The sequence below is a fragment of the Macrosteles quadrilineatus genome, unplaced genomic scaffold, assembly GCF_028750875.1.
Source record: "Macrosteles quadrilineatus isolate MER2022 unplaced genomic scaffold, UCM_ALF_1.0 Scaffold_2__2_contigs__length_208266976, whole genome shotgun sequence".
Taxonomy (NCBI): domain Eukaryota; kingdom Metazoa; phylum Arthropoda; class Insecta; order Hemiptera; family Cicadellidae; genus Macrosteles; species Macrosteles quadrilineatus.
The window spans coordinates 206,218,694-206,272,530 of record NW_026542595.1 but is presented as its reverse complement, the minus strand read 5'-3'; the positions used below and the strand labels follow the sequence as shown (position 1 = coordinate 206,272,530).

The following is a 53,837-nucleotide window of genomic DNA, read 5'->3' as shown; positions in this document are numbered from 1 at the left end:
TTCTAACAAGCAAGGAAGATCCTGAGTGGCAAGCACTGTGTGGAGTTCCTATCGCACAGGACACAGGGTCCTCCAGCATGAGCGTTGTAGTAAAAAGATGGAGAGGGTAAAAGGAGTGTGAGTGGGTTAGTAGAAGCGGCTGGGTTGGACTTTGCTCTAGACACCAGCTCTAGTATTAGACACCACTTAACGCACCATTGAATGTTTGCTCAGCAGTATTTATTGTTTCAAATGTGCCACTTTTCGCAAACCCTATTTGTTCTTAATCGCTTTTATTAAATTTTATTTTCTCAAAATTTGAATCAATATTTGTAGAGACAAACAGGTAGACTTATATTGTAAATGTTATAAGAAGAGACTTTTAACATTTAGGCAGCCCAAAAATGTATTTTAGTGAACTATATTACAATATTTTGGGGGAGGGCTTTTTCCTCTGACCCCTGAAACGGTTACCAATATTACCCCTCTAAAAAAACTTCTGTGGGCACCCTTGGCTGTCACTCTATGTGGCCAGTAATCACATTTGTGTCACCAGCCCACATAGGCCTATGTGACCAGAGGCAGCATATGTGGTAAATGACCACAATACGTGTTACCAGCTTACCATATATGTGACGGAAGTTTGTGGGTAGGAATTAAATGTCACACAGATAGTCTACATGAATACAAAATTCATGTTAATGGGGAAAACAATATACAAATCATCTGAATGTTATTATTTCATTGTTTTAGGACTGTACAAAATGTTTACATTGACTAACTTATTTCTAAACTCTATCTCCATCAAGTTCCAACACTAATGACTGGTAACTCCACTGACAAAACCTGTAAAAAAACATGTAATTAAATTAAACTAGTGGCCTGTAGGGTCCATAGCCCCTAATTTAGACTACAATAAATAAACCATGTATAAAAAGACAAATATTCGAAATGTTTTTAAAATTATCAATTTTATGTTACTTAAAATTAACAGTGTTTCTTGTTTTATATCTTGGTTTTCCTTCCGTTGGAGTCGTATATTAGTTGCTTCTGATGTGTCAATGAAATACAATTGTAAAATAATGATTAAATCAATAACACAACATATTAACAAATGGAAACGTGCACACGGTTTGGCCTGAGCCCGAAGAACGACGAATCAGAGCTGAAATCATACAGCCAAACATTGCACATCTTTTCTAGTTTAAAATTGAAGATTTGTTTTGTAATCTTACGAATTCTGCTATAGTTTCAATTTTGAGAACCAAATGCAAAGGTTAAAATTATTATTAATTATTATGAAGGCAACTCCCCATTTCGCGGTAATAAGTCAGAAATATATCTATGATTTTGTCCCTGAATTTTAAAACAGTAAGGCCCATTTCCCAGAATCTCTTCTTGTGTAGCGGAAAGCAACGCAAAAGCTATTGCACTGTTGTATTGCCTTATGTTTTTTATGAAGTTCGAATAATGTAAAAACGGTTCTTTTAGTTCGTCATTTACTTGTGGTTGTGGCATGTCCATTGTGGCTACATGCGTTGAAATGTCCATTTGTGGCCTCATCTGCGAAGTGAAATGCCCCACAGTGCATGCAAGTGCTGTTAAGAGGACCAAGAGGACCTAGATTGTGAGAAACAACACTTAACTCATTTTCCAGCGTTCTTCTAAAGACAGGTTGTAAAACAGCTTCTGGAATTCTTTCACAGTTAGGCCCTACATGACATTCTCTTTCAGCATTTCTTAAATCTGTTGAATACCTGGACACTTCCACGTCTTGCAGGTCTTCCCCTACCCTGTCTAGTTACTTCACTCATTATACATAAAAACGGAAAACAAAAAAATTAAACACAATTCGTTTTAAAACATTATTTACCAACATTGACTTTCGGAATAAATGTAAACATTGCAAAAAAATAAGTAACAGCTGATAGAATGCAGACGTTTTTCAGTCCCCATGCATTTCTTATGGTGGATATTTTACGTTATATCTCGTTTTCTGGTAACGTTATGGGAATTCTGCTATTTTTCCCGAGTCCCTGGGGTCAAAACCTTTAATTTAAGACCCCCCCACTTTTCTGCGACTTACCAGACGTCCACAATTTTCTGGTAAAAATTTGGTCTTACAGAATTATATATATAGAAGATGAGATTGTATTGGCTAAACAAAAGTAAACGAAACTCGCGGATTTTAATCACAGTTGTTAATAACAGTTCATTGAACTGCCTGCCAATTTGATATTCAATAATTATTTTTGGCATCCATCGGTGCCCAAAGGAAACTTTACCCGTCATCCAAAGTCTACTAATTATCGACAAGAGACTTAATAACCAGAAAATATCCATTGATGTGAGACCCATGAGTGTGTGTACAGCTCGTGACATCTAAGCTGGCACTTGGCATATACTAGTATCTAGTTTAGAACTTTATGTCCCGCCATGCGGGTTGCATCAACTGTCTTTGCGACCCATATGAATGTGCACAAGTACATAATACAAAGAGTCAACCCCGTGAGGCAGCGGAAATGTTTGCAGTCTGGTCTCATCCCTACCTCCACCCTCCTACCCACTACACTGCCCGCGCTAGGCCAAGTGCTAAGTATCGATATAGGAAGTAATGGTATACGTATTCTGTGTAGCTTGTTCTCCCATCTCTGTTAAACAAAAATCGTTTTACAAACTGCTCCTCAAAACTAAAAAGATTTTCAATTGCAGCACACATTCTTAGCTTGAGTAGCCTATTGCAAGGATCGGTAGCACAATCACACTTCGTTGTGACGGATAGACAGTCACTGAGGAGGAAAACAAGCCTGTCTTTCAAAGTTTTTAATCGGCGCTCGCCTAGCTTCCTTAATTTCAAAATAGCCTCGTACTTACCTGATTGGTGATGTCAAAGTGAGCACATGTTCCGTCCTGATCTACAGAATACGGCAGGAATATATCCAGCAATGACCCAGACTTGGCAGAACGCAACACAAGTCTGTCTTCTCCCACGTCAAGCAGCAGTTTCTTGCCTGAACTCTGTAACCAACAGCCACATTCAACAATTCGTTTAAACTACAACTTTAGTCCCCATAAACAGAGCAATTCAGTTTGAGCGAAGCGTCTAAGACTTAACGGAGAAAAAATCAATTGGTTTAAAATTCCTATCAATCATGTTTGTAATAACTTAAGTTACATAGGTACATCAAATTAAGTTTCATGAAACTATGATGCACAGAAATGTTACTTGTCAGCTATTCTAATACATAATAAGTATTTTTTAAACACATTACAATTTTTGATATAGGTACTGTATTGTTAATATATTTTTAATTAACAGTTGGAGACTGTTTTGTAGTTTGGAAATTTCTCGTGCAGTATGCAGGCAAAGTTGATGTCTTGTGTTGCAAGTTATTTTTTGCTTGAGTTAAATTAACACTTTGAATACTAACATAGACTAACCAACTAACCAACAAAAGTAGACTTCTCATTCCATTGTAAATGTTTTTTGTGTCTAGTTCATGTCCGGTGACACTGGATCGTTAGTGTTGACGAAGTTTTATTATTTTAGGGTTAATTTCATGATTCGTGCTTTACCTTGTGTTTATATAGCTAGGGGACGAGTCATTGTTTATTATTAGATCGTTTTATTTGGTTAAACGAGGTTTTAAATTACCGTACTGAAATAACAAGAAACAAATTATAAACAAAACACGACCTCTACAGCGCACAGGGCGGAACTAACAATAAAATTGTCTTTAGCTGATCCGTAAGGAAGAAATCTCTACTAAAGGAGTTTTTTAAGAGGCGGCAGGAGTCAGGTTGAAAATCGTCAATCTGCGACTCCTGCATTTGTACGGTCCGCAACCCGCACGGCTAGTTTCTGACCTTGAGCCTATTGATCGTAACTTCCATGGTTAGAGCAGTGTTGAAAAATGGACAGTTCGTACATTTCTAAATGGTGCAATACTGTGGCCGACGCGACGGGTCGAATGAATCTGTCTTTTTACACAAACAAACATTCGGCATGCAATTCTACGCTAATTTTTAACGTACAAATTTAATTTATACGTTTTAAAATTTAATTTTTTAGTTTTAAAATGTATGTAGTGCGTGCGAGAAGCCGGTAATTATTACTATATTATTTTGGTAAAACTGAATTAAATTTGAAATTTTACGTTTATGCAAATATGCAATTTATTTCATAGCTTTATTTATTTATTTATTCATTACTTTATTTATTTCATAAATGAGATACCATAACTAATTGTTGTTTTTTCAATATATGTTTTATTACATTACGTTAAAAGTTCTTCTATGGAATTGAGTTTTCATTTACACTCAATTTATATAACTGAGTTTAAATAATTTGATGGAAATGGGTATGGTCAATTCAATACTCATGTTTTCCTTTAGAAAACTATTTATTTCGGCTTTACAATGTAGTTGATGTTAATGAGTCTTTAAAAAAAAAAAATCAAAACAAACATGTATTAAAAATAATTATATGTACAAAAATGAATGATCATTTTACAAGCTATGATGACATTTAACCATCGCTTTTGTTTGTCTTCTTAGATGCTTTTTGCTTTTCCTGGGCATTAACAATATACGACGGATTTCGGATTTCCATTGATCTGCAATGGCGGGGATCAATTAATTCAGGTAGAATGCAATTGAGATAAAATCTCTCTAACTTAGGGACCATGTTATTTTGCCAGAACTCATCATCTCGTTCGATTTTTTCCATTTTTATTCCTTTAGTTGTCCACAGTACAAACTGGCAATAACGTCGTTTTGTAATGCTCAACTGGCCTTGCATTTGGTAGTAAAAGTCATGCCCCTTATTTATTTCACCAATCGTTCCATCCTTTTCCTTTTTCCAAAATGTACATTTTCTGGAGATGACTGCTTCATCCGGTGTCAGGTTTTTGCATGAAGATGGGCATTTGATCTCAATCAAGCCATCATCGTCGATTAACCCATCAGGAGATGCCCCTAAAAAAGGTTTTTCGTCGTCGATAAACAAGCCGCATGGTTGTATCGTTTTCTGTAATAAAGAAGCAGCTTCTTCTCTGGCCACCGGTTCATTTTGGCGGCCGTAGGCCATTGACTCACAGTCAAAAGTAGAGTATAATAATTGCTTTACCAACGAACCACAACCGGTCGTTGGTTTCATTTTACATACACGCCCAAAATTAGAGGCGGTCAATAGGTTACGGCGTATTTCGAGCCACTCTCCACTGTCACTTTGTTCGACGGTGGCTCGCTCGATTCGAATTCTTTCCTCTTCTGATCGTTGAAGTTTTTTTAGAAATTCTTCGGTTTCCATTTTCATTGTTTCCTCGTCGATGTCCGGCTTTTGGGCTGCTACGCCATAATCCGCATCGCTGTTAGAGCTCACCTGAAACAATGTCTTTCTTGATTTTTTCTGTCCCTGTCCTTTCTCAACCTTTCTTTTTCTTTTCAAACCTGTACTTTTGGTATAATATCCAGGGCTAGCTTTGTACATGTGCTTGTGGAGTACGTAGTGGGTGTTTCCTGTATTATGTTGAAGAACTGCCGCTGAACACCGTCCTTGGTACGATCCTCTCATGGCGAAGTTCACCCGTTTTCCTCCTATGTACTTAGCCACGATCGAATTGTAGTGCTCAACTGCATTAGAGGTTACATCCGTGATCAAACTCCGTGAATGGCGGCTCAGGTCACGAATAACATCACAGATTAAATTATACAATCCAGCGGACACTAACTGTGGAACAAAATTTCCTTCACTATTTACATCTTGCGCTTCCTTTGTACAAAAGTATCCCCTTTCTCTACAATGCTCATGCTGTCCAAATACATGACTGGGTACATTCAAAATATCCAGCCTCAGCTGTTTAATCTTTTCTACGTTTGGCAAATCTTGTTTCTTCCTGTATTCCTGGGCTTTTTGGACAGCCATTCTACAACGGAAAACGTTTTCACCCAATTTTTTCCTCATAAGGATACTGTTTTTGTTTTTGTTCGATGTAACTGCAATTTGCCTTAGCTTGTTGGAGAAGTTTCGCAGCAAATGGTTCTTACATTCTATTTTTTCAACAGTAATACTTTTATATGGTCTGCTCTCTCTAATCCTTTTGTATACGCTACTGTCGCCGTCTGCGATAAGACGAGCGTATCTCACTCCATACATCTCTTCACTACGTTGAAAGCCGTCTGCGATGATGGCAGGTTCCATGCTAGAAGAGCTCTGGGTTGACTCCCAGTTTTTGTAGCAGGTATGCTCTGTTGGCTCCTTTCCTAAAGATGCAGCTCGGGAGCATGGAGTGCAATATTTATTCTTCACTCCCATGTACAGCACCTTTTTTGTATTGTGGCCGACAATAGCCGCCTGTAAATAAAAACCTTAGTAGTACACATTACATACACGCGTTAGTTGCCAATTTTTTATAATAGAGAATTATTTTCTTTTGAGAACAGATAAATACCCTCGTAGCAATAAACCTGTCACACCCAATTTGATGTGATGGAGTGAAAGGTGATTATTCGCAAGCCCATGTAGCACAGATGGTTGGGCCAACGTTGGTAAATTGTGGAGCCACACAGTTGGCCAACGGTAGAAATGCCATCACTTTGAACTGTTTTCCAACCAACCATTCTCCAACAATGGCCCAACCATCCAAAAATACTGATGGCCAGGGACGTAACTAGGCTATTCAGTACCCGGGGCAAACACCTATTTTGGCGCCCCCCCTTCAATTGGACTGAACCCAATTCCTTACAAATCTTCTTAAAAAATGTGTGGTGTGTCCATCGGTGCAATACATTAATACAACAGTATTTAGATCTTAAAATGCTTAACCCCAAGTACAAAGTATTAAGGCCTAGATACTGTATAGGTGGTAAATAATTGAATGCAATATGGTTCGTATTTTCAAAGACAAATATTTTATTTGAAAACGAAATGATTCACGAAAATAATATTGCTAGTAACTAATAATATTACTAGTATTGCTAGTGTTGTGTTTGTAGTATGTGTGTGTGTGTGTGTGCGTGGTGACTGGTGTGAGGGATGGTGTGCGGAGGGGTAGGTGGGTTTCGGGAGGGGTGTGGAAGTGTTTTGACGCCGCGCCGGCGCCGTCCTAGTGACTCATCGACGACAGACAGATAACGCAGTATGCTTATCCTCATTCTCGCACCGTACAAGTTCATACGTACCGTTATGATTCGTAAACAGTAAAATAACAGTTATATAGCATTTATCATTCACCCCCCCCCCCCCCCCTAGTTACGTCCCTGCTGATGGCTAACTAACCATAACAAAACTGATATCCAACCAACCGTTTAATTTAACACAAAATAATAAAAGATTTTGTATGAAAAGCTTACGGTAATTATTAGTTGAGTAAATTGATTAAATATTTCGTAAAAAAATTCTAAAAAAACTAGCACAACATTTGTTTGCCCAGACGGGGGGTCAAACCTACTTACCACTCCTGACAGTGACGAGTAATTAGATCTGTAGGACCTTTTGCACCAGCTGCCATCAGCAACGACAGTGAGAAGCGGCGTGCCATCTTCGTCAACCTCTCCATTTTCTACTGCGTGTCTTGCTTCTTCCTGTGCTGCTTCTTTCATTTCACACTCAGCTGTAGCTACCAACTCCGAGATTACCTAAAAGGTAGTTATATAATTAAATATTAACTATTGTACATATATAAAAAAAAAATAATAACTACAACTTAGTAACGGTCTCCAATATACGACGTTATTGTAGCAAATGGCAAATCTTGAATAATAATAATAATTTTACATCAAATAAAGTTAATAATAGTGATAAACAAACAGCCGTGAAATGAATTATATGATATTGGATAAAGGATTGGTTAAACTTTTTAACTTACGTTATATCCAAAGCAAATAAGTGGACATACAGTAAATGTTTCCCTAAAATAATTTATATTTACCTTGTCCTCTATTTTCTTAAAGGTTTTGTTGCTCATCGGGGGAATGTCCATTGTGGAAAAAACTTCCTCTAATTGAGCATGGCCCCCACCTGTTGCCATAGTTCCACTAACAGCACTTGTATTTACATCCATCAAATCATTTTTCTTTGTTTCTGACCAAATAACCTTTGTTATGTTGCACATGGAACATTTAAATACAAAACCACTCTTCAGTCCAACTCTCTTTTCCCGCAAAAATGTCAAATCTTTGAAACTACAACCTGTAGGACTATGATTATCTAATTCTTTCACTTGATCGAAAATATCTTTAATTGTCACTATTCTACGACCACACAGCATTGAGACGTGAGAAGTTTCTGTTGCGTCTTTCTCCCCATCGTGACTTGGTTCTTTCCTGAAAATACAAGAGATATGATGGTACAATGCTAATGCGTCAAACGTCAAACTGACAAAAAATATAGGTTTTTTTAAGTTTGGACAGTAAATACCTACTACAAATTATTGTAGGCCTCATTTAAAAGTCCCTCTTAAGTCACAGTGAAGTTAATTGAATTGCACATAATTATTTTTTTGAATTACAGTACTAATACCACAATAAGTCTCCTATATAGTATCCAGGCATATTCTAAAATCAAGACTAAATATTATGCATACTTACTTCTTATCATCAAAGTATTTTTTTAAATAGGAAGGCAGCTTCCGCTTTTTCGTCCTCGACGGGAACTTCTTCAGATGACCCATCACGGTTTGATAGAAACAACTCAATAATACTGACACTGCCAAAATTGTTGATCTTCCGATGTAGACTTTGCTAAGTGTGGGTTTATACTAAAATTTGTATTTTGCGCGCCTTTTCTTTCACATCGACGCTAGTGCTATCTGTGTGGAGAACGCTGAACTGTTACGCCGCCCCGCGCTGCGCGTGAGGGGGTTGCAGTTGTAGAGTTATTTTAAAACAACGAAAAACATTGAAACCAATTCACTTTTCAAGAAAACTAAAAAGTAGTTTTAAGACTGAATATATAAGGTTACTTGTAAGCCAAATTTCACAATTTTACGATAACGTTTACCTACTGTAACATTGAACTAGTTCTGTCAAATCCTTATGGAAAATAATATTTTTTATTTCAACAAAAACAAATTAAAAAAATTTTTTTTTTTAATGTTTTTGCATGCTACACGTCGGTTAAGTTATGCTTTTTAATACTACTTTTTGATCCATGCCAAATACGCAATCGTTTAATTGCAGTTAAGTGAAAAGTAAATTAGTCCCATGTTAAATAGCAGGCCCTGCCAGTAGCGTGGTGGTTGACTCCTGCCGCCTCTTAAATACATCGCTATGAATTCTCAAAAGCCGGGCTTGCACTAGATGACCCTCTGTGACAAAGCTTCTATTATTCAGTTCTCACAGATCTACCACCATACATTCAAACTCTGCTTAAAATACAGCTTACAGCTCAAGCTAAATACGACAGTCTGTGCTAAACGACTCCCTAACAAGATACTCCTATTATCTAAAATAGTATAATTAATTTTCTAAAGCCAAAAGCCCTTCACATAGACTTTACAGGACATATGTCCAAGGTAAACCCTCATCCTACACAATTAGGCCTATGCCGATTTAAGATAATCCGTGTTTCATACTGCCACTGTTATTTATCAAAGTAAATAAAAACAACGTAATTTTAAAATATTGGATCATCAATAAAGAGTAATGATTATAAATAGTTACTCATAGTAAAATGAACGAATGAGTAGTTTATTTTGATATGAGTTTTCAACTTTTCTATTATACAAGGCAAAATTCAAGTTTATAATCAGGAAAAGTCAACCATGAATCAGTTGACTTTAATTCGGGACATAACCGGCGTAAACCGGTTTTACGGAGTGTCAAAAAATTATACCACCATTACATTATCTTTTATACAGGGAGAATATATACAAATGCCATTGACTTTGGATACTGAAGTTGCGATCACATCCACAAAGACCAGCTGTACCATGTTTTATAGTCAATTGTTTTATTCAAAAAGGTTTACGCAAAGAATGTGCTACTGATTGATGTTATTCTCTTTGGTAGAGTTTTTTAATGAAAAGTTTAAAAGGTGTTAAATTTCACAATAAGTTACCCTTTTAGTTTTGTAGGATTTATGTTATTCTCAACGAAAATTATACATGGATTAATAGAACCCCAAAACACGTACACATAACTAGCCGCAATAAAGACAGCTAACTGATTCCGATGACAGCCCCCACAAATTAATTCAATATTGTACACAATGACGTGTTAATCTGATTGCTCCATGTTCGCTTGCTCATCTCACATGCTCGCCACCCTGGTTGCTCGCTTGCTCACGTCAAGTTAACACAGGAAGTCGCTCCTGCATACAGAATGCTTATTGAAGCATATGATTTGAATCAACTATAGGTAATCAATGCAGGTATGCGTCATACAGTGGGATTATTATTAGGTATTGTTGTATAACTGATGTTTTATTACCACGGAATGTTTGGGTTAAATTGTGGTGTTTGGTAGCATAGCTTTTAAATCGTAGGAAGTGGTGACAATATAATAAACATGCAGCAACTAACTTAATTAAAAAACCTGACTTCATATATTTTTTTATGGAAACTTGGAATGGCTTAGCTTAGAGGGTGTAGATTGCGGTCGAATTTCGTTTTAAACTAGAAAATGCAAATCTATGGAGAAAGATATTGAAGTTTACACCATAAGGGGTGTGTAAAGGCAGGAAGAGTACACCATGACAATCACTAAATAACTCTCTAGTTAATTTACCAAGTAATTAAAAAAACTCCAAAATGCATTTTCAATCAGATTTATCTATAAATCTAGAGTTTATTTTAAGTAAAGAGAATTTGTATATTTTTTCTGTGCTAGTTAGACAATAGACACGTTTAACACAACCACTGACTGTTTTACCCTTAATTATCCTTGATCTTTATTCTTAATTTATCTTTCTGGTAGAAATCTCATTTCAAGTACATGAATCAGCCGTAGCAAACAGTATGAGACACTCTCACAGACTACGATACTGTATATTTTCTTAGATAATTTATTATATAAAATACGCACTATTTTCCAGTTATAAAACCTATGGATTTGGCTTGGTAAAAAGATTATGTAAATGTCATAATTAGTATGGACACGACGTGCCTACTGTGGGTGGCTCCATTTAATTACGTTATATATAATTAAAAAGTTTGCATCTAGGATCTTTTCATTCTTAACATGGAAATAATTATTTTTCTAGGAAGCCGAGTGGTTATAGTGCTTGCCTTCAAATCTGAAGGTCGCTGGTTCGAATCCACGCGAGATAGATTCCAGACCCAGATGCTATTTGTCATTGGGATATGAATTAATGATGCTATCTGGTATTTTTCTAGTAATCGTGCTATCTACAAAAAGGGCAACGTTATTAGCAACAAGACCAGGCTTATCGAACTCGTAAATTAAGGGGTCATTAGAGTGTCGAGGCGAGTGGAGAAGACTACCTGACATAAGCCTATTCTCCCCAACAGTACTATACCGGGTATTTTGCTGGGAGAAAGGGGTGGTCGAGTAAAGAGGGGCGGGAGAAGGAGAGAGAGGGTGAGGAGAGTGGCTGTGGTGAGAGGAGAACAATACGAGAGCGTGGCCGTGTGTTGTATGCACTACAAGTAGATGCAAAGTAGTTTCTAAACAGAAAACAGAGCTTCCAAGAAAGTATCTATTGATTGGCGTTTGACAGTTAATACTAATGCTAAAATTATCGAACATTTTTTTCGAACATATGTGTAGCCTGTGAGGCGTATATATACAAAAATATTCTTACCTACAGCCCAGGTTCTTTAATAAAGCCCTATAACAAGTACATTTGGATTTTTTAGCTAGAAGCAGTTAAGGTGTGGTGGAATATCTTTGAAGATAAACCTATTTAGCTGTAGTGCGATCATGTGTTTTATTTGTCAAATTTTGAGATTAAATCAAAACAAACAAACTGGCATGTTGGCAATCAATAATTAAGCATTTAGAGGCCCGGTTGTATTACTTACGAAAGGATTGCCATTTAAGATCAAATGAAATGATTTAGTATATTTCATTGTTTAGTTTATAAGAAAAAAATCTGTTTTTAGGCTACTGCATTTTATAAACCAAACTCGAATCTTGCTTCCTTTGCCTATTGTATAATGTTATCCTGTTTGTATGAGGTGAACTTATTTGATTAGTGATTGCATAGATAAATTATCAGCAATACAATTAACTGTTAATTATAACTAGTGTACCTGTTGCTCGAATTCGAGCAATTGCAAAGCATTACAGGCGACTCAAAGATTATGGAAATACTCGCGATCTACACAACAGTTACATATAATCAAAATCTTTTGTAAATATCTTATCTTTTTTCAAAAAGCTTATCTTGTTTTTTACGTGTTTTTAGTGTAAAAAAACATTATTTCTATTTCTTCTACTTGGTTGTGTTCTATGACTTTTTCTATGTTTCCATTGTTTGCAAATCGGTTATTTCAATGATTGCTCAAGAAATGTAGCATATTGTTAATTCAGTTTTATTTTTAGCCTATATCAAATTGTCCAGGATTTCTCGCTTTTTTCCATTGTAATAATTTCACCAACCCAAGTTTCGTCTACAGATGCAATACGCCAAAAAATATCACCTACGTACGATCTCCAAGAAGTGGTAAAAAAAGGCAGAAACCAAGTCATCCAATAGATATAAGTTAACTCCATAAGAAATAATTTTAAGAGGCGGCAGGAGTCAGGTTGAAAATCGTCAATCTGCGACTCCTGCATTTGTACGGTCCGCAACCCGCACGGCTAGTTTCTGACCTTGAGCCTATTGATCGTAACTTCCATGGTTAGAGCAGTGTTGAAAAATGGACAGTTCGTACATTTCTAAATGGTGCAATACTGTGGCCGACGCGACGGGTCGAATGAATCTGTCTTTTTACACAAACAAACATTCGGCATGCAATTCTACGCTAATTTTTAACGTACAAATTTAATTTATACGTTTTAAAATTTAATTTTTTAGTTTTAAAATGTATGTAGTGCGTGCGAGAAGCCGGTAATTATTACTATATTATTTTGGTAAAACTGAATTAAATTTGAAATTTTACGTTTATGCAAATATGCAATTTATTTCATAGCTTTATTTATTTATTTATTCATTACTTTATTTATTTCATAAATGAGATACCATAACTAATTGTTGTTTTTTCAATATATGTTTTATTACATTACGTTAAAAGTTCTTCTATGGAATTGAGTTTTCATTTACACTCAATTTATATAACTGAGTTTAAATAATTTGATGGAAATGGGTATGGTCAATTCAATACTCATGTTTTCCTTTAGAAAACTATTTATTTCGGCTTTACAATGTAGTTGATGTTAATGAGTCTTTAAAAAAAAAAAATCAAAACAAACATGTATTAAAAATAATTATATGTACAAAAATGAATGATCATTTTACAAGCTATGATGACATTTAACCATCGCTTTTGTTTGTCTTCTTAGATGCTTTTTGCTTTTCCTGGGCATTAACAATATACGACGGATTTCGGATTTCCATTGATCTGCAATGGCGGGGATCAATTAATTCAGGTAGAATGCAATTGAGATAAAATCTCTCTAACTTAGGGACCATGTTATTTTGCCAGAACTCATCATCTCGTTCGATTTTTTCCATTTTTATTCCTTTAGTTGTCCACAGTACAAACTGGCAATAACGTCGTTTTGTAATGCTCAACTGGCCTTGCATTTGGTAGTAAAAGTCATGCCCCTTATTTATTTCACCAATCGTTCCATCCTTTTCCTTTTTCCAAAATGTACATTTTCTGGAGATGACTGCTTCATCCGGTGTCAGGTTTTTGCATGAAGATGGGCATTTGATCTCAATCAAGCCATCATCGTCGATTAACCCATCAGGAGATGCCCCTAAAAAAGGTTTTTCGTCGTCGATAAACAAGCCGCATGGTTGTATCGTTTTCTGTAATAAAGAAGCAGCTTCTTCTCTGGCCACCGGTTCATTTTGGCGGCCGTAGGCCATTGACTCACAGTCAAAAGTAGAGTATAATAATTGCTTTACCAACGAACCACAACCGGTCGTTGGTTTCATTTTACATACACGCCCAAAATTAGAGGCGGTCAATAGGTTACGGCGTATTTCGAGCCACTCTCCACTGTCACTTTGTTCGACGGTGGCTCGCTCGATTCGAATTCTTTCCTCTTCTGATCGTTGAAGTTTTTTTAGAAATTCTTCGGTTTCCATTTTCATTGTTTCCTCGTCGATGTCCGGCTTTTGGGCTGCTACGCCATAATCCGCATCGCTGTTAGAGCTCACCTGAAACAATGTCTTTCTTGATTTTTTCTGTCCCTGTCCTTTCTCAACCTTTCTTTTTCTTTTCAAACCTGTACTTTTGGTATAATATCCAGGGCTAGCTTTGTACATGTGCTTGTGGAGTACGTAGTGGGTGTTTCCTGTATTATGTTGAAGAACTGCCGCTGAACACCGTCCTTGGTACGATCCTCTCATGGCGAAGTTCACCCGTTTTCCTCCTATGTACTTAGCCACGATCGAATTGTAGTGCTCAACTGCATTAGAGGTTACATCCGTGATCAAACTCCGTGAATGGCGGCTCAGGTCACGAATAACATCACAGATTAAATTATACAATCCAGCGGACACTAACTGTGGAACAAAATTTCCTTCACTATTTACATCTTGCGCTTCCTTTGTACAAAAGTATCCCCTTTCTCTACAATGCTCATGCTGTCCAAATACATGACTGGGTACATTCAAAATATCCAGCCTCAGCTGTTTAATCTTTTCTACGTTTGGCAAATCTTGTTTCTTCCTGTATTCCTGGGCTTTTTGGACAGCCATTCTACAACGGAAAACGTTTTCACCCAATTTTTTCCTCATAAGGATACTGTTTTTGTTTTTGTTCGATGTAACTGCAATTTGCCTTAGCTTGTTGGAGAAGTTTCGCAGCAAATGGTTCTTACATTCTATTTTTTCAACAGTAATACTTTTATATGGTCTGCTCTCTCTAATCCTTTTGTATACGCTACTGTCGCCGTCTGCGATAAGACGAGCGTATCTCACTCCATACATCTCTTCACTACGTTGAAAGCCGTCTGCGATGATGGCAGGTTCCATGCTAGAAGAGCTCTGGGTTGACTCCCAGTTTTTGTAGCAGGTATGCTCTGTTGGCTCCTTTCCTAAAGATGCAGCTCGGGAGCATGGAGTGCAATATTTATTCTTCACTCCCATGTACAGCACCTTTTTTGTATTGTGGCCGACAATAGCCGCCTGTAAATAAAAACCTTAGTAGTACACATTACATACACGCGTTAGTTGCCAATTTTTTATAATAGAGAATTATTTTCTTTTGAGAACAGATAAATACCCTCGTAGCAATAAACCTGTCACACCCAATTTGATGTGATGGAGTGAAAGGTGATTATTCGCAAGCCCATGTAGCACAGATGGTTGGGCCAACGTTGGTAAATTGTGGAGCCACACAGTTGGCCAACGGTAGAAATGCCATCACTTTGAACTGTTTTCCAACCAACCATTCTCCAACAATGGCCCAACCATCCAAAAATACTGATGGCCAGGGACGTAACTAGGCTATTCAGTACCCGGGGCAAACACCTATTTTGGCGCCCCCCCTTCAATTGGACTGAACCCAATTCCTTACAAATCTTCTTAAAAAATGTGTGGTGTGTCCATCGGTGCAATACATTAATACAACAGTATTTAGATCTTAAAATGCTTAACCCCAAGTACAAAGTATTAAGGCCTAGATACTGTATAGGTGGTAAATAATTGAATGCAATATGGTTCGTATTTTCAAAGACAAATATTTTATTTGAAAACGAAATGATTCACGAAAATAATATTGCTAGTAACTAATAATATTACTAGTATTGCTAGTGTTGTGTTTGTAGTATGTGTGTGTGTGTGTGTGCGTGGTGACTGGTGTGAGGGATGGTGTGCGGAGGGGTAGGTGGGTTTCGGGAGGGGTGTGGAAGTGTTTTGACGCCGCGCCGGCGCCGTCCTAGTGACTCATCGACGACAGACAGATAACGCAGTATGCTTATCCTCATTCTCGCACCGTACAAGTTCATACGTACCGTTATGATTCGTAAACAGTAAAATAACAGTTATATAGCATTTATCATTCACCCCCCCCCCCCCCTAGTTACGTCCCTGCTGATGGCTAACTAACCATAACAAAACTGATATCCAACCAACCGTTTAATTTAACACAAAATAATAAAAGATTTTGTATGAAAAGCTTACGGTAATTATTAGTTGAGTAAATTGATTAAATATTTCGTAAAAAAATTCTAAAAAAACTAGCACAACATTTGTTTGCCCAGACGGGGGGTCAAACCTACTTACCACTCCTGACAGTGACGAGTAATTAGATCTGTAGGACCTTTTGCACCAGCTGCCATCAGCAACGACAGTGAGAAGCGGCGTGCCATCTTCGTCAACCTCTCCATTTTCTACTGCGTGTCTTGCTTCTTCCTGTGCTGCTTCTTTCATTTCACACTCAGCTGTAGCTACCAACTCCGAGATTACCTAAAAGGTAGTTATATAATTAAATATTAACTATTGTACATATATAAAAAAAAAATAATAACTACAACTTAGTAACGGTCTCCAATATACGACGTTATTGTAGCAAATGGCAAATCTTGAATAATAATAATAATTTTACATCAAATAAAGTTAATAATAGTGATAAACAAACAGCCGTGAAATGAATTATATGATATTGGATAAAGGATTGGTTAAACTTTTTAACTTACGTTATATCCAAAGCAAATAAGTGGACATACAGTAAATGTTTCCCTAAAATAATTTATATTTACCTTGTCCTCTATTTTCTTAAAGGTTTTGTTGCTCATCGGGGGAATGTCCATTGTGGAAAAAACTTCCTCTAATTGAGCATGGCCCCCACCTGTTGCCATAGTTCCACTAACAGCACTTGTATTTACATCCATCAAATCATTTTTCTTTGTTTCTGACCAAATAACCTTTGTTATGTTGCACATGGAACATTTAAATACAAAACCACTCTTCAGTCCAACTCTCTTTTCCCGCAAAAATGTCAAATCTTTGAAACTACAACCTGTAGGACTATGATTATCTAATTCTTTCACTTGATCGAAAATATCTTTAATTGTCACTATTCTACGACCACACAGCATTGAGACGTGAGAAGTTTCTGTTGCGTCTTTCTCCCCATCGTGACTTGGTTCTTTCCTGAAAATACAAGAGATATGATGGTACAATGCTAATGCGTCAAACGTCAAACTGACAAAAAATATAGGTTTTTTTAAGTTTGGACAGTAAATACCTACTACAAATTATTGTAGGCCTCATTTAAAAGTCCCTCTTAAGTCACAGTGAAGTTAATTGAATTGCACATAATTATTTTTTTGAATTACAGTACTAATACCACAATAAGTCTCCTATATAGTATCCAGGCATATTCTAAAATCAAGACTAAATATTATGCATACTTACTTCTTATCATCAAAGTATTTTTTTAAATAGGAAGGCAGCTTCCGCTTTTTCGTCCTCGACGGGAACTTCTTCAGATGACCCATCACGGTTTGATAGAAACAACTCAATAATACTGACACTGCCAAAATTGTTGATCTTCCGATGTAGACTTTGCTAAGTGTGGGTTTATACTAAAATTTGTATTTTGCGCGCCTTTTCTTTCACATCGACGCTAGTGCTATCTGTGTGGAGAACGCTGAACTGTTACGCCGCCCCGCGCTGCGCGTGAGGGGGTTGCAGTTGTAGAGTTATTTTAAAACAACGAAAAACATTGAAACCAATTCACTTTTCAAGAAAACTAAAAAGTAGTTTTAAGACTGAATATATAAGGTTACTTGTAAGCCAAATTTCACAATTTTACGATAACGTTTACCTACTGTAACATTGAACTAGTTCTGTCAAATCCTTATGGAAAATAATATTTTTTATTTCAACAAAAACAAATTAAAAAAATTTTTTTTTTTAATGTTTTTGCATGCTACACGTCGGTTAAGTTATGCTTTTTAATACTACTTTTTGATCCATGCCAAATACGCAATCGTTTAATTGCAGTTAAGTGAAAAGTAAATTAGTCCCATGTTAAATAGCAGGCCCTGCCAGTAGCGTGGTGGTTGACTCCTGCCGCCTCTTAATCTATGATTTTAATGAGCAAATTATTTTAGAGTGTCCTGGAAATTACTGCTCAGATCCACCTTAATTTTTCATGTAAAAAGTGAAGGTATAGTCAGAATCTTATCCAGCAAATAAAGGTTCATGATGTTCATTATGGTACAATAAATACAACTCTTAAGTTTTTTAAGATTTAAAAAATAGTTTTTGAATTAGGTTGCACCCGATAATTCTGTTTCACTTTGCATAATAGAAAACAACATGGTACACTGTAAGTTTAGTTTATAGATAAATCTTATATATTAAAAAAATTTGGTTTTTCTTTTCCGAGCTCGTTTGGCTCTTCTACCCGACCGATTTTCATGATTGAGGACTCGAATTGAATGTATGCACGCACAGATTTGCCATTAAGAATCGGCATAAATGTATCTATGATTCCACTCGGAGTATGCGTAAATGAAATTTGCTCCCCATGTATTTCTTATGGGAGTTAAATTTGGTTTTTCTTTGCCGAGTTCGTTTGGCTTTTCTACCCGACCGATTTTCATTATTGAGGTCTTGAATTTAAGGTATGCACGCACAGATTTGCCATCATCCCACTCGGCATATAAGTAAACGAAATTTGCTCCCCATGTATTTCGTATGGGAGTTAAATTTGGTTTTTCTTTGCCGAGTTTGTTTGGCTCTACTACCCGACCTGAGGTCTCAAATTGAAGGTATGTACGCACAGATTTGCCATTAAGAATCGGCATAAATGTATCTATAATTCCACTCGGAGTATGCGTAAATGAAATTTGCTCCCCATGTATTTCTTATGGGAGTTAAATTTGGTTTTTCTTTGCCGAGTTTGTTTGGCTCTACTACCCGACCTGAGGTCTCAAATTGAAGGTATGTACGCACAGATTTGCCATCAAGCATTGACATATATTTATCTATAATCCCACTCGCCTTATCCGTCAACAAAATTTGCTCCCCATGTTTCTTATCGGACTTAAATTTGGTTTCTCTTTACCGAGTTCGTTTGGCTCTTCTACCCGACCGATTTTCATGATTGAGGTCTCAAATTGAAGGTAAGCACACACAGATTTGTCATCAAGCATCGGCATAAATGTATCTATTACCCCATTTGGCTTATACGTCAACAACATTTTATCCCCATTTATTTCTTATGGGAGTTAAATTTGGTTTCTCTTTTCCGAATGTGTTTGGCTCTTCTACCCAACCGATTTTCATGATTGGGGTCTTAAATTGAAGGCATACACACAAAGATTTCACATCAATCATCGGCCATCGAAGTAAGTGCATCGGCATATATTTACCTGCTGTATTATTTGACCGAAAAACATAATTTGATTCATTTTCGAATTCTTACTTCAATTTAAGATGTATTTCACCAGTTATAATTATACAATCCTATATATTTTCGTCTAAGGACCTTCAGTGAAAACCCTGCATTCATTTAAGCTACTGTATTAGTTATTCAAATCGGACGAGTTTCAAGCAAACGCAAGGAGAACAACCAACATAAACATTATTTTTCATAAGGTTTTTCTATGACTAAAAATCAATAGCTCCAGTATTGTTCATGTATGTTTTAGACTCAAAATAATCAGTAATTAAGTTATAGGCTTTAAATTGAGCTATTGATCGTTTGAATCAGTATCAAGATACTGTATAGGTCATCAAAAACCATAAATTTGATTAGTTCTTGCATATTATATTTTTAGTTTAACACTGCGGAGCAGCATGGGTCCTCTAGTTACTTTTAAAACATATGTTTCAAAGCAAGCTATATTTTAAGCTTCTATCATTTTCCCATGTTATTTAAGTATTTTAAAATATCTCAAGCCAGCATAACAGTCACAATCCATCCATATATTACCAAAAAAACATACCGTATGAAATCACTTCAATTGCTTGTGCTAATTTTTGTCATACAAAAATCTCACTCTAGCAATTACAACTAGAAATACAATTCTTTAACACCTCGTAATTTGAATCTGCAAATACTTACAGCATCTTTGATGTGAACTTGTACAGTGAGAACTTCTGGGATGCCTACAGGTGGTTCCCTGATGATCCTGAACCTAGGCTTGTCTTTGGTAAACTCCGTCTTCACCTCCTCTATCAACAGTTTCCTAGGAGTGGTAGCAACTGCTCTCTGTTCTATTCGGTGGTGTTGCAAGGACCCCATAACTTTACGGTTTTTCAATATTACATAATCTGTAAAATGACACTTTCTTTAAATGCACAGGAGACTTTCAACAACCATCAAAGTAGACTGTTTTGTAATAGCTATTATGTTTTATGTAATGCTAAAATGCTATTAATTATCTTATAAAAAAATAACTGAAGGTTCAACAAAGACATTTTTAACTCTAACAAAAGAAAATCATTTGTCGTCTTGTAGTAAAAACATTTTACATACCGGTACAGATATGATAAAAATCGTCTTACAACAATACTTGATGTGTTTACAAACCTGGTTACCGTGTGCAAACCTGCAGACAAAATGAATTTCCATTTACCTGGCATGAACTCCGATAAATTATTCCTTTAAAATTGTCAGATTTATTTCCTATTAATATATTATTTATTTGAATGAGTTTGCTAATACAAGGAAGATAATTAGAAGTGTTTTTTTATTGAAATATTGATATCTTAGTATGAAGTAAATAAATTATCCAAATGTCATAAAAAAAATGTCCATAGACAAGCAGGTTAGGCCAGGGTTGCCACCCGTCCCGATTCTGTCGGGACAATCCCGACTTTGGTTTCTTATGCCCTTATTTAAGCCTATGTTAATCCATATGGAGGGGGGCATGTCCCGATTTTCCCCTAACAATAAATCACTCAATAAATTCCCTAAACAATAAATATCGGGGTCGCCATCAGGGTGGCAACCCTGGGCTAGGCTAATGGGAAAAACAAATTTTTACACCATAGAACCCCATTCCCATAGTCTGATCATGCTGATTCGCGAACCCATTTGAATAAATTTAGGTTTACACGTTTATAGAAAATTTCATCAAAATGGGATCATCTTTGCTCGGGTTATCGTGCTAACAGAGACACACACACACTCACACACACATATCTAATATATAAAATTCTCGTGTCACAGTGTTTGTCTGCAAACTCCTCCGGAACGACTTCACCGATCGTAATGAAATTTGGTGTGTAAATTCTGTAGGTATGCGAATCGGACGTAAACTATTTCCCGTTTCGAAATTCTTAAAAGGGCTCCGCCCCAGTGGCTCTGGAGTTTCCCATGTTAACCTTATGAGAAATGGAATTAATGAATCTTAACAGCTGTTTCAATTAAACAAGTTGGTTCTGTTCTTTGATGTTCAATAGCATTAAAGTTACAAGGATTACCAACAGGGTGCAGCACTATTATTTCTTTTACATTTATGACAACTGCTAATTTGCAACCAAAAGGTGAGTGAGCGTAGCGAACGAACTTCAACCTGGAGGCGAGTGAGCGTAGCGAACGAGCTAACCTGGAGGCGAGTTAGCGTAGCGAACGAGCTCCAACCTAAAGGCAAGTGAGCGCAGCGAACGAGCTACAACCCAAGGTGAGTGAGCGTAGCGAACGAACTTCAACCAGGACGTGATTGAGCGATGCGAACGAGATCATCTTGAAAATTAAACGTAACGGTACTTTCTTTCCATCGGTCTGTCTTAGGGGAAACCTATAACTTAGGCGATACGAAGTTCGCCGGGTCAGCTAGTATATATATATATTTGAATTCTAACGGATGGTGTTTTTGGCCTCTGGGGACCTCAAAACAAAAATGTAAATCCGTCCTGGGTCCAGGTCTTACTATGAGACCTATGGTAATAGCTCATTCCCTATAGGGGAAATTCGCTAAAAGAGAAGATTGCGGTTTTATCTACACACTCATTTGAAATAGTTTGTTGTTTTTATCTTATTAAAAAAAACTTTTGCAAAACTTATGACAGCTAGCCTGACCATACTGCTGGACCGAATTACACGCGGGTTGTACCGAAAGAAAGGTTATTGGTCCTATATAATATGCAGGTTTTATTTGTACTTTGAAAATATTTATATTAGTTGGGTCAAAAATGGCAATTAAACTTTTCTTATGGAGATTTAATAAGAGGCTAATTCTATATATTAATAGACAAGCATGTTTATTAAAAACCGTTTTTCTCAGCTCCTGTGCATCGCCACATAAAATGAATTAATTTTACTTTCTTCTTTTTCTTCTTTCTTGTAATTTTGATTTTGGTTACTGTAGTTTTATTTTTTAAATCATCTGGTGGTGAAACTAAAAACCATGCACATTGTATATGTAAGTATGTACTCTAATCAGTATATAATAAATCTGGATTGACATCTATGACTCAAGCATAATACACCTTACCATTGGTATCTATTTCTTTCTTGTACTTGTCCCCAACTCCCCCCAGCACCACAGTGAGGAGAAACGAACGGAACAGCTGATTAGTTTCCACCTTGTGGAAGAATGTTGTATTAATGGCGATGTCATACACCGAACATGGAGCTCCAGCTGTAATAAAGACAATTTGATTTTTGATCACTTATTTTTAAATACACAATAGACAGATCCTCTACACTAGCTAGTTTTCCAATTTATTTTAATTTGGCTCAGTTTTGTTGTAGCAATAGTTAACTGATATTAACACGTTCGCTGCTGACCGCTAGATGCCAGGACGGCGCCAGGAGCTGAACTAACGCTCGCCGCTGCGTATAACATTGCCGCCGATACACTGAATTACAGTAAAAACAACCTTAGTTATACTTGATGACAATGTTCTACAATAAAACTGGCTTTGGACCTAGTACTAAGTGATTCTGATAGATAGCAGCACTACCCAGGTTGCAGTCGGTAAAGTAGTGTCGCTATCTAGCAGGAAATAGGTGGAACAAAGCCCTGTTATAAACGACCCTGGTGGTGATTTTGGGAAACTATATTTTTTATTGTCAGAAAAGTACGTCCCCACGAGCTGCAAAGAAATATAGGATGCTCGCGACGAGCTGGCTGATCCATGGAAACGTTAAACAACAATGAACAGTGACGTTCCGGAACGTTCCTAGCTCCTGGCGCCCTGGCCCGGTTGACATTCCGTAACGTCCGTAGCAGCGAACGTGTTAATCAATAACAAAGCTATCTCCTTCCAGCCTTATCTAGAGTGAAATAAGCCTCAGTTTCGTTACTGTATCAAAAGTGTGATAAAGTGACAAAAAACTAGACCATAGAAAGACAACCACAAATTTATGCCAGCTACTACCAATGCTTCAATTAGTTTTGAAGGGGTTTCTGATACCAAGTTTAGAACTTACATTTGTCAGATTCTTGGTGTAAATCTCCGATGCTCATTGGTAGCCGGTAGCTCGAGGGTTCCTCAGACTCAAGAATCTTTATAAGTTCTGCATCACTCAACTCTCGTGGTGGAGGAATGTCTTCCGTGTGACAAATGTTGAGGAAAATCTTCTCACCACTCTCTGACCGGGTTTTTACCACAAAACCTGTTGACAAATTTGTATGCAGGCTACTAAATCTGTAAGTGTAATTTATCATGAACTTATCATATATCCTAGAGTTATATATACTACTTCTATGAATGCCTATATTACATAAAATATTGTTCGTCATGGAATGCTATTAAGGTTTAAGTTAGAAGGTTGAAGATGAAAAACTGACAAAGAAGTATCCTGTAGAAAAATCTATATATTAATAGGCAAGCATATTTCTTTAAACCCAGCTCGTGTACATCGCAGGGAAAATCTATGCATATTGTTAGACAGATATTTTCCTGTAGATATGCAGTTAATCTCTTTATAAATTAAAATAGGCTAAACAATAAACACAAAAAATTAATTTTAAATTTTAAAAATTAACACGGGCCTTATGGGTTGCCATGCTGTTGACGAAATAACAACAAAATATAATCAGAAAATCAATCACTTGTTTTATTTACAGAGTGGGATAAAAATAGAGAAGTATGTACATAGGTACATATTTTTGGTTGAGTTTTTGACCACTGGACGACCTCTAGTAATCGGTGCCAGCTCCAGGTCTTACCGTGCCACCTATAGTAATAGCTACTTCCCTACTCCCCTAACACCTTCAGTAGTCACGGTCAAATCGAGAACACCTTCAGTAGTCACGGCAAAAACATGAACAAAATCCACGACTTTGACAAATCCTTAAACATCTTCCTCGGTCACGGAAAAATCAAGATCATCTTCTGCGGTCTTGGCAAACTTGATAGCATCAGTAGTCGCGGCGAAGTCATGAGCATCTTCAGAGGCAAAAAAAAACCTTGGACATCTTCTGCGGTCACGGGACATCATCATCTCCCACGAAAAATCGTCAATTTTCGGTTGTGTATCTTCGTAAATGCTCTTTGTCGCGGATAGTTTGCGCTGGGTTTAGAACGACTCAATTCAAGCTTGGCCCAACAGCCCAGTCATTTTCTGCCCGTACAGATCTCTCGTGCCAACCGTTGGTCTGACCAGACTCGAAAATATCAAGTTCCCGGGCCTGCAGAACATTATAAACTATGTATTAGAAATTACTGTGTTACATAAATGGTTTGGTTTGATTGATCAAAGATTTTGTTTAAAACAACAACAATCAGCAATACGCCTAGGCCTACAATAAAGTATAAATACATTGGTTTAAGAGAATTTTCTTAAAAGACAATTCAAAATGTTAAAAAAGTTTCTTTTGAAAATGAACATAAATCAATATTAACTCACCAGGGTTTGGTTTGACTAATTTCCATGGCGTATTAGTGGCTCCTTTGGACTTTAAAGTGGAAATAAAACTGTCCAAGTCATCGTCATCAGGTGCATCCTAAAAAAAAATGTATTGTGGTAAAATCGGTGATAGTTCTCAATTATGCTGCATTACCATTTAAACTTATACACTTACTAGCTGTAACCCGCGGGCTTTGCCCCGTTTAACTTCTTAATTTTCAAGATTATCTCGTTCGCATGGCTCAATCACGTCCTGGTTACGGTCCTCACGGTCCTTTAGGTTGGAGCTCGTTCGCTGCGCTCACTTGCCTTCAGGTTAGCTCGTTCGCTACGCTAACTCGCCTCCAGGTTGAAGTTCGTTCGCTACGCTCACTCACCTTTTGGTTGCAAATTAGCTGTTGTCATAAATGTAAAAGAAATAATAGTGCTGCACCCTGTTGGTAATCCTTGTAACTTTAATGCTATTGAACATAATAGAACAGAACCAACTTGTTTAATTGAAACAGCTGTTAAGATTCAATAATTCCATTTGTCATAAGGTTAACATGGGAAACTCCAGAGCCACTGGGGCGGAGCCCGAAAGGATTTTTGAAATAAGAATAATGCCTATATGTTAATCGGGAATGTGAGCTATCATCATGCCAAATTTGAGCCCAATCCGACCAGTATTTTTCGCGTTCACTTGTCACAAACATACATCCATACATACATCCAAACTTTCTCATTTATAATATTAGTAGGATATACTTATAAACTATTTTACAATAGGCATATTTTTCTGACAGAAAACTAAAGTGTGTAAGTATTTTAGCAGTACCTTCAGGAGTAAATTGTTTTCTAAAAGAGTTGGATCAACATCAAGAAGGATCTTGTTCCTATCAGCCATTATTTAAGAAAAAAGACGTTAGCAGATAATTCCTGGAATCAGAAATACATGTTACATTAACCTTTAAAGATAAAATCTTAGTAATTCTTAGTATCTTTCTTAGTAGTCAGTCGAGCTAAAATTAAAAACAAAGTTAAATAACAAAAGTTATCTATTTGAGTTTTTATATGATTAGATCTTTAGAAGGCTAAATCTAAAGGATTACAAAATAAACTCTCAAAGAAATGTGTACCGGTAGTTCTCAAGTATTAAAATTTTTTCTTGGGAAGTGATGGGAAGTGGGTCTAGGCTAATTCTACAGCAAGAACCAGGTACACGAGATCTCAGGTCCACAGACTTAGAAGAGTGAAAAAAAAACAATTAAATCTTTAAGAATAAGAATAAGAAGAATAAGAATATTTATTTTATCCCATTGATACAAGTATTACAATAATTAAAATTACAATGCACAACACAATAAAATATGCTGACTCATATAATATTCTTTTAAACTAAATGTCCCACGTGTCAGACTGGCTAAGAGGAAAAAAAACACTGGCATAACAATATTAACATAATAAAGAAACCTAAGAATTATACCTAGATGATTTTAAGAGAAATAATGATCTTCTTTCTAAATAAGTTACAACTAAACTAGCTGACCCGTGCAAAGCATTCACACTGAATCCTCCTCAAATCTCACTTATTTAAGTACACAACATACAGTTCAAACTGCCTAGTAAGTGAATCGTTGATTTAACAAGTGCCTTCAAGTGAACTTCATTATTCTTGTTGACCTTAAACTAATACAGAATTATTTAATAAAGACATATTTTTGTTGAAATTTGAACATTTATAACTTGGTTCAGGATCTTAACCGTCGGTCGCACCTTATCTATTAGATACCACAACATGAAAAATTGCCTCAAATCCTGTCTTGGCCACTGTGCTGCTTCCTACCCTTCCCCTTCACACCTCAGTATCATTGTTTGCGTCGTCTCTTGACTCTTGCACACATATGCATTTTTTTGCTTTATTGTATCTGATAGATACAGTGTGACCGGTCCTGTTTTTATTTTGTGATGTATTTCAAAATAAAAACGGGACTGGTCTTGTTTTTATATGATATTATATCATACACAAACTAGGTAGTTCCAATAAATATAGAAATAAATAAAACTGTTTTCATCCTGCAAAGAAAACGTTGAGTTTAATTTTACATACAGTGTGACGGGCATGGTCGCACTGTAACCTATCTAATGGAATGTGTATGGTCTGACAAATTTGTTTTAAACTTAAAATTTACAATAAATTGCCTCAGTACATCACACAAGAGCCCTCTATCAACAAATTCAAGAACCTGCTAAAAACATTCTTAAGTCAAGTGGCCTACTACAGTGTTGATGAAATATATGTCTAGGCCATGTACAATCTTGAAGAGGAAATGAATCCATCTATATAAATTAATATGAAGAAATGTATAAAAACCTGACGACCACGTCGCTGATGCGATACCAGTGGGAATTCTCCAAGTATCTAAGTAAACTTACTACAGTAGAACTCCTACTATCCGTCCTAATTGGGACCAGACCCCATTCGGATAGTCGGAGTTTTACAGGAATTCCGGAAATTTCCAAGAAAAATCCTCATTTTCGGTACTAAATGAACTTTTAATTAATAATAAATTAAATCAGAACATTTTTACATTTTACAATGCTCATAGCACAAGTGTTCTATACATGTTATTAAGTTAGGGGGGGCCTAATAGTGTTCCATAAAAGTCCAAAATTACACAGTGGCTAAATTTGTTTAGGCCCAGTAACAATTCTTTGATATTTTGCGAAACTTATTATTACTTTACATTTTTTAAATTGTTGAAATAAGCGATTCGGATATTCGGTTAGTTGGAGTTCTACTGTAATTGAGAAATGCTTAGACGGTGTGAACAGGGCCGTCCGAAGGGGGGGGGGGGGCAACCTGCCCCAGGCGCCGTGGCTGAGGGGGTGCCGTTCCGCGGCTATTTGTATTAACATAGTATTAAAAATATGCGAATGCAATTACTACTTGTGGGGAGAGGGGGTGCCACGACCACGTTTGCTCCGGGCACCGCCAACCCTAGGGACGGCCCTGGGTGTGAAATATGTATGAAGTCTATAGCTTAGGTCAAGAGTTGTTATATAAAGTAAATACAAATTAGGGGGGAAATATATGTCTAAAGTACAAAAAAAAATGTTTAAGGAAAAATGCTGACTCTGAGAGATATCTAGTGCGACCAGTTGTGTTAAGAAAATAGGTGCGACCGACGGAGGGGTAATACTAAAGCGGCCCACACACTAGCGCGCATGTGCCTTGCGTGGCTCGTGGTGAGGTGACTGTGAGCGGCTCTAGGCACATGTGCGATTCAATTGGTTGCGCGCGCACCACCGTCTTTGACCATGAAAATAGTGGGCTATAACAGCAAATTCAACAGTTATTTTGAAATCATTCGAATAAACTCCTTTGTATCGTCACCATGTTAATTTTTACTATTTTTTTTATTTTGCATTTTTTTAACATGGACATTTTTTTAGAGTTGCAAGCAAAGTCACTAAAGAATAAAATTTGCCTTAAAAAACGGATTTGATTATACACTACTAATTAATTGGGTAGTTATTAGTTGTATGTATTATGGTTTTGGGGTTTTGGGAAATAAGTTATTAAGAGGCGGTCGGATAGAGTCCCGTATCCCATATTTTGCAGGCGTCACGAGCAACAACACAGTCCTCCCAAAACAGACTTTTGTAATAGTACCACCCTTGGCCACCAGTTTCGTGGCTGTCGCATAACGGGATCTAAGATTGTTGACAACCCTGTGTTACCTAGAAACTTGAAAGCATCAACTCGACTACCCTCAGCCTGTGTCCTAGCCCTTGTCTATTGTCCCACCACACGTTTCACTTTCACTGGTTTGCTACCTTCGCTCACCCACCCTTTGCGTCTCAGCAGGTCTCAGTTCGTCACCGCACAATATGCTAATTTTCCACACAACAAATGTTTTGGAGATACAAATAGCACTTTCAGTAAGACATTTCGATGTATCCACATGTATTTTAATATAAAAATACATGATAATGTATTCAATTATAAATAATATACTAGTGCTACTGGGCTCAATAATGTAACTACTTGGCCTATCCCATACATTTTAGCGAATTTCCCTGTACCTAATGAGGTAGCTATAAGTAAGTAGCATGGTAAGACCTACGCCCGGAACCGATTTACTTTATCATTTTGATGTCCCCAGAGGCCAAAAACACCATTCGTTCAAATTTTTATATACATGTGTGTCCATGAACACGAAAACTTGAGTAATTTTTGTCCGATTTTGATGAAATTTTGTTTGAAGGTGTAAGGCGGGAGGCGGGATAAACTTGAATGAGTTCGCGAACCAGCATGATCGGACCATGGGAACGGGGTTTTATGGGGTAAAAATTGTTTTTTCTAATTTTTGACCCTCTAAACACTAAATTTCCCAATTTCTCTAAAGGCCTTTATAAAGAGCTTAAATAAACGGTATCAGCATTCTGACACATACTTTCTCCCATAAGTTTGTCAACAACCAAACCAACCAAGGTTTCCAACAACCTTTATCATGTGTAAGCGGTGAGAGTAAATAAACGGAAATGGGATTTGTACAATTTTGTTCAGAATTTAAAGGACTTTAAAATACTAAATTTTTAACAAAATTTTTCGAGCCAATTTTGGGAAAATCCGATTTTTTTGTTATTTTATGGGGTTTTTATGGGAAAATAACATAATTTACAATAACTTTTGAACCGTAATTTTTACAGAAATGGGATTTGTACCATTTTGTTCAAAATATAAAAGACTATAACATACTAAATGTTTGAACATGTTTACAAAAGACTGAATATACGAGTGCTTCGCAATATAATATCACTCACCCGACCGTCTTAGTCCATATTTTATATCTAATGATAGAAGGAATTTCTTTTAGATCTATCAGGCATAGCCCTAACGTAGGCCTGTAATTGAAATTACCTTTCACACTGGTTTAAAATAGTTAAAATACTACATCAACCTCACTACTGCACACTTTATTCAGGTTGAAATTTTTATTAACAAAGGTGCTCTTGTCTTTTCCACGAAACACTGAGAATTAAGCACATTAATGCGTTATCAACAGACATACTCACAGAAATACAGAATTGAATTAGGGGATTTGCTACGCGTTAACCAAAGCAAATTACAAGCAAAATTATTTATTTAAAAGTTTTTATAGTGTCATCAAGTTTTATGATAATCGTATTTAGGCCTAATCCTTATCAAACTGTAAAATTGGTGTAAATCCGTCGGCAAATATATAAATAAGTAAATAAATACACAGTCCACAAAACATTGATACGTTGACAACGTAAAGCTTTAAAAATTCATTATGGTTTGCCCAAAAAATCTTTCACTTGATGTGGTATCTTGGTATCAGTATCGAAGTAAAATTAAAATTCATGATGTAGCCCCTGAACTGATTAATTAGACTAATATGAGGTACGTACCTTTACGTCAACAGTTTAATTGTAGTAAGTAGAACTCACAACATGTTTCGCCTATTCAAACCTATTCAAACAGTATCGAAGTTATTAATCCCCTTTGGTTTTGGATTTTTTTTTCGAAAATCAAAGTTATTTCTCATTAATAGCATTATTTGTAAGCAGCTTTTAATGTTGACATATTAATGACAGTTTGAAGAAAAACCCTTATCCAAACAAAGGGTTCTTATTTGAAAGATTACGTAATCTCTAAACGATGATCGGTATATTCCCGGCACTGAGCACTATACAACACTGATTCACGGCCTTTTCCCGGTTATCAAAACTCAAGAACAATCGTTGCACTTGCGATTAATTAAACCGGCTAAGTAAGGCAACAACGTTTTTAATCCCACTTGGTTTGGATGTGCTTACAAAACTTGATCAGAAATGGTTGTGGTATTTGTAAACAGTATTTAATGTAAACATATCATATGTGACAGCTAGAAGTGAGAACTAATCCAAATGGCTGGTCGTTATTTCATAAAAGTTTAATAGTAAACATTGGAAGAAAATTGGGCAAAAATCGAACAAAATTGGGGTTTTGATGGTTCGTTATTTTGTTTTCAAGGAAGTGGGGCCATGTTTTTATAGCCAAAGAAACTCACTAATCCAGTAAATACAGAAAAATGATTTGAACCTTGATCGGTATTCTAGTTTTCTAGGAGTAGACCGCGTAAAATGACATTTTGGCGTCACTGACAGAATGAAAGAATGGACAGACAGACAGAAATTGAGATAAGACTCGTTTCGACTTTCTTTGGCTATGAAACATAATGTAACCAGAAACTGCATGATTCTAAGAAATGTAGGCCTAGAGACAAAACTGTATTTTATTTATATAGATATATGGAACGATTTAAATATAAAAATAAAAAAAAACAGTAGGTCCTATGTGTCGTATTTTTACGTTTCAACGCCATTTGAAGTTGCAATCTGGCTCTGGATGTTTTTTCTAGATTTTGCCTTATCCTGTGCCTCTAATATATAAATAGGATTTCGGATGGGCACTTGGGGTTTTATCTTAGCTCGAATATTATAGACCTAAAACGGGACATCGCAATTCCAAGATAATCCATGAGTCAGAAGCCGGCTTGGCTACGACGCAGTGCTGGTCCGGAGGGTGGATTTGGTTCCTGGAAGACCTTGATCGTATATACCACGTATGTCAGAAAATGCTTTTGTTCCACTGGACCTTGTTTTCATTTTGGGAAATATTTTGTATCAAACCGTGTATTGCAGCAGCTATTTACACAGCTTTACACAGCTAAGTCCGTAATTAACGTACTAAGTATGACCAAAAGAGACGTTTATTCTAACGGAACTTGTAAATTGAACTTATAACGGAATAACTTGTAACGGAACTTGTATTGATGAATAGTTTGTATCAAACCGGGTGTTGTAGAACTACTTTTATCTCTGATGACAGTAATACTTTAATACATACGGTAAATACACAGTCCGAAAATATTAGATTCTTAGAGTCCTGTGAATTAAATATCATCATTTCCTTGGCATTATAATACATCAGGGATGTAACGACATAACGTTATTTATTTATTTAAACAGATCTGTGGCCAGTTTAAATGAATTGTATTTGACGCGGTTTGAAAACGTGCTCTGTAGTCCACAATCGACTGTGCTGCCATCGGCCGGGACATCGTCGAACTAGTACTCAGTCCGCAAGCAAGGCTTTTTTGCAAGCTTTTACAAAATAATACAAAACTTAATGTTAACCATCGAAAAATAAATATCTGTCACACTCAATACACTAATGAATATATGCTCTTCAATATGGCGTTTGAACCAGAATCGTTTATAGTTCCAGTCATTTTATATTTTAGCAGAAAGTATTGCAATTCCTTATGGGAAATGTAAGAAATGATTTATTTTATATCCGGCTTATAATTAAACATTATGATTTTTATATTGTACAGTCTTAATCCTACATACATTTACAATGTTTTGAGTGTGGGAAATAATTTTTGGAACACGGATAGACCAGAAAACGAGGAATTATTATATGCGCTCCATGTTAAAGTGACGGCCAGGTCCGGCAGCCGAGAATCTCTGTCCGACCGCCTCTTAAAGAATATGAGGGTTGTATTATTTAATATAAGGGTATAAGGGTCGTTTTTAGAGTATGAGGTTTATAGACTTAGATTTAATTAGTATATTTGGTTCACATCGATATTAATATCTCAATGAGTTAATTTCAGTCTTCACAAACTTATCGTCACTGTCAGGAAACACCCCCTTGCATTTGGTTATCAATAGCTCCATAATTTATTTTCTCATTTATTTGTTTGAAAAGTTTACACTTTCCACGTCCCAAGAACACGTTTGTGATCTATAAAGCTCAATAAAGTCAGACCAAATCTTTCTTATGCCATTAAAGGAAACCGCACAACAAAGAAGTCAATAATAACCAAACAACAAGGACAAATAAAATGCAACACGTTGGGCAGTAGTTAGTGTACACTGTGCCACGTAGGCGCAGACCTTGTAGTTCCCGATTTACAGTATATGCAGCTATGGTTTGTACTGCTAGTTCGCGAACATGTGCCTCGGTTTCCCACAGACTGGCGCGCATCATAGCAAGCTCGCGCACTTGTGACGATGCTCGAAGGTCCGGCGGCAGGCACCAGGCACCTCGCATGGGCACATTTACCCACACATTGAGGCGCATGCGCGTCGAGCTGTTCGCGTGTCACATGTGCGCGCACAAGCGCCCTAGTGTGTGGGCCGCTTAAGAGTGAAACTTTTACAATGGTTTAGGCCTACCATTGTAAAGGTGCATCTAGTTTAATCAATTCAGATTTTTTTATGTTGTCCCACTAGAGTAGGGATGAGCATCGATAATCGATGTTTTCGAAACATCAATATTTTTCTATCCATGTTCGATGTAATCTACATCGATTTTTGGTCAAACATCGATGTTTTTGGCCAAGTATTGAAATATAGATGTTTCCCATAGAATTGTTTCAAGTTAGTTTTTAAGAAAATTTAAATGTTGGTCTTAACAGATTTGAATTTTTGCTTTTACAATTTATTCTATTGAAAGGCTGATGAAATATTGAATAAACAATTTTCGCAAACTGGACTAGACCAAGACCCAAAATAGTGGGGTCTTGACTAGACTTAAAAAGTGTAGAGTAAGTGAGATAACTAACTTACTATCTATTTTTTTTTGTGAAGTGTTTGTTCAAAATTTCTACCTAAAAATCAATTTCATAAGTTATTTGTAATAAATTCAGTGGCAGTACTCCTGCACTCCAGCACAATCAATTACTAACTTACCAATATTTATTTTGTCTTGCAAATGTGAAATAAAAACTGCTAATCTAGAACGTCTAACATAGATAGACTCACCAAAGCAAGGGAGTGTTTAATCAATGATAGTAAAGTAGTTAGTGACTTAAGTCAATAGGTTTTTATATGAGGCAGTACAGAAAACTGATAGGCCTAAAAAACTAAAAAAAAATCAATTAACATCAATGTTTTAGCCCCTAAAACGTGATGATGTTTTTGATGTTTTCGCCACGATGTTATCAGGTGCATCAATCGCTGACATCAATGGTTGAACTACGATGCTCATCAGTTCATCGCCTACACTAGAGTCATTGACTTGAACCTAAACATTTGTAAAATAAGATAAAGTGAATAGAAAATAGAGGGAGAAACAGTTTTTGGGTACAGTTTCTTAACTGGGCTATGCTGGGTAGGCTAATATCGATTGAAACTATCGATTCCATTAGTAAACCTTCATGCGATTTTTTTCATCATCAGCAAGTTTGGTTGGTTAGGTTAGGTTAGGATAGTTTTATTCAACAATAAATACATTTAAAAATATTGATTATTAATCAATATTTTCAATTTAATAGTTTCAATCAATAATAGCCTAGCATAGCCCAGTTAAGAAACTGTACCCCAGTTTTTGTATCTAAGTTACAACAAAACTGGAGGGTTTAATTTTTAACCCTAAAAAGTTGAATTTGCTATATTGAATCATAGACAAAACATACTCCTCATTGAATCTAGAACTTGGGCAGTAAGAAAACATTAGCTACCATCTATAGGCTACTCACTATACTCAGCCCTCACATACAAATGACTAAATGAGTGTGATGATTGGTAGAGAACGTGTTAATACTAGTTTAACACTTACCTCTAAGGAGTTAATTTCTCAAACGAACCTAATAATGATTAAATTATGATTAACCTTATGTGTTATGATGAGCTTTAAAGTTTAAAATGTATAAGTTAAGTTTAGGTTTACCTTCAGCAGAAAACACACAAGGCAATGTTGTTTTTGTTTTGATATTTAAAAAAAAGAACACAAACAAACAAACATAGCATAAAAGAAGAAGTTGACTTTCAGACAGACTAGTTGTATAAGACATCGAGGTTATGAGATCTTATAACCATGGATTAAATGTGTAGGGGCCTCAGTCTTATAGTCATAATTCCACACCCACAGTGCCTGGTCAAGAATTTGTTGCACCACTGCCGCTGTTAACTCCAGGCCGCGGCCTTCGAAGTGGCAACGTTGCAAGTGCAATATTAACTTATTGAAAATAAAACATATAGAATTGAAAGGAAAAACAATATTTAAATAAAAAATAAATTTTTGTAATTTGAAAGTGGAGTCAATATTGTTATAGTCTAGTAAACAAGCTTTCGTATATACACAAATACCATTAGCTGCTGCCAAATTAAATAGCTGTTTCAGCACCACTTGCGACGTTGCCAATTCGAAGGCCGCAGCCTGGGGCCCATTTCATAATAAACTACAAGTTACAACTTGTAACTTGTAATTTCCATTAGATTTGCATTGGGCGTTCAGCTGATTTACTAATAATATTAGTTTGTACTTTATTATGAAATTGAAATGGACGGGAGTTAAAGACGGCCGTGCGATTACAGTAAGGATCCGTAAATCAAAATGATCACTCGATTAATTGTTTTCAATCGTAAATATTATATTTTGGATTAAAAATTATATAAACTATGTCAAAATTATAAATATAAATATGAGATTTATAATACCTCAGTGATAGAGACCAATGCTTACAATATTTTAATAGTCTGTATATAGATGAAAATAATAGTCACGTGATAGCAGAAAAGAATCTAAACAAAGCGCAGTTCAGCAAATGTCATAGGGTAAGGTTAAGTTTATGTTTATTTTATTCCAAATTTCAGTTAGGGATGAAAATTAGATTCATGTAAGGTGTTTGTAATATTAACTGCTAGAAAATAAATATTTAAGTAAACCTAAACCATGGGTAATGCTGGTAGTGGACCTGGTCGAGACAGACAAAAGCCTGGGGAACCTAGTGCTCCTCACTCACCAAGCAAAGAAGAACAAGCTTTTGTATTTGACAAAAAACCAAATAATAAACTAGTATTTCAGTCATCCCATGATGAAGAGGAACCGTATTTTACCAAAGGACGTGATGCTTCGGTGAGTATTTTTAAAAGGAATTCCAAAGATAATTTTTTTATAGCCTAGGCCTACCTTAGTTTTATATAAGTATTTATAGGCTAAGTTTTATTTTCTGAGAAGTCCCTCATAGTCATAAACTGCCTTTTACATGTTTTAAAATTTAAAGAGATCACTACATGACCTCAAGTCTTGTTTCCAGTGTTTACATATCATCACAACATATTAATGATATTTAACATATTAAACATAGGCCTACAAGTTCTTTGGTGTGAGCCTGGGTTTTCCGTTCCATGGATTAACGAACTGAGTGATAGCGATATTGACGACATAGTATTGTTATACTCGGTTACAAAAAGGAGTATACCCTAAGTGTATTCATTCCATATCAATAAAAAACGAATTAGTTTTGGAAAATATGCCTACCATAACTTGCTTCATGATCTGGAACTATGAAGATAGATTCAAAACTTATTAGATTAACTCCAGATAAGTTTGACGAAGCATTGTCAATGATCGATTATGATCTATGCTCTAATGTAACTTAATTAAATTACAACCTACTATCATTCTGAAGATTTGCAGCCACAGAGCAATTTGCAGCAATCTCCTACCATGCAACGTTATTCATAACCTGGTCCCTGTCCATATTTGTAGAGTTGTGTCCCAGATTACAGGATGACTACCTACGCACTTCCTGAATCAATGCTTTCATGGAAAAAAATCAGTGTGAACGGTCTCCTTTGATATCATTCGCAGCGTTTTGTTTAAACAAAAATGTTGCCTAGGGTACTTTACATCCAGGAATCTGGTGTAAAAAGCCCTTTATGTCCGTGTTTATGCTTATGTTAATCTGGGGAGAGAGGGGCATGTCCCGAGTTTTCTCCTAACCAAAGGTGGCAGCCCTGGTTACCTCTGTCAATAGATATGAGAACCGTAAAACATAGATCAAGTTCTGTAGATATGTATACTAAACTTTAATTAAGTGACACAAGCCACAATAATGATAAGACACCAAAAGTAGTTATAATTCTAGTACATACATTGCTACCGTCCGCTTTTTACGAGAGAGAATTTATCAATCAAGAAGTTATAAGTAATCGTACAGTACTAATTACTGGCACTTCTTGTTTGTGTCACTTTCTAATAACATATTATTTTCTGTAGAGTGTTATTTTCTCCCAGACATGGACATGGGAAAGTATTTTTTCCCTGACATGGGAAAGTCAGTAAGCAATAGAGCGCTAAGGTAACTTAATAAAGTGAGCTCAGGCTATTTAAATTCAGAAATGTAATGTTCAACTTTAAAGGCCTATGTACATCAGCCATCTAGAATAATGTAACTAAACCTCCACTTACAGCACTAAATCTCAATGCAAACAAACGGAGGTTGTCACTTGTCAACTATATATAGGTATAAGGTCCACCCTATGGCAATATTATTAAATTATGGCTGCGTTGGTAAAGGGAACCAATGGGCTAAGCACAAAATAATTTATATATGGATCATACCATTAGAAGACCTTGTACTTGTTTTGGCAGTACTTAAAATTATAATTTCACATGGTTATTATTGGCATTGTTATTTGAATACTTGCCTATCATCATCACTGACACAATGAGCAGCTGTCCAAAGCCCAATGAGGCGTTCAGACAGCTGATCATTGCACCCAGTGATTATAACGAGATGTTACCGACAGACCGCCACCGCCCACACCGCACCGTGCAGAACGCATCATACCGTGCATAACCGAACTGTTCGTGGGAAATTGTTATTTCTATCACTGTCGCTGTCAAAACGTATCGTTTGTAGGTTAAAATTAATTTAACTGTCATAAACCTTACCAAACCAACCAAACTTGCTGATAATGAAACAAATCGAGTCAAAAAGTTAATGCCTCCGGTGGGTTTCGAACCGGTCGGCTACTTTCGAATTATCAGCCCGGTGCGCTATTCACTACACCACCGAGACCGATGGCTGTACAACGTATCGTTGCGGTAATGGTGTTCGCTCGAGCAGTGGTGGGTGGTGGTGGGCGGTGTCAGTCTGTCGGCAAGGGTTTCTGTGATTATTAGATAGGCAAGTATTTGGATGACCTAAAAAGCCCTAAATGTGACTCCAATTGTCTGCACATCAAGATCACTCAGGGGACAGCTGCCTACAGATTCCATTGTGAAAACATTGGGCAACAAAGGAGGATCTCCCTACCTCTTGAACTACTTCTATCATCATCTTAAAAATTGCCATTCAAGCTAATTTAATACCCTATAGCCTACATGAAGATTCTCACATTAGGTCTCTCTCACCACCCTTCTTCCATGCCATTCTAATTTAAACGATCTATAATCAAAATATTTGGCTTACTATTTCGTAAACCTAAAAGTTTCTATGAATGTATTACACTAGTACCTAGCGTAATCAGACAATATCTTAAAGTAACTAAGGATAGATTGTTTATAGAAATGAATAAAGTTTGAAGAATATAATTAGTTATTGATACCAGCTCATGATTCTATATCTTTAGGATAATGTTTTATACTCATGATAAGATTAAAACGCCTTAATGTCCTCAGGTTATGCCATCATGTTTGTGTGTTTTGGATTATATTATAACCAACCTTCTTTACATTTATGATCGAGAGTTTAGCTTGTTTTAGCTTGGTATTAACTTGAAAATATAAATTTTTATGGCCATAACCAGTGGTCATCACATCATAAAGCAGTCTGAGACCATTACACCTTAGTTCACAGCGAGTTAACAGTACCTTAGTTATTTGAACCTTACTATGTATTAATATTTTTAAATTTGAATTATCTTACTAACTTAATGATCATGTATTTATGTGGATTCATTGGTTTTAACAAGTCTAATAAGGGGTTTTCTAAATGTAGGATAATGAAATTGGAGCTCCTAGGAAAAGGGCTGCAACTCTTTCTGAAGGATCCAAAATCCCAACAGGAATTGATGATACAGTTTTACCAACAGTGTTCAAATGGGAAGGAGGAGGGAAAAATGTGATGATAAGTGGGACTTTTTCTGATTGGTTGCCTCTACCCATGGTGAAAAGGTAGGTTTGATTTTTGTGTTTATGTATAATGTACCGGTACTCATTTATTGACAGTTTATTCATTGTCGTTTGTATCACTGTGGCTTGATGCAGGGTGAATCAGTAAACTTACCTGTCCACAAATACCACTATTACTTAATTTTTATTCTATCTCAACATCTCATCAGTGATGTTGTCTTTGAGGACATGATAGAACAATACTGGTTGAAAAGTATTAAATCTACTATTGATTGACATTTATTTTATAGTTCACAAACCGTAAAAATTGTAGTTTTAAATGAGCCAGGAAAACATGTTTGTTAAATTGATGTTAGTAATTTGAACTGGGGAAATTAGTGTCAGATTATAAATACCAACGACTTTGTATGTATTTTAAATTGATGTCTTTTAAAATTGAACTAGGGTGTTCACAAAAACGTTGCTAATAGGATTGTAAAAGGGTTGTCTGCAGGCCAGTTTGGTTGCCAACCAGATGCACAGAAGCATCCTCTATTTTATAATATTGTTTAATCATTTTTCCAGCCATGGAGACTTTGTGACAATAATTGATTTACCTGAAGGTGAACATCAGTACAAATTTTATGTGGATGGAGACTGGAAATATGATCCTGGCGCGGTAAGATGATTTAATTCTGTTTAAGCTTAGTTCAAGTTGATAACAGCAAATTGACATAATTTATGATGGTATTATTTTCTTTCTGTTATCAAAGGTTTATGTCACACCTGGTACTTATAACCTTTTATCAAGTGCAAGCACTTACCGGCACTTAAGGAGGGTTATCAGTGCCAATAATGTGTTATCAAAGAATTACACAACTCACCTTAGCTGTTGGATTCTTCAATAAATTGAGCGATGCATATAATCTTTGCTTGATGTTGTCCCTTTTCTTCCAAGCTATTCAGAGCAACGAAACTTATGATAGCTAACAAAGGCCTATCACAAAGTAGGTAATATTTTGATTGAAAAGTGACTAGATGGATATTTGTGACCTGCTTAAGACATTTCTCAACAACATGTAAAATAAATTATTTTGCCTTAGGTGGGCATACTATTGATTGACTTTGAAGGTTTTTAATTTGCAACTTATTCTGTAACTTTGGACATATTGTTCTAGCTACATTACATCAAGGTTTGCTTAAATACCTGCTTCTGCACAATCCAATTGTTAGACAGACACAGACAAATACAAATGTAAACAATTACATACCAACAACGACATTGTTGAACAATGTTACACAACCGTGTAGGTTAGATATAGTCATGACTATGATATTCTTCATCACCTAACGTAAAAAAAGTTTACTTCTATGACAAGTCTTAACTAGTTAAGGCAATAAGTAACAATTGGATTACGCAGAATCAGGCTTTTAAACAAATGCAGTCATTCATCGTACCTGGAGGCTACAGCCATAAACGACATCATAAGATTCTTTGTATTTTAATTTGAACTTAATGCATTAGAGGTTTTTTTCCTCCAATCATCAAATTTTTTAACTTGTACTGTATATGAACTAAGTATATTATATCTTTTGTTTCATTTCATCAATTTTATAATTTGTTGCCTTTGGTGAAGTTATATTAGTAAGCCTGAGAATGATGTTTTAAAGTGATTTTTCAAAATAGTCTGCTGTACTCCGTTAATGTTAGCCTAAAACTTATAACCTCGTAAGTTCCTACCTTGTACCATAATGCACCAGTGTCAACTTGTGAGGTAATTTTAGAAACTATAAGTTTGCTTTCTTCAGAATAAGAGGCTGGTTTGTTATTTGTTGATACTTGTTGGTTTCATCAGATTCTCTTACAAGTATCAGTTAAAAATCTTGCAAAGGTATTTTCGTCTGCAGTACATTAAGTTCTTCTTTTTTTACATTATTTAAAAAACATTGGTTCTAGACATAAATTTGAGAAGAGATTTTAAACTTGTTTCAACCTTTGTGTAGAGAATAACCGACAACGGGATGGGCTCTAAGAACAACCTTGTCACGGTGAAACGGAGCGACTTTGAAGTGTTCCAAGCGCTTGCCATGGACAGTGAGAGTGCCTCAGACAGACAACAGAGTGAGTTACTGTAGATCTAACCAGCTGGATGAGAGTAGTGATGGATGTTCAAACGTCTAGCATAACCATTCTTGATTTAAAAATACTCTCTGGAGACAAAAATACAGTACAAACAATGCAAATATATACCACTGAGAGTGGTTCAAATTTGACCTATTAATCCATATGTTTTTGTGTTGAAAAAAAAGATTTAAATTAAGTTTGGATACAACCAGAGACAAAAGAAATGGTGAAATGACAACAGGGAAGTTTTTCATCGGGACAAGTTTTTAAAAATGACTCCCTGTACTCTGACCACCCGATGCCACCTTTTCTAAATCTGATAGCCCAGCGGAAAGGTTTGACTGCACAATGTTTTCCTGATGTACAGTATGAGTCAATACCTTTACCTATTCGTTTGAGTTGTCGCTCACATTATACTGTAAAATAACACACTGATAATCCTCACACTATAATATTTTTAAACGTTTTTATTAGCTCGCTTTCTTGTCCGGTACAAATTTTGCAATCAAATTTACACTAACTTCCTGATGAGCTAGAGACATGAAACTTTAATTTCTTACAAATTTTGATATCAATTTTAAACTTTTTTTTTTGTTTTTGTATGGATCAAGTTAGCATTTTAGGCCATTTATGCTTTCAATTTTGCTCAGTTAGATCTATAACTAGTAGTTGATGTTAATAATAATTTCAATTCTCATTCCCTCTTTCTGGCATATTTTTATTTGGTATTTTCAAAACTTCACTCCCAAAATTCATTAGTACTCGTTTTTCTGAACTTGGAAATCCTCAAATTTCCCTAATCACTTGTAGAGTTATTTTATCCTTTGAAGACGGATAAGTCTAATCAATTTAGGGTAGATTAAGTTTACAAACACACAAACATATTTTACAAGAAAAATCATTTTATAATATTGTCCTCAATCAATCAACCAATCAAATAAATCTTTATTCAACACATATCAAGCATAGGCTACATTGATGCGTCATTGTTATATTAATTTTTTCAGTCTAATGATAAAACAAATATATTATACAAGAATATTTACTGCAATTTCTTATACACAATATTGTACATCATAATTTAGTAATTTACACTATTGTATACATTACAATAGTTATACGATAAAAAATCTTGTGGTAATTATGTTTGTCTTGCTGTTTTTTTTTTTTTTTTTTTTTAACTCTGACTCATGGTTCTTTACGTTCAATTTTATTTTATAAATATAGAGGCTGTAAACTGTCAATAATTCTAATCCTCAAAAATCATTTAATACAATAATTTGTATCCAGGTTAAGGATGCCTCTTATAGATTCCTTTTGTAAAATTTACATTTAATGTATAATTTCATTTAATTTACACTTGTTCCTCCATAAATCTCTATTCCGTATGAAATATGAATCTGTATGTTGACAAAGTAAACTGTTCGCAAAGTTATTTTTCTGTTCAACGGATAGGCTATAGGCATCTAGTTACAAAAATAACAGAGACAATTTGTTTTTACAAATATTATTAACATGTGTGGTCCTATCAAGTGCACTATCTATTGTTAGGCTTAAAATTTTGTTTTTATGACTAAATTATAAGGAAAATTATTTTTTTTAATGTATACATCTATATTTTTTCAAGGTTGTTTATTTAAGTAGGAGGTTTTTTTTATTATTTAAGTAGGTACTGATATAGAAACTTATTTTTTATTTCTAGAACTTCAATATATAAGTTTCAATACCATGAACTGTTGTGCTTATGTCATCTGCATGCAAACATAAGGTAGGAATAGGATGAATAGTATAGATTCATCCTATTCCTACCTTATGTTTGCATGTATACATGCAATAAAGCAATCAAGATTTAATAACTGACTATATGGTCAGATACATGTTTAGGCATCCCTCCCAAGTAGTAGCGTAAGAACAGGAGTGGACCCAACACTGATCCCTGTGGCATGGAATATTTTACTTCTCTTACTTCCTTTAAACTAATGATTCATCTCATGACCCTTGGTTCTCCAAACCTGAGTTGAGTTATTAAATCTTGTCTCAGTTTACAATTACATTGAATATACAATTTTTAATTTCCTCCTAGTCTGCTTAAAAAGGTGTTGATTGATTGCTTCAAACATGAAGGGAGATTTTTAAATGTTTGGTGTAACTTGAAATGCACTCAAAACTATCTATAGGCCTACCTTCAGTCTTTTAACGTATTAAAGAAAAACAGTTTTGTTTCTGCAATCTTTGTTTTGGAATTAAAAACAGGTGTTTGCCAAGTTGAAATTTTCATATGAAATCTTTCATTTTCATCTGACATTTGTATGTTCACTCCCAATTTTTCATGGAACGTAAGATGAGTATCTGACACTTTAGCTTTCAATGTGTTAGTTAAAACAAAATCCCGATTTTTCAATGTAAAACGAACATAGTAATCTTGGTCGAGCTTACCAATTGGTGTTGCCACAAAGTATATGTAGCAGTGAGCATCTTTCTGATTCCAAAACCTTAGAATCCAAAACAAATTGTCAAACAACCATACTGGAATGCACATCCATGGAGCGCACGTCCATAAACATGACAAACCTACTCCCTCTACAGATCTCTCTGTAATGATGGGAATACTTCCATGATGTTCCTTGTAATGATCCAATACCTTCACAACTGGCATTTTAACAGTAGGCCTACTATGGTATATACACACAATCGGTCTGTAGCCACAGAAATCCTCATGAACATTACCTGGTTTCACAATTTCCCCACATCCATCTTTGCTGTAGATACAATGGCGAGGCAGAGCTTCTAGTATATTTCTTAGACAAACTGGATTTTCCAATATGAACGGCCCTTCACATGTAGGACATTGACTTAGCTTGATGGTGCATGATAAACATACAATATGACCACTAGAGCACAGTTTAAAAGGAACTTTAGCAGGTCCTAAACACATCGGGCACTCAACAAATTTTTCAATTCTGGATAAAATGGATGCAGAACTTTCACTTGTATCTCTTACACCTGCCATTTGACTGAAATGTTACTTACAGAGTTGAAAGTAATACATCATGCATATTGCTTGTGGATCACTTGATGGGTTGGGCTTAACTGTCATATTGGTGATAACTTATCTTCAAGGTGACACTCTGGTAATGACTGTATCCAAAATCATAAAATTTTTTACACTCAGCTTAAAGGTTTAAATAAACTATTTGAAGATCACCACTCTCAAATTGATAACACTGTTAAATACAGTATACTCTTGATAATTCAAAATTGGTGGGCCAAGCAAATAAATTTGAATGATCAAGAAGAGGTTTGATTTAGAAAAAAAAAAATAAATAAACCCTTCCAATAACTAGTTCATTTTTTAAATACTGTATTATGTAACTTGAAGAGACAGTCTCTGGTGAAAACCATGTGAGGCTGGACCAATCGTGTATATTAGCACTTGATTCTTCTGTTCAAGTGTGAGCAGACAGAAGAATCAAGTGCGAATATAGATACGCAATTTGTATTATGTAAGGTACAGAACGTCACAATAAAACAGCTAATTTTGGTTACTTTACAACAAACAATAGCTTGTTGTTAAATTAAATTACAAAATCTTGCGATCAATGACATTATTTACGACACACTACTGAACTAACAGGATGACTAGTTTCCTTTTTTGGGTGGACCTCATGTTAACCAGTGACAGGGTATAAAAGAATTACGCTTCCTTAAAAAATCAAGAAAGAAACATGAGAGAGTGATAAGCAATTCCTCTTTGCACCAGAATTAACATTTCATGTCATGTTTAGGAGAATACTCACAAGAGATTCCAACAAACAGACCGTGGGAGAAGCCGTCGGGACCCCCTATCCTGCCTCCTCATCTACTGCAAGTCATCCTCAACAAGGACACTCCATTGTCGGTCAGTATCTCCCCAACTTGAAAACTATTATTAAAGAAATCTTCTGATACTTGAATACTTTAAACAAAAATAGCGACCATTTGAAGGTAGGTGTTTTAAGCCAAGTACGAATGGAGATGAGTGTAGCATGAGTGGTGCGATCTTGGAGTCTTGTTACTAAGGCCGACATGTTTCTTAGACAGGACTGTTAATTAATAGCCCACACCTACTGTTTATAGTGGAATCCGAACCACATTTTTACCTTCTAATTTACAAATTGTTCTAATTAGCAGGATAGTTGTAGTACTCACTAGTGCGGATGTAATCCACACCAAGGAGTATCGCATCCACAGATTATGCGTACAATTATCCACAATTCGTGACCTCCAAGTAGCTGTATTACAGGTGGACGCCACTAACGGTCCCAGTCGATAGAGTAATTGAGATGGTGGACATACTTAGTGAGCTTTTATTTCAATAATGATTACTTTACCTTGATTGCTAACAGCCGTTTCTAGCAGTTGTGATTTTGACAGTAGTTTTTACCAACTTTTTTTTGGTGGAGATAGTTGTGTATTTCATATTGTTTGACCAATCAAACACTAACAATTTATAATTTTCTTTTCATTCCTATTGTACCAAGGAAAGTAAAAAAAGTTCAAGTTCACCAATGACGACATTTTGTTCAATGCTTCACAATGTACAAAAAGACAAAAGTAAATTATGGCGCCAGATAATCAACATATTCTGCAACTTCATAAATGCCTTGTTGCTGTCCATTGAACATTTTACTACAAAGCACTGATTACCTGCCACACACTTAGTTAAACTTTGTATGTGTTTGATTTGTTATTGTGAATTTATTTACTATGGGTATGGAGAGTCAAATCTGGAATTTGTCGTTATTTGAAGTCAGTGTAGGAATTTGTCCATTTTATTAAACAATCATATTTGTTTTTGCAGTGTGAGCCAACCCTACTTCCAGAGCCGAACCATGTAATGTTGAACCATCTGTACGCTCTGTCCATCAAAGATGGCGTAATGGTATTGAGTGCGACACATCGCTACCGCAAGAAATACGTCACCACTCTGTTGTACAAACCTATCTAAAGTGGATATTGTTACCATTACACAGGTCTATAGGCCTTGCTCGTCTAAAGGGTCAATTCAAAGTTGTATTTGAGGATGTTAAAGCTTGGTTTAGGCGCCTACACAGTTAGATGGGTTGATGTGGCCAAGTTAACGTTCTACTGTCCTTGTTTTACAATTCATTGTCTTTGATGTTTGTAAAGTGCTTGGATGAGAATTTTTCATTCCTCTACACTATGAACATAAAATACTGCATGATTGGAGAAGCCAGAGTTCAGAATCAACTTCACTGACTGTCTGGCTCGACTTAAACCTGCGCTACACATATTTGATAGCCGAAAAATAAATTGCCCGTTAACTTCACACAAGTAAAACAGCCTTAATGCAGACATTTTTTAGTAATCTTACTACTTTGTATTGGAAATTTTTAATGTTTTTTTATAATTTATCAAAATTGGCATTCACCCCATGAAAAATAAAATAATATCAAGTTTTAAAATCCTCTGATACTTATTTTCACCCTCGGTATATTATTGATGTTTTAATTGTAAATAACTGCTTGATATTAATTTAAGTTCTAGAAAGTCATAACTTTGGATTGTTTGTTTGTCAAATATTTTGTATAGACGTTAACTTAGGGTTAGTTGCTTTCTTTAAGTGGGTGTAGCATTTCCGATGCAAGGTGATATTTGGATAAGAAAAACTGGTAGGATCACGACTAGTTCTCAATTGAAATGCTTGAAATGAATAACATTGGGTTTCACACTATTGGACACATTATTTGTACTAGAGGTTGAAAACTCAACCAATAATATGTATTGTGCAAACTTTTCTATTTTTACCCCACGCTGTAAATAAAACATGTATTGGAATTTCTTCCATTTGTTTTGATTTTCTGTTTATACTTCATTGTTATTTCGTCACCAGCATGGCAACACATAAGGCCCGTGTTATTTGTACAATTTTAAATTCATTTTTTTTGCTTATTTTTGAACCTACAGTATTTTAATTTATGAAGGGATTCTGAACATAGGAAAATATCTTTCTAAAAATATGCGTAGATTATCCTTGCGATGCACACAAGCTTAGAATATAGTTTTCAAGAAATATTCTTGCCTTTCTAATGATATAGGATTCGAACATTACACCTTTCTTTGTTGAATCTCAGCTGATTGTAAAGTACTGAGGAAGATAACGCATACAACAGCAAAGTATGAAGACTCGAGAAATTAACTGATCTATTCTCATATTATGATAATAGTCTAGGCATATTAGGAAAGTTAGCAGAAAGTTTAGGTACAGTCCTAATCATCACTTTTCTTTATGTTTTTTGGGTCGCTGAACACGAATATGAGGTTTGTTGACAGATACTTTGCCCGGAACATTGGTTATTTTGTGAAAAACCTAAAAATTTGGGCACTTTTTTTGGTTTTTCGGGCAAATCTCGGTAAGTATGGGTTTTGAGAAAATCCTGCTTTGTGAAATTAAAGATGACAAAATTTACTACAAGTTTCCTATACAATGTTTGTTTCTACGACGAACCGTTTCGCCACTAGAGCACACTAAAAAAGGCCAGAAGTACAAAAAATTAAAAACATTGCTATAAATGCTGCCATTTTACATTACGTTTCCATGGAAACAACCCATGTTACGATAATTTTAACTATTTATTCATGATAACAAACTGAAACACACTTAAAAATACCCCCGCCGCAGCAAACCTGCAGACTAAGCGAATTTCCATTTCCCTGATTGGATTTACAATAAAATGTCTCCTTAGAAATATCACATTTATTCCCTGTTTAAATAAAAGTTTAACGAGTACTTAGGTTTGCTGCAACAGGGAGGGTAAAAAGGTGTTTTTTGTAAAATGTAATAATTTAGTATGAAATGAATGTATTTTCCAAATTTGATCAAAATATGTTCATAAACAAGCAAACTACAACAGTTTACTTAGTCTCCATAAGAATAACATGGGCATTTTAAATTTACAGATTTTTGGAATTTTCTCCGTAACTCGAGAACTCGAGCAAAAATCATCCGATTTTGATGACAATTTGGAAAAACGTGTGAACCTACGTCTATTTGAATAATTTCGCGCACCAGCATGATCGGACTATGGGAACAGGGATTTATGGGGGGTTTTATGGGGTGAAAATTGGTTTTTCCTATTTTTGACCCTATAAACTTAAAATTTAGCGATTTCTTTCCATATCATTTTGTAGAGCTTAAAAAAACAAATAGTTTAGTATATTAAAGCGTTGTTATGTGCCTAACGGTTACGGAGAAAATTCCAAAAATCTGTAAATTTAAAATGCCCATGTTATTCTTATGGAGACTAAGTAAACTGTTGTAGTTTGCTTGTTTATGAACATATTTTGATCAAATTTGGAAAATGCATTCATTTCATACTAAATTATTACATTTTAAAAACACCTTTTTACCCTCCCTGTTACAGCAAACCTAAGTACTCATTAAACTTTCATTTAAATAGGGAATAAATGTGATATTTCTAAGGAGACGTTTTAGTCTGAAAAAAATCAAAAAATAAATCCAATCAGGGAAATGGAAATTCGCTTAGTCTGCAGGTTTGCTGCGGCGGGGGTATTTTTAAGTGTGTTTCAGTTTGTTATCATGAATAAATAGTTAAAATTATCGTAACATGGGTTTCCATGGAAACGTAATGTAAAACGGCAGCATTTACCAATGTTTTTAATTTTTTGTACTTCTGGCCTTTTTTAGTGTGCTCTAGTGGCGAAACGGTTCGTCGTAGAAACAAACATTATATAGGAAACTTGTAGTAAATTTTGTCATCTTTAATTTTACATAGCAGGATTTTCTCAAAAACCCATACTTACCGAGATTTGCCCGAAAAACCAAAAAAAGTGCCAAAATTTTTAGGTTTTTCACAAAATAACCAATGTTCCGGGCAAAGTATCTGTCAGCAAACCTCATATTCGTGTTCAGCGACCCAAAAAACATAAAGAAAAGTGATGATTAGGACTGTACCTAAACTTTCCTTTAACTGTCACTTATATTCCTAATATGCCTAGCCTATAAAGTGAACTAATAAAAGGCACAACTGATATCATTAACTTTTGGATACATTCTTGCTATCTGGACCAGTAGCAGCAAATTGTTTTTTCATTTTGCCGTTATTAGTTTTAGTTTCTTTCTGAAAAAGTTGGTATGACATAAAGAATGCTTTTGTTTAAAACTCGTCCTTTCAGTATGGCTTGGTTAAAAAGTTGGAAATTCTACAAAAATCACACTAAGTCAGTGGCTCAATTAAGTTATGTTTATTATCACTCTAAAAATGATTACAACTCAAACATAGGAATGGAATGTCTACTCGTTCATAGTTAAAGTAATATATTTAAGTCAACATATTATTAAAATTCTTTGTTATTTTATCAAAGCATTGGATGACTTGTCTTCCAACTTAATTACTTGATGTCAATTATTTCACTCTGATCATTGCTGTCAAGTGTTTTGTTTCGATAACTGAATTGAAATAAATGTACAATGTTCATGGTCATACCACATCTAATCTAAATCTAAAACTTATTTTTCTTCGGTAATGTGACTGTAAACATTTTTGTTAATTTAAATATTAATAAATCAAACTATCCTCTATAGTTAAAATAAATCCTTTTTATGCACATGTATAGTCTGCGAATTTGATTTAAACTCCAGCATTTAATAAAATTAATTCTTTAGGGCTCTGAATGAAAAACATTACCTCATTTAAATGTTTTGTTTCTTTATTTCTTGATAAATCAAGCAATTGTTATTTCATAGTTCTGAAAATGTAAGGGAAATGTAACTATTAAATAAAAATTCAGGTTTTGAAATCCATTTATGTATGGTTATTTTCTTCCTCCTAAACCTTATATAGCTAGGGAATGCCACAACTAATAATAGTCTTAATGCAGCTGACTTTGTTAATGTAACATTTTAGAACCACTCACTTGATTGTCTTTAGATACATTTGACACTATAGGTCGGCCGCTTAGAAAGCGTCCTCCTCGTAGCATTGGTGCAAGAGAGAGATACTGAGCTGTGGGGGAGTGAGACAGACTATGGCTCTTCCCCCACTCCACTGCCGCCCCACCCCCAACCTTCCCGAACACTGCGCAGTGATTCTTAAATATTAACAGCAATTAAATTATACAGCTGATCAAAATGTAAACAATCACGTTCTTCATAACTTGAGAAAAATAGGTCCTGCAAAAAATATTGTATAGCCTAAATCACATCAATATTTGAGCATCATGAAATGTTATTATATCATTGTGTAAGCAGTTCCATTTGGTAACACAGGATTCCAACTCCCACGACACCGGGGCGGCGCCGTGTCGGTGTCGTGCAGTGTGAAAACGGCCATTGGCGGAGAGGGGGAACATGCCCTACCTCGCCGTTACCTCCCCTACATGCGCTAAAAATTTTGCCTAGGTCGTTTTCTAAGCGGCCGACCTATGGTCTGAAACGTGACAGTAATTAATTTGGATGGACTGGAAAGTGGAAACTATCCCAAGTTAGATAGCTAAGGGTAAAATCATAGATTAGGCACACTAAGGGAGTATGTTTTATCTATGGTAAAATCATTGGCACAGCGATGCAAGTGGTATCAAGGTAAGGTATTTACAAGAGACCACCAAGTAAGTCATTAATCATTGACAGATAGAGTATTCGTAAAGTAATAGTATTGTATTCTAGATCTATGCTATCTTCCCAGAAACTTCCTGGGCCTAACATTTTGTCCAACACGGATTCCAATTTACCACGTTAACCAGGTAAGCCCCTAACTTGGTAATCCTTTACCATCCTTGTGCAAATATTTTTAGCCCCAAGAATTGGACAGCCAGAGGTTTCAGGAGTTTCCAACCAATATTCACCCAGGTTTGTGGTTGTCCATATTTTTTATGTCCATCTTGGTCTTGGCTAATTTTGATTTGAAACTTTCAACAAAACAATTAAGATAGTTGAAACTAATTAGTGTACGTTCAGACATCAGTAGTTCTGATGGTCTTATAAACACATAAGCCTAACTCAATATACTGAATAATGAAGGAAAACATATTAAGTATCCCACACACAAAGTTTTGATTTCACATCTATATTGATTATCAGTTACAACAATTATGTTTCCTACCTTAGTTTTGCCTATTATCATAGATTAAAAGAAGTTATGCTTGTAACAATGTCAACACAAGTATAAGCTAAAGTAAGGAGGAAGACCTGAAATTAATTCTTGTATTCACACAGAATTTTCTCCATGAAATATGTAATTGGAAGTGCACTAAAATCTACATTATACCATAGATGAAGTTATTTATTCTATGATTATACCTTCAATTTTTTTCCTTATTAAGAAAACAAGATTAGTTTTGTACTTGTATGAATTCCAATCGTTTAGTTGCCAACGAGGAATTATCATACAAAATTTGTCATAGTCACCAGTCCATTGTAGTAGTATTTCCCTTCTCGAAAGGTCAGTGACTGCAAGTTCGTTCTCACGAGATATCACTGCAGCTTTCAGTGTGTTAGCTACGAGAAAATCCCCATTTTCTATTGTAAAACGAACATAATAATCATGGTCGAGCTTACCAATTGGTGTTGCCAGAAAGTATACCTTGTAAGCATCTTTTGCCTGATCATAGAACAATAGAAACCAAAACAAATTGTTAAAAAACCATACTGGAATGTGCGCCATAAGGAAAAGTGGACTAAACAAGTCAAGTCCCTCTACATATCTCTCTGTAATGTAGAGAGCATCTTCATGATGTTCCTTGTAATGATCCATTATCTTCAAAACTGGCACTTTAACAGAACAATCAAACCCTCGACACACAATCGGTCTGTAACCACAAAACCTCTCATGATCATTACCGGATTCAACAATTTCCTCACATCCATCTTGACTGTAGATACAACGACGTGGCAGAGCTTCCAGTATATTTTTTAGACAAACTGGATTTTCCAATATGAACGGGCCTTCACATGTAGGGCATTTACTTAGCTTGGTGGTACATGACAAACATATAATATGGCCTCTAGAACACAGTTTAAAAGGAACTTTTGCAGTTTCTAAACACACCGGGCACTCTGCACATTTTTCAACTGTGGTTAAAATGGATTCAAAACTTTTACTTTTATTACTTGCACCAGCCATTTTTGCTACAATTTCAACATAAAATATATGATAAATCACACATAGTGGTTGTGGAGCACTTGACGGGTTGGGCTCAACTGTCAGATATTGTTGATAACCTATCTTCAAACTGACAATCTAGTAATGACTGTATCTCATATCTTGTGATTTATTATTATCACTTTGCTTATAGGTTTAAATAAGCTATTTGAATATCACCATTCTCAAATTGATTGATAAAACTTAAAAACTGTTAAATACACCAGACTCTTGATAACACAAAATTGGTGGGCCAATTAACTAGCTTTTATAAAGCAAGAAACCATTCCAATAACAAAGTTCATTTTAAAAATACCGTATTATGTACTTGAAGAGATAGTCTCTGGTAAAAACTGTGAGGGGCTGGACAAATCGCATATATTCACACTTGATTCTTCTGTCCAAGTGTTTACAGACGAAAGAATCAAGTGCGAATATAATATACACAATATGTATTATGTAAGGTACAGAATGTTACAATTAAACAGCTTTTCCTGGTTACTTTACAAAAAATAACAGATTATGTTTTTAGTTAGTTCAACCAAATTAAATTTAAAAATCTTGCGACATCAATGGCATTACATTTTAAGACAAACTACTGATCTAACACGATGTTTCCTTTTTGAAGAGGAGGAATCCCTCTTTTTGAATTATAAAGTATTTTTCTAATGAAACTCCAGATACTCTATGTTCCAAATCAGCCTGCCCTCTGCTTGGACTTTGAAATACTGTGCATCAAAATTAGTGATGTGCTATCGATACAGATATCAATACAAGGACCGCAAAATATCGCCCGTATCGATACACCTATAGCCAATATCATATCGAATATCGTATTGTTTATTTATTACCGTAATATAAATCTTATTTTTATGGTAAGAAATTTGTCTTCCCATCTTCCTCCCCTCAAAAGTAGTAGTGGAAATTTGATATTTTACCCTAGCATCTTCAAAAACACTGATAAAACATGTATTTTCAGCTATGTTTTGTAAATAACCTCAAAACTAGGGCCACCATTAATGGAAGTGGGGATCCTCATTGTCCATATTATACTATTTAATGTGTAAGTGGCATACCTACCATCATTATTAGTACTTTTTGGTTCAATTAATTATCCCTGTGTAAAAACTAGGAAAACAATAACAAAATGTTTTCCAATTTTGAGGGTTTACCGGAATTTGGAGGTTATGTATGTAGGTTTGATACAAATAAAAAGACACAGGAAGGAAACGGCTTTTCTGAGGTAAGATTACAAGCACTAACCCTCTTTACAAGCTTGTAAGTAACATAGTATTTGTCTATGCAGCTTGTATATTTGAGATATTTAATTTTTTTTAAAATTATAAATAAACAATACGATACGATATTTTATCCGATACAGATAAAAATCGATACATGAGGATACGATACGATACACCACGTTCCGATACGTATCAATACGCAGTATCGATACATTGACCCGTATCACCCATCACTAGTCAAAATGAATGGCAAAACTTTGAAGATAAGATTCTCTGAGTGAGCTTTTATCGACTGTTAGCTATCATCTTGTCAAACACAGACAACGTGGATTCCAATTTACAGTTAAGCAGGTGAGCCCCTAACTTGGTAATCGGTAATCCTTACTATCCTGACATATCGCCACTGCCAAATCTACCCTTCCAAAATGCACCGTCATTGCTCCAATGCGGCATTTCTTCAATTTCAGAATATACTTCAACATTAGTTTCTCCCTTCATTATCGGGTTAGGTTGGGTTATAATATTCCATCT

At 35.6% G+C, this 53,837-nt stretch overlaps 2 protein-coding genes across 2 annotated transcripts; one reads left to right on the top strand and one right to left on the bottom strand.

Moving 5' to 3' along the window:
• Positions 1-706: 706 nt before the first annotated feature.
• On the bottom strand, positions 707-34,611 carry LOC128987890 (PIH1 domain-containing protein 1-like). Its single transcript, XM_054408970.1, has 8 exons — positions 34,498-34,611; positions 25,696-25,796; positions 24,879-24,975; positions 23,457-23,642; positions 22,516-22,662; positions 20,139-20,347; positions 2,854-2,997; positions 707-825 (listed from the first exon to the last, which is right to left on the bottom strand). Exons 2-8 carry the CDS (start codon positions 25,762-25,764, stop codon positions 784-786), a joined length of 894 nt encoding a protein of 297 aa, XP_054264945.1. The 5' UTR covers positions 25,765-25,796; positions 34,498-34,611; the 3' UTR covers positions 707-783.
• Positions 34,612-35,474: 863 nt separating this feature from the next.
• LOC128987154 (5'-AMP-activated protein kinase subunit beta-1-like) lies at positions 35,475-46,748 on the top strand. The gene is made up of 6 exons (XM_054407891.1): positions 35,475-35,796; positions 38,669-38,844; positions 39,367-39,460; positions 40,786-40,903; positions 44,692-44,804; positions 45,747-46,748. Exons 1-6 carry the CDS (start codon positions 35,614-35,616, stop codon positions 45,891-45,893), a joined length of 831 nt encoding a protein of 276 aa, XP_054263866.1. The 5' UTR covers positions 35,475-35,613; the 3' UTR covers positions 45,894-46,748.
• Positions 46,749-53,837: the final 7,089 nt, after the last annotated feature.

Bases quoted from the DNA above. Each gene is read 5' to 3' on its own strand.
- LOC128987154 (XM_054407891.1), top strand. From the start codon at position 35,614: ATGGGTAATGCTGGTAGTGGACCTGGTCGAGACAGACAAAAGCCTGGG. The intron at 40,904-44,691 runs GTGAGTTACTGT...TGTCATGTTTAG, and splicing joins TGCCTCAGACAGACAACAGA to GAGAATACTCACAAGAGATT. The intron at 44,805-45,746 runs GTCAGTATCTCC...TTGTTTTTGCAG, and splicing joins ACAAGGACACTCCATTGTCG to TGTGAGCCAACCCTACTTCC.
- LOC128987890 (XM_054408970.1), bottom strand. From the start codon at position 25,764: ATGGCTGATAGGAACAAGATCCTTCTTGATGTTGATCCAACTCTTTTA. The intron at 22,663-23,456 runs GTAAGTTCTAAA...TCTTTATTACAG, and splicing joins ACACCAAGAATCTGACAAAT to CTGGAGCTCCATGTTCGGTG. The intron at 2,998-20,138 runs GTAAGTATTTGC...TGTTGGTTACAG, and splicing joins AAGTTCACATCAAAGATGCT to AGTTCAGGCAAGAAACTGCT.